Source organism: Paramormyrops kingsleyae, chromosome 16, assembly GCF_048594095.1.
Source record: "Paramormyrops kingsleyae isolate MSU_618 chromosome 16, PKINGS_0.4, whole genome shotgun sequence".
NCBI lineage: Eukaryota > Metazoa > Chordata > Actinopteri > Osteoglossiformes > Mormyridae > Paramormyrops > Paramormyrops kingsleyae.
In genome coordinates this window covers 8,152,644-8,217,674 of record NC_132812.1, presented here as the reverse complement: position 1 = coordinate 8,217,674, position 65,031 = coordinate 8,152,644, and the positions used below count along the sequence as shown (strand labels likewise).

At 40.3% G+C, this 65,031-nt stretch overlaps 1 long non-coding RNA gene across 1 annotated transcript; it reads left to right on the top strand.

Moving 5' to 3' along the window:
• Positions 1-6,324: 6,324 nt before the first annotated feature.
• On the top strand, positions 6,325-34,392 carry LOC111849065 (uncharacterized). Its single transcript, XR_002839450.2, has 4 exons — positions 6,325-6,682; positions 26,285-26,493; positions 33,601-33,741; positions 34,055-34,392. It is a non-coding gene; the product is annotated as an uncharacterized lncRNA (long non-coding RNA).
• Positions 34,393-65,031: the final 30,639 nt, after the last annotated feature.

Here is a 65,031-nt window from a genome sequence, read left to right as displayed (position 1 = left end):
AAACCTAGGGGAAACACATCAGGCTACTTCTATATATTATTAATTATTAGCTGTCAGGGTCAGTGCCCATCTTTCCTTGCCCTATGTGTTTGTCCCGATTTGGCCAGCAGGTGTTTGATGGAGTGGTATAAAGCACACTGTCACTGGACTTTGGAGCAGTGGAAACATGTTCTCTGGACTGATGAATCATGTTTCTCTGTCTGGCAGTTTAATGGACTTAGTGGATGCCAGGAGAACATTACATGCCTGACTGCATTGTGCCAAATGTAAAGTTTGGTGAATGAGGAGTAATGGTATGTGTCAGGTCCTGCCCTGCCTGGCACTCCTGTCTCCTCCGTGGCGTGGCTTAAAACCATGCCTTCTTCTCGTAAGCCTTACCTCACTGACACAGTTCCGTCATTGATGTTGTTTTTTCGTAAACCTTCTTTTGTTTGCCAAGATTCCCACATCTGTGTCCTCAGTTCCACCACACACCACGACATTATGAAATTATTTTTCAGGGGTTGGGCTTGGCCCTTCAGTTCCAGTGAAAGGAAGTCTTAATGATTCGGCATACCAAGACATTTTGGACAATTTTCTGCTTCCAACATTGTGGGAACATTTTGGCGAAGGCCTTTTTCTGTTCCAGCATGACTCTACTTTAGTGCACAAAGCAAGGTCCATAAATACAGGTTGGGTGAGTTTGGTGTGGAAGAACTTGACTGGCCTGCATGGAGCCCTGACCTTAACCCCAACAAACACCTTTGGGATGAACTGGAATGGAGATTGCGAGCCAGGCTTTCACCTCCAACATCAGTGCCTGACTTCACAAATCCTTTTTTGGATGAATGGGCAAAAATTCCCACAGACACACTCCAAAATCTTGTGGACAGCCAAACCAGAAGAGTGGCAGCTATTATAGCTGCAGAGGAGGGACCAGCTCCATATTGATGCCTATGGATTATGAATGGGATGTCATAAAAATTCCTGTACATATAATAATCAGATGTCCCAGAACTTTTGTCCATACATCAGGTTACTAGGTCATGTATTTGAGCAAAGAGCACAGTCAATTGTTGTGGTGCAGTCATCAGTTGGGCAATCAAAATTTCTTCCAAAACCTCTTCTATGTCAATAATCACACAACTATTATACACTATAAGTAGGAAAATCTCTGTTCGAGCTGTTTTAGACCTGGCCATTGGAACAGGGAATCCCAACTGCAGAGTTCAAGACAAACCCCACCATCAGATCATTTTCCAAACCAATATATCTTGTGGAGCCACATGGTCTGGCTTAAAATTGAGAAGCTCACCTTTGATGAGGGGGAGTGTGGGCACAGCTAAGTCAACCCTCACAGATGATTCTGAATTATATGAGGTTTATATGACTGTTTGAAGAAGTGCAGCTGGTCACTGTAAAACCATTATTCAGAATATACACAAGGTCGAGCTCTTTCGTGAAATGTTCTATGCTGTTGTTTGAGTCAATGGCTAATTTGAGTTACAAGGAATGCTTGAAACAGGGTCAATTGTGTCGACACTCAATGAGGGAGCAGAAGAGAGACTTTTTGCTAACGATATTGTCACAAGGAAGCGTCCACTAACTGAAAGGGTGATTCTGGTAGGTTGTAGAAATCAGCAGGTACAGTCTAAGGCCATATATGAAACTGAACTTACCTTATATGAGGTGAAGCACACTGTCCAGTTCTTGTAGTCCAAAGACAGAAAGATGACATCAGTATAGTTGCGCGTCTTAAGTTAGTCGAAATATTCTTTTTCGCAAAACATGAGCTATGTTATAAAACATGAGTAATCAATAATTATCTCTAATTATTTGCTGAATTTTTTTTGTGTTGATTTTCCAGTTGTACAGAAGACAGGCATTACCAGTTGTTTTTGGCATATGCACCAACAATGATCGATCACAACAGTGCCTGAATTCGATTGGTTGCAGTTCATTGAAAACTTTATTTCATCAGAGTCATAATCTACACTACATATGTCACTGTCTCAAACATATACTCGGGAGAGCAAGCACCAATTTTCGATTGCGTGTACCAGTATGGAAGTGTGTTGCTTTACCAAGTGTCATGAAACGCTGGGATCACAGCGAGAAAGTAAAACACAGGACTCCAGGTACAAAAAAAGGCAAAAAAAAACATACAGCGAAATGTTACAATGTCAATACCGGACTGGGGAAACGGACTTGAACGCAGATTAAAATACACAGGACTAATCAGAAATAACACGGGACAGCTGGTTACATCGGGATTTCACACAAAGTAATGAGGGGGGTGTGGCGCACGGAAGGATCGGACGAGCGGGTCATGACACCATGTGTGTTCACACCGGCAAGTTTTCACATTTACATATCAGATGTTTTTTTTTTTTTTAAATGAATTTCCTTTTTATGTTAATGAGTAGACTACATAGCTTTACATAACTGTTTCGCTCTATATTACATTGCAATACAAACACACATCAAAATCCAAAATATCATTATAGCAAGAAAGCACATCTATAGTTTCCTTTGCTGTCAGTGTGTCCCAGTAGTTTTTGTCCATTACAGTACAGGAGAATAAATTTAGAACAGGAGACATTTTATACATTACTATAAAGAGATGGGCTCAGTGATATATGAATATATCGGTTATTAAGATTTTAGATTAACATAACGCCTAATTTCCTCCATAGAATTAATCAAATCTTTACGATAGAAATGTCACAACTCCCTCTAATGTACTCATCATGGGGGTCTATGTAAGACAGTGGGGCAGATGTTCATGAGAAACTGTTGGAAAAGTTAATGGTTGACCGGAGGATGTCTTACAATTTAAGGAGGGATCACATTCCTCAACATCCCTTGAAATGTCTATGCCTGAGTACTGGAGAGGAGGCACTGTCCGTTGGTCAAACCACAGATCCAGGAGGATCCTGGTTGCAGAATGCTGGACCAACTCTTCACCCTCACAAGGATACTGGAGAGTTCATGGGAATTTTCCCAACTCATCTACATGTGCTTCGTGGACTTGGATCGTTTCCCTCAGGGGGTCCTGTGGGGGGTGCTTCTGTCTGTGCTCCGTGTGCTGTGAGACATGACATAATGACTGGACTCGACAAGAAAATGCCTCCCCTCACGGAAGGAGAATACCTCCAAGCAATCGATGAGGTAATTTACTGGCTCACCCAGCCCGAGGTGAAGAAGGACCCCGCAGTGCAAGCCCTCACTATTCGCTCACGGGAGATCCTGGAGCAGATCTCCCCATCCGATGACTCGCCCCTTACGGAAGAGGTGCAAGCCAATCTACGGCAGTTGAGGGAAGGAGTGGCGGAGGCAATGATCCGGCAAGTGCACCTGGATGGAGGACTGCCTCTTCCCCCGCCTTCCGGACAGTCCGAACTCCCCGTCACCCCCGCGATGTCTGCTCGGTGGAAGGGGCGGAAGAAACGCGGAGGGGCAGATCCCTTGAGGAAATCCCCGCTGCCTGATGTGAGTCCTGCTTGCATCCCCGTGTCTCTTAAAGGGGTATACCCCACCGTGCTCAACCCCGCCGTGTTCTTCGCGCCCAAGTCTCCAGCCTCCCAGTCCAGCAAGCCGGCTCCTGACGCGCATCATTCCATTGCGCCAGCTCCTGAGACGCCCCTCCTCCTCCAACCTGTTCCAGAGGTGGAGTTCAACCCTAGTTCTGGCCTCACGGTTGCCCGCTGAAGGTTCCTCCAGCTCCCTGGTTCCCTTTGCCCTTTGGTTCCTTGCCCCCTGTGCTCACTCCCCATCCTGCTTCACTGTCATTTCCCTCTAGTTCCTATGTGCCCCCCGATACAGAATTTGTATTTTATGCACAATATGTGGGATGATTAGATTCTTGTCAGAAATTATAAGGTCACTAGCAAATTAAAGTACCATTTATGCAGGCACTACCACAATTTTTCAATAAGAATATATGTCTGAAGATCCTGAGGATCATAAAGGTCTGAGTAACAGCAGGATGCACCATGAGACCACTAAGCACAATGTAGGAGGCTTAGGCCAAAAAGGGCTGTATGAGCCTAATGAGGAAACACAGCTGCTATAACGGGACCCGGGTAACAGTGCATAAAAGACACAGGTAGACTAATCGCCCTCTTATTCCTTGCAATCAGACTGTTTTTGTGCACCCTGACAGCCTCAGTTACACAATGTGTGCAATTAAACGTGGAATATAATGATTCTGCGTTTAAAAAAATATCCATAAATATTCAGGGTATACTTCAAGCAAGAACAGAATTAAACCATATCCAGACTCTCTCTCTCGCTCTCTATTTGTTTGTGTGTGTGTGTGTAATTATTATATCGTGGAGACCAGATTTCATGATATAAATAAAATAAATTAAAAACCTGTAATTTTTTTTACCTTGTGGGGACATCCCCACAAGGATGACCACAATTTTATAAAAATCTTGTGACTGCAATCGAAAACCTAAAAACGCCAGCAGTCCTGTATTGTGTTTGGTCACTTATGGTTAAGGTTAGGGCTGGGTAGGGGTTAGGGGGTCATTGTTGGGATTAGGGTTATGCCCACAGAAATGAATGGTCCCTACTGTGATATGAATATGTGCACTATGTGTACGTGCATAGGATCATATTCACACGCACACACACAGAGGAAATTAGCCTCGCATACTTTTTGAAAAAGCAAAAGTATATCCTTATAACTTTACTGATAAAAGTTTTCTTTGTTTACTTATAACATTCATCTTCTGTGTTTGTTATTTTCCGTCATTTGCATTGTGCTTTATGGGTGCATATTAGCACATGGTGACATATTCTTCACCTAAGGATCAATGAAAGGATTCAAAGGACGATGAAAGCTTTGACATCATTTGCAGGCAGGGCGACTCGTTAGACACATGCTAGACTGGGGATACTGATAAGGCGAACAGTTTGATGCAAGAAAATCTCATGCATTGTTTGTCATTATTTTTACCAATAAAATATTGGATTGAAAAGCTGTGAAAGATGTACTGCCATGATAAGCCTCTGAGATGTGTACAATAAAGTGGCAAAATCCGGGGAAAAAGATATTCTATAATTCTATAATTCACTGTAAGCTAAAAACACACAGATATCTGCAGTTGTTCTGCTTATTTCAGTTTATTACATTCTATAGTGTAACATAAAATAAGGATCACATTTTGAGAAACGGTATTATTATTCTTAAACATTGATATTTCTTTTTAGTTTCAATATTGTTATGGTATAATGCAATTTCATTATTCAAATTCTCTTCTAGCAGAATAAAGGAGCTGGGTCATGTGACACAGGAATGGCAGGATGACAAAGGAATAGCTCCTGTAGCTCAAAAAGCACACCAGTGTGTTAACACTTGGAAGGTCATAGGTTCAAATCCTAGGAGGCACCTGTAAACCTGTAACCCTTTCTTAGACACTTTAGATAAAAGTGTTTGGTGAGTTGTTTAAATGGAATATTATTTTAGGATGGAAGTCAAAATGCATGCAATGAAAATAGAAGATAGAAAACAGGATTGGAAACAAAAGGCATTTTAGAAAACCAAATGCCTCTCAATCCAACTTGGAGTTACTTTACTATACCTGGCCCTTGTTTAAACAAATTTGGTAGAAATTAGGCATAATGGGCATCTAAATATTAATACTGCGCTATAACCAGTACATGCATGTATTTCTGAGTCCATGTCTTTATAATCTCGCTTTTCTTTGCTTCCCGTTCCAAGTTGACTGTCCTATACTTTAATGGACAAAAACTATGCTTTGTGGTCATTTAGTTCCCATTCACGTATTTATGTGAATATGTGAATGGGGCATAATGGAATGGAAGGAAAAGGGAAACTGAGGGTTTCTTTTTATATTTTTTATGTTTTGATTTCACAACACATACACTGAACACTTAACCTGGTGAAAATGCAAGGGCGTAGATTAGCTCTGGACATTGGTGGGGACCTATGACTCCACCCCCCCCCCCCCCCCCATCCCCTGCCCCACCCACCAACCCCGCCACCCCAACTCCGTCCACGGAATGCATGTTTTTTTAATATGCTGCAAAATGCAAAATCACTTTACATTAATACTAGCAATGCTTCGATTGATAATAATCCACTCGAAATGCAATTCATTAAGTTAAATTAAGGAATAGTGTAATGTCAAAAACCCCACTAGCATTAGCGTTAACTGTTGTCGTTACTTTGATGGACTTTGATGGATTCACTAGCGAACTTGAAGTGATTTACACTTTTCTTTGAAAAAAAGCTCCTTATGTCCAGCTTCTTTTTTTTTCTGCCGCCATCCTCACATGTGTCACCAAACACACCTTCTTGCACGGGGAAAAAAATCCACTGCATTTGGCGCTGCTTGTATCTGAACGCAGCCACAGCCTCTCACGTGATAGCAGGGAAATGCACAGCCAATCAAAATGTTCATATGTGTTTTGGGGGCGGGAGGACTCAAGGAGAGAACGTGATTTATCCCTTTCTGCGTGTCTAGGTTAATGTTGACAGCACGATTGTTTTTTTTGTTTTTTTTTAAGTGGATTAAATTATTGATGGGGACATTTCAATGGTCGGAGGATATTGGTGGGGACACATCCCCTCCGTCCACCCTAAATCTACGCCCCTGTGAAGATGGCTTCAGGAGAGACCACGATCAGAACAACAAACAAAACCGCAAGTACCAAGTGCGACTCATACTAAGTGCGTACTCTCAGCTATGTGCAAAAAAAAAAAGAAACCAAAAGACAACTCTCCACCTAAATCCCTACCCAAATAAACAGGACCCAAACACACTAGCAATTTACGGGGGGGGGGCACCATTTTTGTTCTTAGCCACCCTCTAGCTTGCAGTCCCAAATTTGCTGCCCTCTGTTGTTGCAGTTACAACTTTTAGCAGATTTTGAATTTGATCAAGCATACAAGTCCAGGGAATACAATTCTTTTTCTCTGCAGCTACTTACAGTGAAAGGAATGCTAATGCAATGCAAATTCAATTCAATTACATCTATAGTATTTTGGTTGTGTGGGTCTGCGACCCAGCAGAACCTGATGGGATTCCACAAAGTCCTGTATTTTGTTTTGGGCCAGGTATGGAGCAGTTGTCTATGTTCAACATCTAGCTGGGCTTGGGTTTGTTTTTTTATATATATATATGCGCAAATTGCTTGTTGCACTTGCGGGGTCCTTTGCTCATTTGCGCTTCCCATACCACCCACCCCCTGCCACTCCCTTTCTCTCTCATATATCAACTACCAATGGAAAAAATACGGCTTGCAAATCACTCCGTATACACGTTTGACTAATATTTCCACAACTTAGGGTTTGGGTTTTAGATTTCTAGTACTATTCAGGCTGGCTCAGGTTGGTCTCTAGGTCTCATGTACGGGCCAGGGTTTAATTCAGGGCTTGTATAGGACTCTAGTGGAAGTACTTTCTTTGTGTACTTGTACTGAGCTTTCAGATGGCTATTGCCACCACTGTTACAGTATTTAATTTTTTTTACAGTACACTATAATTTTCAATGCATGACAATTGTAAAACATTTTCACAATTGCAGGATGTAGAATTTGTGAATTCAAAAATAAAAAAAACATAAAAGCGATAAAAGCAGACAGGCATTCTGTCGTTCTCTGAGATTCTCGGCAAACTGGTGGCCCTTGCAGACAGAACATGAGAGTAGACTGACCCCAGGAGCCATTAATCCCGAGAACATCACGGGTCTCTGGCCCATTCCGACAGCAACAGTGAAACCCAGTTCCACGGTGACCCAACAGTACAGCAGCATTAATGGGGAGGACCAGAGCACTGTGTGTGTGGGAGAAACCTCATATCAGCTGCCTGGCAGTTTGTCATACGCTTATTCAACCCTGAGAGCTGAATAAAGCTCATTGCTTTTCTAGACAGAGAGAGATGTCTAATATATTCACTGGTTAAGTATGTTTGTGTTTTGCACAGTGGGGGGCTGGGGGACTCGGGTTATTATTTGCCTGTTTTTCTTGTTTAACGCCAGGGCTACCACTGGAATGAAATCCAAACCTGTATTAATTATGTTGTGCAGATTTGTATTTGTTCTCTATACTATTTTCACTGTTATTTACCACTGAAGTCATACAGAGTACAAGAATGTATTCGGATTGCAAGAACATGTTCTTTTAAAGTCATATTTCAAAGACTGTAGTTAGATTATCACTTTGTCTATACACTACTTCTCATTTTAGACCGAAATTTCAGTAAATCTCTAAAACCAAGAATCTGAAAACCAGTCTGGTTAGATCATAAATAAAAGTCTGATGTATGTACATGTGTTGAATGACATGATGGCTGCATCCTTTCATGATGACACTGAAGAATAATGCTTGTTCTGTTCTGTACCTGGACTGTCACAAAACCAATGATAAAGTTGTACTGGTATAGACATCGCCGCATGATACCTGAACTCATATGTGACGGTAATGAAGAATGAAAACTGTACTCTTTTCAGTATTTAGTAAGTAATGGAAACATCAGAATTTCTGGTGTTAATGTGCATGTTAATCTCCCCTTTAAATCGCTTTCCAAAACTCCCAGAATCCACTTTGTGGTAAGAGCTTTTCATTAATTCAAAATATTGTTAAGCTATTTGGGGGAATTTCACTCATATTTAAGTGATGTATTACAGCTGTGTCTTTGTTTTGTAAATGTACCAGTGCTTCATCATTTCTGATGGCTTTTAAAGTTTAGTGTTTTTTTATTGGAAGGCTAGTGGGTGGGATTCATTGTTTGGAGATTCTGGGTGAAATGCTAAAGCAAAACAAAAAATGCTTGTGGAAGATTCAAAACCGGGGTTAGGGAAATATTATGTACGGGGCTGACGGATATGACCTGGAGCAGCTATGCAGTGTAAGACCTACCCATCATCTTCCTGGGAAGCCAGCTGCTCAGCTCTCTCTCCTGCTATGTTTGCTAGCTGCAGAGTCTCCTGTTTTCTTCAATTCACTAAGTAATTACTGTGGCCTTAACCAGCCACCGGTTCACTTAAACAATTATCCAATTTAGCATACAGCCCTTCATGAAAATGCGGCCCACTGGAAGAAACTGAAAAAAGCTTTTAACGTTGAAACACTCAGTGGATGCTTCTTTTTATATCCAACATAAGGAGAGCTGTCAGACAACATTAGATATGTCATTATTAATCATGCATTCAGGGGATTAATGGTGTGTGTCTGGTAATAAATGTTACAAAGACGACAAACACATTCTTAATTTTTTTTTCTACTCTGAAGTACTTCTGTACTTCATTGCTCCTTTGTAGCTGTACAATCATTCCCCTTTGTTTAGCCACAATTAAATGGCGATGCCTGGACCCTGTGCTTGTCAAAGCCCATATGGAAACCTAGGCAAGCTTCACCACCCAGTTTCACTTTGTCTCAAGTGGAATGCACTGCCAGTGAAGCTTGCTTGGGGGGGAGAAGGGACAGTGCTTGCTATGTCAGCACCCCCTCGGAAGACGGCTGCCCATGTTGCCTAATGGGGTGAGCATGTTTTTCCTCATGGACTCAGCATCTTTTAGGCACATTTTAGCAAACATCAACGGAGCCAGTTCCTTTTATTGATGAGAGAATTTTGTTTGCTCATTTCGCAAAAAAAAAAAAGAAAAAAAAGTGCCATAGAGATGGTTGTCCTTCTCGCAGGTTCTCCCATCTTCACAGAGAACCTCTGGGAATCTATGATCTTCAGCTACTGGTCACCTCCCTGACTCTTACTTTAGTCCCTTTTTGCTTATTTTGGTTGAGCAGCCAACTCAAGGTTGCTCAAGTTGGTGGCTTCGAACATCTTCCATGTAAGACCAGTGGAAGCCATTGTGTTCTTCTGAATCTTGAAAAGCCACAGAAATTTTTCTGTGTCCTTTCCCAGCTCAATCCTATTTTGTAGGTCTACAGACAATTTCTTTGATCCCATTGCTTGATTTTTCCTCTGAAAAGCATTGTTTGTGGTGGGGTTTTATATAGGCACATGTGTTCTTTGTCTTCAGTTGAATTTACCACAGGTGAACTTTAATCAAATTGTAGAAACATCTCAAGAATGACCAATGGAAATGGGATGCACCTTAAGTCAATTTTGAGTGCCATAGCAAAGGTTCTGAATACTTATGTAGATGTGATATTTCAGTTTACTAATACATTTACAAAAACTTACAAATCTATTTCTGCTTTTTGATTATGGTGTATTTGTGCATTTAATCTATGTCTGTTATTTAAAAAATGTAAAATGAAGCGACCTGAATAATTTCTGTACTGTACTGTGCTTGTTAGTAGAGGTGGACTTGGGGAGTGTAGACTTGGCTATAAATGGAGTGAAAAATGGAGAGAAAGCCAGAAGAAGAGCATCAATCATAGGTACAGAACACATAACTTCACAGCTTAAGCTGAATAAGTCCAGAAAACTATCACAAGCAGAATAATGTGCAGTGGATGAAAAATTTACATTTAAGTTAAATAAAATTCACAGATTTATGATGCATGATTGTTTTTTCCTTTCTCAATATACGGCTCTGTGGGTTAAGATTCTGTATCTGTGGTCGGAAGGTCAGCGGTTCAAATTGCATTGTCAGCCGTGTGAATTGACTGCTGGACCCCTGAGCAAGACCTTTAACCCCAGTTTTCTCCAAGGACTGGCTGATCCTGCATTCTCAGTTGTAGAATATTGGTAAATATGCAAATGTAAAATATGCACCCAACCTCCTATATGATGGAAAAGGATCTTCTGGGTTTCATGTTTGCATCATTCTGCATTTGTGTGTGTGTTTCATGGGTGCATCATATTTTCTGTAGTGCAGGTTTCTTCCTTTAGTACAAAACAACATTGTACATTACTTTGCGCAGAAGTATCCATCCATCCATCCATCCATCCATCCACAAGTCGGCTTTTCTAATTTTCCCAGACTGTATTTGCATGCCTGGTGATGGACTAGCATCCTGTTCAGGGTCTCCTGTGCATCCTGGGATAAGCTCCAAGCTCATTGTAACCCTGGATCGATGAACTATTTCCTTTTTATCAGCCGGTAAAATAAGAGACGCTCAGCTCAGTTGAATACACCTACCTTGAATCTGAGATGTGCAGAGCAGGGACCATGCTTATAAACTAGAAATACTCAACCACAGGCACTGCCTCACAAAAATGGCCTTGCATTAGCCACCCATCTGCATTGTTTATTTCTGAATATTCATGAGTATTTGTCTTATTAATATTCCACCCCCCTCCGCTCATGCAGCAGGTCTCGCGGGTTTTCTTTGTTCCCTCCGTGGTAATTAAAATCCAGCAGACTGAGCGACTGGGCTGCAAAGCAGGAATGCACCATAACTGATTCTCAGGGAGCCAGATGGATTTTTACTGAACCCCAGGGGACAGCCGCAGTGTGGCATACTCTCACATCAGCTCTGCACAAAGACTCGACCCAGTCCGTATTTCCCTGATTAAATACAAACACCAAAGCTTGTCTAAAGAGGCCTGAATGTGACAGCAGATTGAATAGTGCTAATGTAACGTCACACCATATGAGAAAAGAGATTACATGGGATTTTTTTTTACGTTATTGTCTCTGTGTTTTGCAACTACAAGGAACAAAGTTCACAAGTTCTCAATAACTTTAACAAATAGCTTTTTTGTTTAAAAAGACAAAAAAAGAACCTATTTGTTATGACGTTATGAAAAATAGAGATGCTATATTATGTATTTTTGTACCAAGGGTATTAATAGGAAGGTGGTTGGGCCACTGTCGCTGTAATAGCCTGTACTCTACTGGGAAGGTTTTCCATTAGATGTTGGAACATTACTGGTGGGATTTGCTGCCATTAAGGTTGGGTAATGATGTTGGGTGAGTAGGTCTCTTTCTGTGAGCTTGTCTGGCTGTCACATCCAAACTGAAACTGCTCAGAGATGTTTCCAGTTGACCAGGGCAGCTGTAGCAGGAAATGTGGTGATTGGACCATTATTCTGATAATATTTGCTGGAGGAGACTGACTGTTGCTTAATTGTATACCTATATATACCATGACACCTAAAGAACTGGGGTCATCTTTTATTGGATGGCTGGAATTTACATGTCATTATACACATACAACAGTAGATGTGTTCTGGAAACACACTTCAAACAAAATCAACAGAAATTATGCGTTTTAGCTATACGACATCGTGTTTGGGGTGATCACCGTTTCCCCAAGGCAAACTTTTTCCGTTGTACTGATCCCACCCACTGTCCACGATTAGCTGACATAATTTGATGCCGAGGGGGTGGTCTTCAGGACTAATTATGCAATTACTTGCAGAGGTGGCAATTTCAGATCCAGAAAGTAAAAATCCAGACCATGATTTTGTTTCAACCATCCAGTTGAGTACTCTGTGACTGTGACTCTTTATGCTCAACTGGTTCATCGAAAGTAAATCATGGTCTGGAGTTTTACTTTCTGGACTTGAAATTGCCACCTTTGGTTACTGGTGTGCTTTGCACTGCACAGCACATATTTATAAATTGTAATGGTAAATGGACTGCATTTATATAGCATTTTTCTACTCTTACTAGTACTCAAAGCGCTTTACAATTTATGCCTCACATTCACCCATCCATACACTCATCCACACGCCGGTGGTGGAGGCAGCCATGCAAGGCACCAACCTGCACACCGGGAGCAATTTGGGGTTCAATGTCTTGCTCAAGGACACTTTGATGGGGTCAGGAGGAACCAGGGCTCGAACCTGCAACCTTCCAGTTGCCAAACGATAGTACTACCTCCTGCGCCACCATCTTCCCCAAATTTTGCAAATTACTATGTGTATTTCTCTTAATGGTGATCATTGTTACGGTGTGATGTTTGCTTTGGAATGCGTGCGTTTCAGTAGTATGTAACCGTGAGTGTCGTGCAAATTGCTGGCTTCACTGTCTGTGCCTCTCCTAGTATTAAATTAATAGTGCCTGTTAATAAAGAGAAGAACTTTCACTTTAAAAGAGCTGTCCTCGCCTTTATTAAAATGACGCAACCTTGCGCCACAATGTTTTTTGTGCCCTTTATGTGCGTCTGCTGCACTGAAAACCCTGAAGGATTGTGGAATTTGTAATATTGACTATCTACCCCCCCCCCCCCCCCAAATTAATACATTTGTTTATTGGAATGTTTCCGATTTAATACACCTGTTGTAATGCAATTGGTTGCTTCATGGTTAACTTCTTACAGTATATGTTCTTGTCAAATAAAATTATTTTTCTTCATTAGATTATATTTGGTATCCAAAAACTTTGGTATTCCAAAAAACTAGTTGCTGAAAAAGTAGAATGTCATCTTATAATCAGGGCTGTCTAATATTTGGGCCAAAACATTGTGTGTGTCTGTTTGTGTGTGTGTGTGTGTTGATATACATATACATACTGTATATATACAGACGCTCCTCTACTTATGAATGAGTTACGTTCCGAACGGCCGTTCGTAACTTGAAATGTTCGTAAGCTGTTATTCTGCATTGTTTTAAGGCTATACGCAAGTACAAAGAACTAGGATGCTGGGAGTATGCACACTACACTGCTGCGCGGAGGGAGTAGTGGCCAGAAGTCATACTAGGTGGAACTGGCGTGCAGAAAAAAAAATTGACGTTTCAGACAAGAAACGGGAGCCTAAGGAACACATTTTGGACTTGCAGTCCTCTTCGTTCGTATGTCTGAAAGTTCGTAAGTTGAAAGTTCGTAAGTAGAGGAGCGTCTGTACAGTATATGACTTCTGTGCTAGTGTTCTCATTTTCCAGCTGACTGACATGTCAAGATATTCAGGTTTGTTTCTGGGTGTCCCATCACTCTAGGGACTTTATTGTTAGTGCGGCCAAACCCTCTTGGGATGCACTCCCAGCTTCTGGAGCAGAGAATCAAAGTATTCCACCAGATCCCTTAGTCACAAACTGCAACACATTTACTCATTCGCACCACTGAGAACCCACTGCCCTCCCTCCCCCTCAATGTACAGCAGAATCGTATGAAGCACGACAGCCCGTACCAAGGCTGTTCCAGGAAGCTCTCAAAACAGGAAACAACCAAATGCAACTGAGAAAGTGATGTACAGTGCGATGCAGAAGTTTTGCCCCCTTCCTGATTTCTTCTATCACTGAATATTTGTAGCACTTAATGGTTTCAGATCTTTAGACAAATTTTAATATTAGGCAAATGCATTTTTTACACTAGTATATTATTTATTCAAGGAGCAAAGAAATCCAGCACCCTAATAGCACATGTTTAAAGTGATTCCCATGAACCAGTTAACCATATTTAATTGATAATTGTTTTTGATTGATTGAAGACAGCCAGACATAACTGCTGTCAGTCGTATTAAATTTAAGCCTCCCTCATATTACCATTCAAGTGAACATGCACAAGTTTTAACATGCACAGTGTCATGATCAAAGGAAATTTCTGAAAAGATGAGGAAAAAGTCAGTCTGCTGTTCTTTCAGGTATCCAGCACCATATGTTAGTCTTGTGTGACTTGTGTTTAATTATTTCCCAGCCAAAGTGAAAATGCAGTATTCTTGGAACCACCCATCCTAGGTTTCCCTGCTCTGTATTTCACAGCCAAAGTCATTTTCTATTTCAGAAAATTAAGACATCGTTGTCTTGTCCTAGTCCATCTAAATCCATATCTTTTCAAGATGTGTGAAACATCACATTAATGTTAATGTGCTGTCATAGTTAAAAAAAGACGGACTCAAGATGTAATCCTGTGCCCCTGTACATTTCTTTATAACGCTGGATATACCTGCAGATAAACCAGCTAACTCAGTGTTGTAAGAACCAGTCACACAGACTAGGACTTTTAGATTAAGAATTTGTTTCAACTTTGTGCTACCAGTCAAAAGTCTGGAGACACCTATTTTCGACAAGATAATGACCCAAAGCACACCTTGAGGTTACATAGTAATAAGTATTATCTTGTAAACCAGAAACTCACGACTCATGACCAGGCCCCCACAATCGCCCAACCATAAACTCTATAGAGCTGGTTTGGGATTAGTTGGATCGAAGAGTAATAGTAAAATAGCCAACTTGTGCCCAGAACTTGAGGAAAACTCCTGCAATGCTATCATCGAAGCAAAAGGGAGCTATCCTGAAGAAGATTTTGAAATGTAAGATGATGGGACACAGTGGGAAACGTCAGCTTTTTACCATAAGGTGAATAACATAGTTGAAACAAAGACAAATGCATTAAAAGTCGGCTTGTCCAGACATTTGATTGGCACTGTACTTCTACACGTCTTTTGAATATGAATAAAATATACCTTGCGCATAATACAGCAATAGACATTCATGAAATTTAACGAGTTCATAAGATATCAGTATATTTACAGTGAAAGGTATAAAGATAAAAAAAAAAATTGCTCTCCAGCAGCATTACAAAAAAATTCCCTAGGAGACTCGGGATAGGCAGAGTGCCAAAATGGCGATCGACGGTGCAATTGTGGCCGGAAAATGGTTGCGTAGATAAAAGATGCGTAAGTTAATGTAGATGGAACAAAATAGTGACGGGTTATGGAGTGCTGAGTTAGGCTGAGCTGGCTGGGCTTAGGAACATGTAAATCCAAGACACTGAACCACCCAAGGAGACAGGCACAGAAATCTATGATTTCTGATCTGATGGTGGTCAGTCATGCATTTTGATGGGTGCTCTTGAGACTGAAGGTGCTCCTCAGCCCTACCAGCTCTCCATTGACAGTGTAGACCTCATTATTCAGACAGGAGTACAGTTCAGACACGTTTCCGTCTTCCTTCCATTACTGCTTCCATGCTCAGTGCATTACAGAGTTGGCTTTTATCAAAAAGTCTACCAGTGCCCTTCACCTAGATATCACCCCCCAGCTAACAGCAGCAAAGAATGACGCCGACTGTGACAGGCTGGTGAAATGTGTAGCAGTTTGCCTCACACACTAAAGCACTTCATTCTGTTAAAGAAAAACATTTTTGTGTAGACATCCTCTTTGTTTTCATGCCAGTCTGGCCTGCCATTGATGTAGATGCCAAGGTACTTATAACATTGTAGTATTTCTTTGTTCTGTCCTTGGATTTTGATACTGGACTCAGCAGTCTCCCGCTCTTCCCGAAGCTCCTTTGTCTGTCCGGTATTGAGCTACAGGTGGTTCCAGTAAAATTCTCCATCAGATTTCTGAATTCCTCTCCTCCCTCACTAATGCATTCCACTACCACAGAATCATCAGAGGACCTCTCCAGAAGACATGACCTTTCTCAGTTATACCTGCAAACTGACAATACTGTCCCCCAGGGCATTACTGTGTTTCTTAGTAGGGCATGAATTATACAATTATCAATGTAGACAAACTATGTAAGGCAACCATGGTGTCCTAAATCTGTATGTCCCACCAGGGAATGATGGATGATGTGAGACACACTGGAGAAGTCAAAGAAGTGAATCTTTTCTGATTTCCTGGTGAATGTAAGCTCTGTGAAACAGGTACTGGATAAGCAGGTACAGCATCTTCTACATCTATGCAAAAGGTAATGAGTCTAGGAAGTTGTTCAAAAATGGCCTGGGATGCTGGAGGACCTGCTTCTCACGTACTTGTTCCTTTAAGTTGCTCTTTATTGTGAAAACAGTTTTTTTTTTGGTGATTATATTATACTGTACAATTCTAACACTAAACCTAAACTTTGCTTAAAAGAGCGCAGATATGCTTAAAATATGAAAAATAATAAGAAAAAAAACCTGTAAGTTGAAGACCACAGTATTACTCATGGTACATTAGCATAAATGTGCCAAGACCCGTATCACTGAATCCCTGAAAAGGCCACCACAGACCTTAGTAAGCAGAGCCCACAGGTACTGTACTTTATTTTGTATATTACATGCAGTATACACTGCAGATACATCTTGGACTTTAAAAGAAATCATGCAAATTAGCCAAGAACCAGAATTTGGGAACTATGTATTCAAATTTTAGTTCTTGCCAAGAGTACTCCTCGAACCCTCAGCCAACTAAAAGCTATTTTCAGCTGCTGCTGAAAGGATCTTTCAAGCTGGTATGAAAAACAGGACGATATAATTAAGAATTTCATAACAGCCTTTGTGTTTCAGGTAATATGCCTAATATGTCTGAATCATAGCACTTTAAGTATAGCTCTGACCCAGTTGAGAAGCCAGTCAGGCGGTTGTGCTGCGGTTGCAATGAAATTCGTTAGGGGGAGCTGTGGGACTGCTGCACAGAGCGAGCATCCTGTGCAATTTTCTCTGCAGAGACTGTGGAAAGCAAACATGGAGATAGAGAGCAAAAGCAACAGAGCGAGGGGGTGGGTTTGAGGGGGGGAGGGCAGTACAGCGACATATCATGAAGAAAAAAGAAAAGCCGCTTTCCTTGATAAACACGTCTAATGCTGCTTCACCCTGGAAAGTCACAGCACAGTGTCCAACAAAGTTTTGTAATAAGATAAAACAGGCAGTTAGATGGTCCCCTGAATCCAGAAGACAGCACCTGGCAGACTGCAAGCACTAGGGACCAGCGGATGCTGAAGTGTAAGTAACTTTCCCTACCATTGTCCACAGCTGGCCTCTTGTGCATATTCACTTTATAGATACCCTTTTAGTGGGTAAAAATATAAAATATGTAGTGGAAATATTCCAAATGAAAAGATGTGAATAGAACAGATAACAGCAACTACTACTACTACTACTAATAATAATAATGATAATAATAATTATTATTATTATATCATCACACTTATAAAGCTCTTTTCATAATCCCAAAGACAAAATGGCAATATAAAGAATTGTGTCACTGATGCATTCTTTCAGTTCAATCAATAAATAAAAAAAAGTACGCACTGTGTATAAAACACATAAAACCTGCAAAAAAGATTAATAAGAAACAGGCTGCATAAAAAGAGAAACACACACAGGGGGAAATGGCCACATTTCAGGTTTATTTGTGATATGATGGGACTCAGCGGGAAATGTCAGTAGAGCAAGAAGTGAAGTGGATTAACGGAGTGCCCAAAGCGCCAGCCTTTTCGCCCGTGACCTTGTCTCTCATAGTGCAGCTCCACTTTGACTCACTGCCACTGCAATCAGCCTTCACAGGAGACCAAGACTCCAGCTTAAAAATAAAGCAAAATAAAGCAACCCAACTATGTCCTTGTATCAAAGCATTGAATAAAGTCACAAAACATCTGTAACATCTCTAACAATTTTTAAATTGGCTGCTAAATCAGGCTGAAACTAGTAATATCAAAGAGAATCTGAGCAAAGAAAAATGGACTTGCTGCCTTTACACAATGGTTTGCTTTAGGAATGCTGACAATGCTGTAGAATGGTTATATTTCAGTTCAATCAATAAATAAAAAAAGTACGCACTGAGCATGGAAGCAGTAATGGAAGGAAGACGGAACAGTACATGCAAATCTGACCAAATTTTTATCTTACATTTAAACAATTCAATAGGCACAGGCAGCTATTTTTTCCATTTTCTAAGGCCATTTGTTATTTATTATAGCAATATTATCTTTTACTTATTAAATATTCAAAAAATGAGCCCATGTCCTACTTCTGACGTGGTACAAGTCAACTGCTTTTCAGAGGTACCTTTTAGCCAGCCATCCTTGAAACCATGTCCACCATTAAGAAGGACTTTGAACTGCTATGAAACATGTCCATTCTTCTTTTGAACTGAACTTGGGGTTTAACATTAGCTAATTATCACTTGTTTGGTATGAATAGTGCATTGCTTTTGTATCTGTAACACTGGGAATCGCTTTCATCATTTTCCTGTTTTTAAAACGTGGAAGACCTTTATTATAAAATCAATTAAGGTGGAGAGTGATCCTTTCGTGTGGGATTCTGAAGCTAGTGGCTTAGATGATGATTTTGCCCTGTCACTTTTCCCACGAATTACCATTCAGTCATGTAAAACCACTTGTTCATGGAGTGATGCCTTAATTTACAATTGCTTGAAGTATCGATTAATCACACACATTGAATTTTTAATGCTGAATGGCTTGGTTGTCATATCTCAGTCCTTGACTCACACTAACTAGCAGTCATTTCACTCTGCAGTGGTGTGTCATGTACTGTATGCCCAGGGCCTCGTGTTACTCACCACTGCCTGGACGGTGTAATAACATGCATTTTTTTGTTTCCTTAATTTTCTTAATATTTCTGTTACCTGATTTAAAGACATCTGTCTCATAAACAATATTACATTTGGTTTAACGCAAAAAGCTTTGAAAGGGGCTGTGAGCTGATAGCAATGAAACAGTTTAACAAAGATTTAATACGGCTAAAAGTCATCGTAGCGTCAGTACTAATCAGACCCAAATCTGTAACATGAGAGCCCTGTTCTAAGAGCTGAAAAGTGCTGTCTGGTGCCTGATTTTCAGCAAACCGTAACACTTCTGAAGTGTAAGAGCTATATGGGAAGCATTCGCTGCAAAATTAACGAGGCCTTCAACATTATTGTGGATTAATGGGATGTCAATTACACCAAAATGATTATGTTTTATTTTATTTTATTTGCAATGCACTGGCCTAGTATGGTGACATGACAAATGTTGATGTGCCTCTGTAACCAGGTCAGTTACAAATACCCTCTTTGGCTGCGCTTGTTAAGATGTGATACTACAGAGAACAAACCCCACAGCTGTTTTTAAAGAACATAAAATCCATGTTGTCCTGGTATAAAATTCACCATAATGCTCAGAAATGATGCTTTTTTTAAAGTGTCCTATTTTGCAGGAGATGAGCAATTAAAAGCATGACCTTGGAAATACCTTGCTTATTTTCACACCCCCTGCTCCACCACCTTACATGTAGAAGCTATATATTACAAATAATTTGTAATTATGATGGAACTAAAATGAATTATACTCTATAGCCAGAGCAGAGTTCCCTATAAAAACACCATGATATAATGCAATGTATGCTATTGTTATTTAACCTCTAGCTAAAGTGTTATTCTACAATATGTATTATGCAGTATTCAACATATCAGAACTCTTCTATTTATAGATATAATGTAAGATAAAGCTTTTGTTATTGATGTAGACAGCTACCTCATGCTGTACTACTTCGTATTGTGGAAAATACTACAGCTATACATATAAGTGTAGTACAGTATGTATCAGTTATATCAGATAGAAATGTTTTATTAAGGTGGCACGTTAGTGCAGTTGGTACAGTAACACTGTCATTTCAGGGTTTGTGCTATGATTCTGTGTCTGGAGTTTGCAAGTTCTAACTGGGTTTCCTCCAGTTACTCCAGTTTCCTCCCACACTCCATTGCCATTTCTAAATAGGTCATAATGTATATGCCTTCTCTGTGATGGACTGGCACGCCTCCCATTCCCCTCGCTTGCGCCCTGTACTTTCTATGTTTCAAGCCTGTAGTAGATAAGCATTTGGAATATGGATGGTATAGAGAGTACTGTATATATAATATGATCTCCTTTACAACCGTTAATATACACAAAATGTCAAATTCAATACGAAGACAAGATTGAGCTGAAGCCTGCAGAAGGCAGGTCCCTCTGGCATATTCCGCAGTTTCCCGTGAGAGTGCTTGACCTCCCTGGAGCTACACATCCTTCAGGAACAGCCCTGCCCTGGAAGTGGCTGCACTGCCCAGCCTCCATCAGTCAGTAAGGGAACTTCAAGAAGGAGAAGAGTTTATTTTGTTATAATTATTTTTTTGGGAACACTTTCACTGTTATCTAGTGCAGCTGATTACGTTCACGGAGAACATTTTTTAATCTTCAGACACTGTTCACATTTTTCTTAAAGTTATTAGAAAAGGCAGCGTAATATAATAGCCGCAGCCATATCCTCTGAAACTCAGCGAAAAGAACAACAAAAAGAGAACAATCTATCACACACGTCACCATCGCAGGAGGTGTAGCAGCTAAGTTTGTACAACGGCATTAAATTCAAAAGTTTCTGGATGTACAAGTTGGTCATGTGTGGTACTCTCCTTATGCATAACATAGTATTGCACAAGGCAAGGGTGTAGTTTTGGTGTCAACATCGGTAGAGAAAAAAATCAGCTCCAAATCCCTCGCCCCCCTAAACATGCTACTTCCACAATAATGGTAGGAACCAAATCAGCCCCGAACCCCCCACCCCTAAACACACACTGTACTCCCACAATATCGGTAGGTCTATGTCCCTCTTGTCCTTACCCAGATCTATGCCCTTGGCACAGCAGAGGTATAAACACATTATATATTATTTCAATTTATTACAGAATTAATTAACAGTCTCTTATCTAATAATATAACAAGTAATGACACATCATAAAGACACTGTTAGTTCTCATTGCCATTATTATCTCTCATTCTCAGCTTCCGGAACAGCACTCTTTTCTGAATTTGTTTTACTTGGAAGCCATTAGCAAAACATCTTCAAGTTTTTTGACTCTCCTGCAGTACCTATTGTAAAATCACCTTCAAATATTTCTAAAATTAGTGTCAAAGAGTGCTCTGATTTAAAAAGAAATGTACATTAAAAGTTTATATTCAATCGCCTCAGTGATATTCATTCAGATTCTTTTTAGATCAAATTTAAAATATCAGTTTTTTTTCCTGAACCAGCAGGAGAAACCCAGTCATTTAAAAGGGGAAAAAATTACACCTATATCTAGTTTTCTGGCCTGCTAAGACTGCTTTTCATTTCCACCCCATAAAATCTGATGTTTATAAATGGCAAAGCTATAATTTCTCATCAGAGCGTGTAAGGCGAAACTGATATTAATTATGAAATTCTTCATAAAGTGAGAACACTGAAAGAGCATGATACATTAGTGCTGTCAAATCTGACATAAAATGGCTTTAATCTCACCTTTATGCATGAGTATTGGCAGGGAGGGGGCATTTAAAAGCATAGTAATCCTGTTCTGTGACAATATGCTGATTGCCACAATTGATTATCATAATTAGAAAATCTCCTCCAGGTGCTTTAACATCTCAGCTGCATGTCTTTAATAGTGAAATCTCACTTGTGTTTCACATTTTTTCACTTATACTGTCTTTGTGAATCCTACTCCAGTGTGTCACGATCCAGATGCAGGCTCTATTGCAACATGTGTATTAATGAACACAGGGCAGGTTCACAAATGCTGACAAGCAGCAATGGTCGGACAGGGAGCACAGGACTGAGAAATGCTAATATACATGACTAACAAAGGAGCAAACACAAGGCAAATGTGGCTGTTTAACAGGAGGGCAGGAACAGGAGGCAAGACTAATGAGCCCTAGGCGCAGCAAGTTTAGAGGCATGCCGGAGTGGCAGCGAGGGGATCACACAGGTGGGAGGGCTGGACATGATACATTGACTATTTTAACTATCTCAGTATGTACTGTAGTTTTCTTCAGTTCAGTTCAGATCATGACCTGAGCATGGTGTAGGGGTTTGTGTGCCAATCAACAGAGCTATATTACCTGGAGCTTGATCTTTGAGTAGGGCCTGAGATTTTAATGTTGACGCTCATTTGGGGTGGAATGATTGGGGCACCTGGAGGGGAATAGCCTCCTAGATGAAACAAGTAGAGAGTTATTACTGGACGTCTGTGCAAACTATGGATTGTCCATAACAAACACCATGCTAATAACAAGAATGTCTGGCTGAAGTTTCAGTATGACATGAATTCAAATCACAATCTTCTCCCATGTACTGATTGAGGTAAAGGACATTGATCTGCATGCACCACGTTCCTCCTTGCGGTGGCTGCAAAGGCCTGTTGCCAGAGAGCAGTTAGTGCTTGATTCGGGGATTACTTTAGGACTTGCTGGACACCTGTGGTGAAGGAGGCTGTCTAGCTGAAGAAGGAGGCCTTGGGGGCAATCCCAGCATGGGAGGAGTTTGGAGAGGCTATGGACAGTGACATTTGGCAGGCCCTAATAATGTTTTAGATAAACCGTTGTTGTCTCGTTAGGGGGAGATGAGACCTTCTTAGTCTATGCTTAGGCAGAGTACAGTGGTGCTGATATTCCCAGGAGATTATATAGAGCAGTGGAAGAATACTTTGAGGAACACCAGTGTTGGAAACTTCCAAATAAAGAGGAGACTCCACCCTATGGTCAGACCTAGGATTCAGGAGGTACAATGTCGATTGCAGGCCACACTGAATGCAGTAATCTGTCTGCATTGTTGGCACAAAATCAAATCTATTTTAAGTGGGTGTTAATCAGGGGTGTTACTTAACCTCTAGCTGCAGTGTTATTCTATAATATGTATCGTGCTATATTCAACATATCAGAACTTTTCTATTTATACATATAGTGTAAGATAAAGCTTTTGTTATTGATGCAGACAGCTACCACACGCTGTACTACTTTTCATTGTTGAAAAATATGACAGCTATTCATATAAGCATAGTAAGCAAGTATTCTATCCACTCCTGTTTCTAGTATTCATGGGCAGGTTATCAAATCTTAGCTGTGGCTGGATGGGCATCATGTACAGGGAAATAGAAATGATGTTTCTGCTCATTTCAGCTGATTTAATTCTTTTAGCTTCATCTGACCAGGACCTCCAGCACACATCTGAGTGTGAAGAAGTGGGGAACAAAATTAGCACCTTCAACTCTCAGGCTATGGAACTCTGTCAGAAAATAATAGATTTCTCTTACCTCACCTGAAAAGAGCATGGGGGGGACTTTATAGTGAAGGTGATTATGTACCTGGGGATCTTAGTCACAAGGCTATATGAGGCTATATGACAATGACAGCCAGCTTGGTTTGGTGACTGCAGTTCTGCAAGTACTGCAGAGGATTGTGTTGGTGTAAGTTAAGATGTTAGATGAGGCTCATGGTTCACTCCTCAGTCTGTGTCCCTGTCCTCACTTATAGTCATGAGCCTTGAAAGAGCCTTGAAAGAAAAACTTCACATGTACAAGCGGTTGAAATGAGGTTTCTCTGTAGGGTTTTAAAAAAAATAGAGCTGCTGCTGCTTCAGATCAAGATGAGTCACCTGAGTGGTTTGGGCATATTAGAATAATGTCACCTGGTTGGCTCACCAGGAAGGAGGTGGGAGTTCATTCCCCACATTGGCTTGGCAACGTCTACGACAAGGGTGGCCAATCTTATCTGCAAAGGGCCGGTGTGTATGCGGGTTTTCGCTGCAACTCCCTAATTAGATTACTAATTAGAGGACTGATTCGCTGAAGACTCCTCACACCTGGGTTTGAACAGCAGACCAAAAAACCTGCATACACACCAGCCCTTTGCGGATAAGATTAGTCACCCCTGGTCTAGGGATAACAGAGAACAAGCTAGAGCATGTAGCTGGATATAGGGTTTGACCTACACAGCATGCTGCTATCAAGAAAAGCAGTGGTACAATGATGATGAGTTATTATTTTTCTTTAAAGTTTTGAAATTCTGATGTTAGTTTTCAAGCTGCAACTTATTTGTTATGAAATGTTGTACAATCCTGGTCAGGATTATTGGTACCCCTCAATTCTAAGTACAAAATGTAGAATATCTTCAGAAATAAACGCAAACAACCTGTCACCTCAAGGGCAAGGACGGAGGCAAAGGCAGGCATGGGGGAAAACGTGAAGGGGCTTCATTAAGGAAACTACAATACAGGCAGGGCAAATGAGACGGATCAAAACAGGGTAGGGAGGTTCGGGCACATGGCACAGTGTAGAGCAAATGCAGATAGTAACATCAGTGACTGGACTGGGGAGTGCAGGACTGAATGATGCTTTATACAGGGCACGTGAGGGAGCAGACGAGAGGCACCTGGGGTGATCCACATGAGGGCTGTAATGAGAGGTAAGATTACACAAGCAACAGAGAGAACAAGGGGGACAGGATACAGGGCATGATATAAACCATTTTGTATAATCAGAATATTTAATAAAATGTAATGTATTGAACAGGCTCAAAAACAGCTTTCATATAGTAGGAAATGAATATTTTTCATATAGAAATGAAAAATATAGACATAAAATGTACACTGCAAATGATTATTGGGACCCTTCACTAATATTTGTTTGCAGAAACTTTGGCAACAGAGACAGCTTCTAGATGTTTCTTGTAGCCATCTAAGCTTCTTGCATCCATCTGCTGGTAGTTTCTGCCACTCATCCATTGCTATGCATTCAAGCTCTCTTAAGTTTGCAGGAGTCCTTTTTGCAGTGGCAGATTTCAGCCAACATTTTTAAATGTTATGTTCAGATGCAAAAACCTGACATATAGCAAACAAATGCAAAGATGCTAACACATGGTTGACATACTGTAGGTGATAACCTCGATCTAAGCCTGAAGAAAATGTAGTATGGCAAAAAACTGGGGGTTCAAGTTGTATTTTTAACGTGTTGTTTTAGTGGTTGTAGTCACCATGCTACTTATCCAAAAAGTGAAGTGTCTTGTGTCCAAAAAACACATTCTTTCAGAAGCATTAACTAAACAAGTAAATGTAAGACAAAATGTCACACGAGGAACTTCAAAAACAAACCAAGAACATGGAATTTTATTACAACACATTTGTTTTGCAGTGCACTCTATGCTAATAGGATACAGATATTTAGATAGTCTGTCAGAAAATGTGAGAAATGCTCTTCAAAGTAAGAATAGAAAGGATTCATGCTTTGAGTGCCATCCACTATGACCCCTTGAAAGTCTTTGGGGATTTTAAAATCTTCAGTCCTGTGTGGGATATGATTTAACCTCTGATGAATAATGGATCCTGTCTAAACCATGCTCTGGAACTCTAAATGTGAGGTCATCTTAGTTGAACATGAGGGTCTCTGGAACAGTACATTAATATTTTTCTGCAAACTAATCCAGTGAAAGATGGATGGATGGATCATGTAAATGGTGAATAAAAAACCTACGAGATACACACAGACACATACACACACACACATTGGCCATCTTCGGCTGGGTTTAAAATCTGAAATATGTATCTCCATGCGTCACCGGCTAAATAGCTGACCTTCCCGGTATATGTGTCACAGAAGGAGAGCAAGACGGGATATGCAAAAACTGAAGAATTCACAAGTACCCGTATTCATACTTGAAAAAATGGATTATAAACTTATATGACTTACATTGTATAGTAAACACACACACAGACACACACACACATGCATGGGCTTTATACTCCCCTCATTGTGCCTTCCTTCTGGGGGGGTTGGGGGGGTGAGCGAGGCGAAATAGAAACTCTCCTGTCTGTCCTCTGTTTGCTGCTGCTCCACAGAGCACATTCCTCTTATCTTAATTGTCAGCCTAGGCGAAATTAAGTAATATAAATACTATAGTAATAAATATTCTGCATCCATTCCTCTGCAGCACTATCAAGTCCCCACAGTCTACCTCTGCAGAAGGGGAGGACGCAGGAGATAAGTATTCAGCTCCAGAGCTGGAGCTGCTGTTACACACAGTCTTTGGGATGACCCACCCCACGGAACGCTCATCCTGAGGCCAGAACCAGTTTACTGGTATTTGGTATTCCTGGGTGGGCCTATCTACTTACTGCACAGTAATGTATCATTAGATGAGTAAGTTATTCACTGTAAAATTACCTAATGCTTTATTCTGGTGACAGCATGGAAATTATGCATTTTATTATTTTTTTCTTTATGTGTCAGTGTATTTAGAATTAGTAGTTAGATCATGATTAAAAACACCGGATTGTGTGAGGTACTTTATCATCAGTGCTCCTTCTTATAATGGCCAAATATCATATTTATTACTTAGTTGTCTAGTATGTTAAGTTCAGATTATTGCATAATTACTACAGTACTCAGGTTGGCGTTCCTCTGCCTTGCCTTCAGTTGAATCTGCATATTCTGCAAGTAGTTAATATTATTTATTTTTTAAATTGATGTTGTATTTTCCACTTCTGTCACCCCAATTTGCCCAACTAATGTCACTTTATGTTGTTCTGATGTTTGGAGAGATTTACTCTGAAATACCCAACAGATATTATTTTAAGTATTCTGAGATCTACAAGGACGGACGACTGAGCTCGCTGAGATCCGACAGCTGTGCATCACAACCCAAGGGTGTCACGCCGTCTGTCGGCCCGTTCCCCAGCCCGTCCTGACACCTTGCCGCTCTCTGTGTGACGCATAGCTGTCATCACATAAATCAGTAGTTGGGTTGCGCTCTTCCTCGTAGGCCATGGAGCACCACAGACACAATGGGCGGACTTCACATCTGCCGCTCTCCCTGTGAGGAAAACCCTGGACTCAGACTGATGTGGGAGAAAAGCTGCGCTGCAGCCCTCATGAAAGTTTAATGCCTAATTACCAAAGCTATCACTTGTCGCCGAGTGGTGCTGAGACAGGATGCACTATGTAAACAATTAGGAGGTGATTTAGACGGAAAGCAGCAGAATGACACCCTGCCCATACTGAGGATCTTCTCTGTTACTCACACACACACACACACACACACACGCACACACAGCATACTTGCTTTGTTATCAGAAGACCATTCATCCATGCGTCTTCCATTGATTATTCAGTACAGGTCACTGGGGAACTGGAGCTTATCCTAAGCAGGGCTCAGAACTCAGAATACTTTACTACCAGCACGTACAAATATACCAGAATTGGTTGCGGTTCGGTGCCAAACAGACAGGACAATACAGGCAGTCCCTAGGTCAAGAACGAGGTCCAATCCATAAGTCTGTCTTTACAAACTTGTAGGTCATTTGGAAAATAAATAAATAAATAATACTGTAATAATAAAAGTAAATATATATGGAACTGTACTGTACCTGGAGTCGATGAGCTGCTGGATGTTCTTACTGCCTGTATCACATCTTACATTGGAGAAACTCTTTATGCTACAAGATAGACAAAACTAAAGAACACAATAGAAATGAAACATTTACAGTGTGAAGATCATAAAAGGTCATAGAGCACAAGACTGAGGAACCCACAAACAGATCAGTTCTTTTGATTAAGCTTCTACAGATGCATATGTACCATGCATACACTAACACACCTGCTTCCATACTTTCTTTAGCCATTCTGGGCTAATTGTCCATGTTCAGGTTAGTTAATTGTTTTAAATGAAGAAATAAATTATTTTTACGGCACATGATTACTTGCCCTTATCAGATAGCAGGGAAGTGTTTAATATTCTTGTGGAAGGACTGTATAACATCAATATTTAACCAAGCGCTATGTTTTGATCTTAATCTTCTCTGTTCCACTATTACAGACAATGTCTGATATTTGAATTTTATTAGAAGCTCTTTTGTGCAGATAAATATCTGTCTGGTAGAAAAATATATTTGACAGGCCTTTGACAAAACTACTTTAATAGCATTAGAAATAGCATACACTATGTCATTGATTTTTCATGTTGTTTGTTAATATTAAAATGTGACACAAAAAAAAGTTTAAACTAGGGGCTAGGAGTTTTGTCACTGGAGCCTGGGGCCTGTTCTAGGCAGCATGGACCACACACTGGATGTGATGCCAGTCCATCTTTGGACACATACAGACACACACCACAGGCAATTCAGGGATGCCACACCTTTGGACTGGGGGAGGACATTAGTATACCTCACGGAAAATCATGTGACGCAGTGACAACATGCAGATTCTTCACAGACATACAGGTGGGGGATTCGAACCACCAACCACGGAGATTTAATGCAGCAGCACTACCACTACCATTTAAAAACAATGCATTTTTATTACTTTTGGTGTTGCTTAATTTGGTTTCCACAGTACTGGGGTTAAAGCCAATGTATTGTCAAGCCCAAAAGGCTACCTCCTTATACAGCAAAATATGGTGGTACTTATGAAAAAGACAAGACAGTTAAATCACAAAATTATGCCCTGTAAAATTATGGGTCATAAAATTATGCCTAATATAATGGTCTTAAAACCTCGTTCTTAAAGCAAGGTTGATCTCTTTGACTAGGTCAATATATATCTCAAATCAAACTGAAAGGCACAGAACTACCTCGAAATTTCACTTCAGTATAATTCTTGAATTGATTTACAGTCAACTAACATCGACATCTGACCAAACCACTTACACGGAGGTAGTAAATTACTTCATGAATTTCTTGAAAATCTTTAGATTAGACACAAATTCTAAAGTGTGCGGCCAGGCTTCAGCAGCAATCAGCATGTTGATGTTGCTGCCACGTTCATTGAATATCTTGAGTATTTGGTTTTGCTAAATCTGATGAACTGACAACACTAATTATAATACCTTAATTGTTGATCTCAGGCTCACGTCATTTATGATAAAAGTCCTGCTTAGAAAGTATATGCTAGATATTAGAAATTATCATTATCTTGTCCCTAAAAAGCTAAAGGTATGTGGAACTAAGCACAAACTGGAAAATCCTGTGGAAACTGATTTTGTGCCACTGTATTTATAACCGTGTAAGGATGTTTGGACAATAAAACAATAAAACACACTTGACTTGAATCCCAATCCTGCTCCTTATCACTCTTCTCAAAAAATATTTCTCAGATTTCTCAGAAAGGTCTTTAAAAAGGTTCAAGAAACACATGGCCTTGAAATCCATAACATCTACAAATGATATTACATCCCTGAAATGGCCCTTATCAGTTAAGTACATACACTATATTTCCAAAAGTATTGGGACACGCCTCCAAATCATTGAATTCAGGTGTTCCAATCACTTCCATAGCCACAGGTGTATAAAAGCAGGCACCTAGGCATGCAGACTGCTTCTACAAACATTTGCAAAAGAATGGGTCCCTCTCAGGAGCTCAGTGAATTCAAGCGTGGTGCCGTGATAGGATGCTACCTGTGCAATAAGTCTGTTCACGAAATTTCCTCTCTAAATATCCCATGGTGAACTGTTAGTGGTATTATAACAAAGTGTAAACAATTGGGAACGACCGCAACTCAGCCACGAAGTAGCAGGCCACGTAAAATCACAGAGCGGGGGCAACGCATGCTGAGGCGCACAGTGTGCAGAAGTTGCCAACTGTCTGCAGAGTCAATAGCTGCAGACCTCCAAACTTTATGTGGCCTTCAGATTAGCTTAAGAACAGTGTGTAGAGAACTTCATGGAATGGGTTTCCATGGCCGAGCAGCTGCATCCAAGTCTTACATCACCAAGTGCAGTGCAAAGCGTCAGATGCAGTGATGTAAAGCACTGGACTCTTGAGCAATGGAGATGAGTGCTCTGGAGTGGCGAATCATGCTTCTCTGTCTGGCAATCCGATGGACGAGTCTGGGTTTGGCAGTCGGCAGGAGAACGGAACCTGCCTGGCTGCATTGTGTTAAGTGTAAAGTTTGGTGGAGGGGGGATTATGGTTTGGGGTTGTTTTTCAGGGCTTGGGCTTAGCCCCTTAGTTCCAGTGAACGGAACTCTTAATGTTGCAGCATTTGAAGCCATTTTAGACAATTTCATGCTCCCAACTCGGTGGGAACAGTTTGGGGATGGCCCCTTCCTGTTCCAACATGACTGCGCACCAGTGGACAAAGCAAGGTCCATAAGGACATGGATGAGCAAGTCTAGTGGGGAGAAACTTGACTGGCCTGCACAGAGCCCTGACCTCAACCCGATAGAACACCTGTGGGATCAGTGCCTGACCTCACAAATGCTCTCCTGGAAGAATAGTCAAAAATTCCCATAATCACACTCTTAAACCTTGTGGACAGCCTTCCCAGAAGCTGTTATAGCTGCAAAGGGTGGGCCAACTCCATATTAAAGCCAATGCATTAGGAATGAAATGTCATTAAAGTTCATGTGTGTGTAAAGGCAGATCTCCCAATACTTTTGGCAATATAGTGTATGTCCAGAGGAGCTGATAGGACCTTAAAGCATCCGAGCCGTAGCCCCAGTTCTCAAATTGAGGGAAAGGTTGTTCAAATCTTTTAGCTAAACAAATCATTCACGGCTTGTTTGGATCCATTCAGGGCTTCAAGCCTGGAATGTCCCAGGCTTGTGACACATCTGTGTATGTCATATTCTGTATATCTGGGTTTGGTATGCTACAAATATTGTCTCACATTACAAAACTTAATCACCACTGACTTACTCTTTACCTGTATAGCAAAGGATGGACCTTCTGCTTCCTCTGTGGTGCACATCTCTTTGCGTATGCTGTTTCTTTGCAGTATATATATATATTTTTTACCAACCATGGCATTGACTGCTGCATCTCTGCTGATGAAAACTGAGCTCAGACTTAGAAGTATGACACGGTCCTTAACTGGAAGCTTGCCTGAAGGTCATTAGAGTTTAGATGACACAGAACTGCCTCTTGCTGATTAAGACAGATTTTGCTGGCAAGCCCTATGGTTCTCGGGTGTACTTTATGAGAATGGAACAGGTGATAATTTCTGTTCCAAATGATCGGGATCAGGATGTATGATACTCAAAACTGGAAATATCTCTGCAGGCCTTTTGTTTCAGATGCAGAATATAGCTGAAGTAAAAAAAAAGGTCTTCGTGTGATGGTGGAAATCTCATCCATGCATAAATAAAACGAATATAAAACTAAGTACTTCTCCTTCTGATGAAATGCTTCTCTGAAATGTCTCCAACTGTTGCAGAATGTGGTTTATAATGTAACTGGGATTCACAGAATGCCCTGTACCTGACTTACTTCAGTTGGTTTTGTAAAACCCAGTCATGAATATGAAACACCTTCAAATGTCACAGGTTGAATCCGAGATGTTTCAGTGTCCCTTGGTTGCTTTCTTCTCCCACATTATTTTTCTTGGATGGTTTGTTTACCAAATGCTGAATATTTTTCCATGCTATTAATTACATGGAAATAGAACATGTAAATACATGACAGTGTATAATCTATGTATGAACAAAAATGACATCATACAATAGATAATGTAAGTCACGTAGGGGCCCAGAGGTCAGTGTGATACTATTCAGCATCTCTTTGTGATGGAAACACAAGAAAACATTAGAGAGCTTTTATTGCGTTAAATCCATCATGAACATAATGTGCTTGTAGCTGTCCTTAGATTTCAGATGACTCAAGCCGTGACAGATAATGGGTCCTAATGTAATTGGTGCTTTGCAGCAATTACCCAGCTGTGATGCTGGTCTGTGTCCTCAAGTTTCTTCTACAATCACACCAGTTCGCGAGAAACCATTCCATTCTGTTCAGCACAATCAGACCATTATGGATTGTTTTTTTTTCTTTTTCCCCTGATTTGCTTCATTCTGTTCTTGACCGAAAGTAATTTCTGTAGGCCAATAGCCTTGCCCCCCTGCACAGGGCAGCTTGGGTTGGGGGGGGGCATGATCAGGGGAACTCGGCACTAATCTGCCAAACGTAAAGTGTTAATGCACGTCAGACTCTGCCTTTTCAACCTGCACCCCCTCCCCCCCAGTAATAGAACACAATAAGCACAATACAGGAGTCACTGGTACTCCATCACGCAGGGCTGTGGGGCTCACGCTAAATGATTGACCCACACATCATGTCACAGTGGCCAACTATAGGTGACAGCTGCCTCGGTCCCTGTGCAGTGCAATGGCAGGAGGAGAAAAAAAAGCCACTTTCCAATTTATGCTTCCTCAACTGTACGTAACATTGAAATCACCTTTGCCGAATAGTTCACAACTGATACATTTTAAAACTCAAAGACAGTATGACTCTCCCCCAGGTGCAGAAATTACTTTGGATCTCTCTGAGTCTTATTCCCACTCATCACTCTAGAACCCAGATGTCATTCATCACCGCTGAAGATAAGAGTCCAATTTTTATTCCAATAGTTCAAATTTATCTGTCTGTTATTAATATCTACCATATTTTTCACTTTGACTTGCTCATTAAGCTTTTTGCTTTACTCTCTACAGGTTAAAATCCAATTAATGTCAGACGTTCTGGGTTATGGCCAAGGCAGAATTCTAGACCAAAAGATCTAACCTTCTAGAGGCTGGGATTAACTTCTGTTCATATATCTACACATGTACTGTTCATATATCTATACATATACTCTATGTATCTATTTAAATATTTTTATTGAAGCTAAATGTGTAGATCATCTCCGTCTTTATGATCCTTACATAATAGTAGGTTCAGTGGGTTGCCCTGTTCTGTACCTCCCCTTGGGTTTCTACCCCTGCAATGCGTGGGCTAAGTTTGCATCTTTTCCCTGTGATGTGTGCATTTCCTCCTGCAGTCCAAAGAAGTGCAGTTTGGCTAACTGGCGCCTCCTGATTCCCCATAGATGTGAACCCAAGGTGTTTCCAGGGTTGATTCTTGGCTCACTATGTTAGGATTCTGTGCTCATTAGGTTGGTGGTTTAAATCCCACAGCTGGCAAAGTGATTTTGCCATTGGGCCCCTAAGCAAAGCCCTTAACCAGCTGTGTGGCTTGGGATACAGGTGCAAACACAATACATCAGGGCCCCTGTGACTCCATACTGGACAAGTGGGTGAAAGATCAATAGATAAGTACATGTACATTGTTTTGTATGTTATAAATCATTATCAATCATTTATATAATAAGAAATTTACACACACCCACAAACATATATTTATATGCTGTGAATTTTCCCAACCATCTGAAACAAACTTTGTTGTTCTGGTCTGTTTTCTCCCTGAGTCCGTCCAGGTAATCTTGTCTTGGATACCAGCCTCTCACTCTCTCTCTCTGTCACCACAATCTGCGGCTGCCAGGGGCTGGGGACATGCAGGAGACGCGTGGAGATGGGCTCATTCCCAGGGCTGTCTGCCGTTTCAGCAGCCTCATATCCCTCCTGTCAGGAGCTGCTACCACAGGACATTTCTTCTGAGCTGAGCTCTCTGTGGCAATAAAAGGTCATTTTTGCAACATGGTCTAGGTTGCTTTAAAGGTTAAGAGTCTCTCATGCATTTCTTACTGTTTCTTACTGATACTCAGTCCTATTACTAAACAGTTAAGAAAGCCACAGGTCCCAAAAATAATATAGCAGGAAATTATATAGAGCATGAATACAGCATGATTCTCTCGTAAATGAGAGAATCTAGCAATTCAAGAAAAAGTTATAACCCATTATAACTACTGAAATGTTTCATTTTACTGAATTGTTCTAGCCATCCATCCATCCATCCATCCATCCATCCATTTTTTGTACCTTCTTGTCCTACACAGGGTCATGGGGGTCCGGGGGCTAACCCAGAACCTCCAGGTGCGAGGCCAGGAATGACCCAAGATGGGCAGCCTTCCCATCCCATTGCAGATGTTCTAACCATTTATTAAAATACAGATTCATGTTCTTGAAAAAGAATTACAAGCTATTAGACAGAATGTAAAACTATAATTAATATTAAGTGTTTGATTTATAATGAATGCTAGAACATACTAGCATATTCAGCTAGTTTCACTCATAAATGAGCTTCAATGTGTTCTATTTAATGATTATAACAAATCATGACAAAAATGTATAACAAAAATGTATGCTTGTTCTGAATTGGCTAATTTATAAATGAAGACACAGTTTATGTGTAACATATTACATTTTATCAATAAATATAATTTGTAAGGAACACCTGCAGACATTACAGAAGTATAATGAACAATTAAGACTGCGTTGTGTACTTTGCACTTATGAAACAGACACACTACTTGGAAAATGCTCCTTCGCTTCATGTTATTTTATTGTTGTTATCAGTTCTGTTGGCTTGGCAGCAACGCTTTTCTACTTAAGACAATTTGGTCATCCATTATGTTCCTCAATCTGGCTTAATTTTGGACCAGATTCTACAGCTCCCTACAGGAGTATCCAATTTCCCCCTGTCCTCTGTCTCAATCCCTCTCATCTCTGCTGTCTGCACCTCTGATTCAGGCTGTTTAATCTTCATTAAAAGAGATAACGCTTTGAGACAACAGGCGCCCGCGAACAGGGGCCGCTCTCTGCTGGCTGAATTCCAAGCACTCGGGACGCCAGGAGGAGACGAGAGTCCCGGCTGCACGTTCTGCCTGGGTACGACCTCATGGACTTCTTGTACCTGCTCTGGCGGAGAGAGCCAGGGACTTTTAGAAGCTTGGTGCAGACAGTTCATCCCTTGTTCAAAGGGAAGATCTCCTTTAAAGAGGTGAGAGCAGACTGGGTTCCTGTAAAAGTGCAGGTAGCAGGGCAGGTGAGGCCATAATCACTTTAGGCCCTCAGACGGGTCTTACTACCACGCCGTTGAGTTGGATAATAAACCTGCTGAAGAAAAATATAACCATCTATCCACCAATACAGGTGGGCAGGGGGCGGGTCCAAACATATGCTCAACAGAGACAAACCAAATATAAGCAATTCATTTTATCCCCTTCCTTGCCTGCCCGCTGTACTGAGGTCAACGACCTTTACCATCAGTAACGCCCCCCCCCCCCAAGGCATGGGGGTGGGGGTTAGGCACATATCCAGTAAGGAACACTGGATTCGAAATACAGCTGCCTATGGCTTTTTTTAATGGACACCATAAAAACAAACACCCCTAAATGGACATGTCAGACCCATATTCCCACAACACCAAGACCAGTGTCAAAATAAAAACCACTGTAGTGTTTCTAAAGCACTTTAAATTGTAAATACAGCACTATATTTTACACAGTGCCCACCCAACACAGCCAAATGCACATCCCAGGTTGGCAATTGTAAAGCACAATCTTTCTTTGTAAAGGGCTTCATAGTTTTTGTATATCCATCCATCCATTTTCCAACCCACTTATCCTACTGGGCTGTGGGGGTTCTGGAGCCTATCCCAGAAGCAAAGGGCATGATGCAGGGAACAACCCTGGACAGGGGGCCAGCCCATCGCAGGGCACACTCACACATGCACACCTATGGGCAATTTAGTAACTCCAATTAGCCTCAGCAAGTCTTTGGACTGGGGGGGGGAAACCAGAGTACCCAGAGGAGAACATGCAAACTCCACACACATGTAACCCAGGCAGAGACTTGAATCCTGGTCCCAGAGGTGTGAGGCAACAGTGCTAAGCACTGCACCACCATGTTGCCCCTCAGATTTCATATATCTGAATTATATTATTTTCGTAACAAAAAATACAGGTTAGGGTGTAACGATCTGTCTCCAGAGGACAATATGACTTTTATAGACACTTACTGGTGTACTGTAGGTGGAACACTTCCCAATAGATTCTCTAGATTACAGCCTTAGCTGCTGCTGCTCATATAAAGTGGAATTCCGGCCTGTGTGATAGTAGGGCATTCTTCTAAAAATGTATAACATTATGCAACAAGTAGGACATATATTGGTTCAGTCTTCAGCATCATAGGAACCTGAAAGACTTATTGCAAATTGGCTCTAGCAGTTTTAAATTAGTCATATTTATGACTGACTAAGTATGCAAAAAGAAGGACTTTTAACTTGAAAGAGAGTAAAAGTCCAGACCAAGATTTTGTTTCAACCAACCAGTTGAGCATAAAGAGTCACAGTCAGAGAGTATTGAACTGGTTGGTTGAAACAAAAGCCCAGTCTGGAATTGTACTCTCAGGATCTGAATTACAAAACTCTGAAGACACACATGCATGTTTGAGTACTTAATGCAGGGGAAATACGTATATATAAACTTTCCTTTTACTCTGCATTTTGTAATCGGCACTGATTTTGTTCTGTTTTCGTTTTGTGTAGCTTCCTGAAAACCCGTTCGTCTGGTCATTACGCTGATGTGCATACTCTTACTTTTCTTTATCTCATTTGTGCCTCAGGACAACATTCAAATCCTTGACTGCACTTCTAATTAAATCACCCAGGAAACAGTTCAGGGAGCACGTGATATGATTTGTTATTGGGGTTGTGAGGAGGTTGTGAGAATCATACAGGTCAGAATGGCAAACAGAACCAGGTGATACAGGTTAATGGTTTTACTGGGGTTTACAGGGGCTGAGCAGGGATGGATTCAACCCAACAAAGGGGCACATGAAAAACAGCTGCTTCAATTAAGCAAGAGGTATGGAATTTAAATCTGGGGGGAACAAATAAACAATCAGAACACATACTATTACTATACTATTACAGAGTCAGACAACTGAGGCAAATAACCCCAGTCACCTGACTGTGCTTCAGGGTTGCCACTCCTGCTCCTCTCACTGTGACATACAAGCAGAAAAAAGAGCTCATGGTTATGCATTCCTTTATATCACACATTTCTGTGAGTACAGCTTGCTTTGATTTTGTCTAAGCGGATAAGAATACGTACCAGGGCTTCCCCGGCTGTCACCCTTGTGGTTTCTGTAGGCCATTGATCATCAGATTCGAGAACAAAATGGATAGGATATGGCCAGAGTGCAATGAGTGAAGCTAATAAAAAAAAGAGCCCAGAGGCAAATCAAAAACAACTGTGGTCATGGTGAAGGCAAACTTATTTTGGCAGGGTTTAATAATAAATAAAATGCTATTATCAAAGTTACCAATGTGTATTATGTATGCCAATTGATGTATATATCATGCAATTGTATAGCTGGATAATTTACTCATATGGTGTGACATCCTGATCATCTCGCAACATTAAAACCCAAGGAGGTGATCCATTCCCTCCTCAGTGCCATCTGCTCACAAATATAGTACAGCAGTAATGTAGTAATGTAATAAATCACTTCAGCACTGCAGATGACCAGTGGCCCCAAACTCCCCAAACGTCTACGCACCAAAGCAAACACAGGGGGAATGCTTCTGCCAGATCGAACAGCAAGGTGTATGTCTGTCAAGCAACACGGCCTGTGCCAGGTCGCTGATAGATGATTGTTCCAAAATTGGTCCCAACTCCAGGTAAACAAAGTTATAAGTAGCGGCAAATGCTCTGAAGGAAGCATAACATTATATTATTCCTGGCCTCAATCAGCACTTAAGGGCAGATGTCACTATGCATTAGGGGTCTATGATGATGTTAAGTCTGTTCCTTTGATTTTCCCAAACTTCCTTAATTAAAGAGACAGTGACGCAAATGAAGGACTCCAGACCACATTCTGTTGTGCACCTGTAATGGCTTTTACAATGACATTGCTGGCATGCGTTTGAAAATAATGGAAAACTTCACTGAAGCTGACAGAAGTACTAGAGCATTTTATAGGATGAGAAAAGTTCTCATTTGGAGTTTTATTGTAGAATGCAATTAAGTTTGGAGAGCATGGAGAGTGCAAATAAAAATCTGCAGAAAAACAATAATAAAAAGGGAAAAAAATACACTTTGGCTGTTGAGTTGTTTGTATTGCACCAGCATCCAGCCAGGACTCATTTCAGCCATGTCCAGAATGGCCACACTCCACCTCACCAAAATATTAACACACTTGAAACTCATGAGCTCATTTACTAAATAAGTAAATTAGTTAACTTGTTGCAAGATATTCCACCATACTGAGCAACACTTACTTCCGATATAGTTCCCTGTCATGTTTACAACTGTCGTCTGAGTCATAGGATTCTGCTTTTTCTCATGCTTTTTGGATTTGACTACATTCTCCAAATTGCTTTCTTCCATCACCTGCTGCCTTTGTCTTGACCAATGTTTTTTGAATTACGATTTGAACTTAGTTCTTTCCTGTGCTGCTCCTTGCCGTCTACTCACTGCCTGTGTTTGCACTATGGTTGTTTTATCTGGAAAATAAACAGTGCTGAGAATAAAAAGCGGCTAGATGTACTGGAGGCTTGGATGGCCAATGGATAGGAGATAATAGTGTAAGACTTCATTAAATACTTCAAAGAAGAATCCATCCCTGTTAGTGTAGAATGCTCCAACTCACCCAGGTCCCTTTGAAAGGTCACCACCCCCACAGATACTTGTCAGCTGAAGACAGTCCCTGGGCAAAGGAACATTTTATCAAAGACACTTTTGGAGTAGCCCTGTGCATTCAGATTATGAGGTGCTCCTGCAATAGATGAGTTGATGTGTCTGTGTCTAAAACCACAGTTATGTGGTGTCATGCGTGGCCACGATGAGATTCATTCGAGATAGACCCCCTGATCAGATGTTGTGATTAGGCAGTGATGCAAATCCATTTGTCGTATGGATGATGGTGTATATAAAGAAAATCATGGTTGTTATCGCTTTATCAGCTCTCAGACTGGCACTAGGGTTTCATATGGTTTGTCTTTCTTACTGTTCCACATTGTTTGTTAAGGTGTAGAATCATTTTATAAATGTACGTAGCTCATACAAATCAGAAAGTCATATCAAAATGGTTATTGTAAAGCATCAGTTTTCACATATGTGGGCCTCATAGCTCTTGATTAGATGAAATCAAAATGGGTAAGTTGTCAATCAAAACGTGAGTTTAGCTCTCACATTGATTTTGGGCAGAACTCTTACGCTTATGTTTAACACATTTGCTTTCTATCTACAGATTTGTAGCGCACTCCTAAAGTTATACTCACTGACATACCTGTTTGCAAAAATGCTGTAATAGTCAAATTAAGTACTAAGAACTGCATACCTTTTATACTCAGAGGATCTTGTACATTTTTTAATGTCATGAGACAGAAGCCTAAAGACATATTCTGATGATATATTTCAGTGTAATTGGTGTAAAAAGGTGAGACTTTTAATTCATTATCCATTCTTGGGGTCATCTGCAAAGACTAAAATGTCAGACGTAGTATCTGCTTACACCTTAGATTGTCATGAAAGCTTGCCAAATGGATGCAGTTATGGATATGTCGCTTCATTTATGACTCTTGCCAAGGACAGGGCAGTTTTCACTCTTCCATACTGCAACCTGATCAATATTCCGAACAGGTCCCATGCTATTTAAGGAAGACTGGTCAGGCTCTGTACATCTAGCTGTGCCATTTTTATCAACTGCTTTCTGAAAAATCCTGAAGGCACAAGTAAAATGTACCGAAAAACAGAATGAGCAAAGACTAAAAAAAAATTCAATTCCAAATTTAATTCCTGTTCGCAATAATATGAGGAATTATTTCATTTAAAATATTTATTTATTTTAATTATTAATAACATCTTCTGCCTACTATGTATATACTGTATATAAGTAAAACTTACATATTCAGTTTATTACTTAATTTAGATATTAGTTTCAAGCGCTGGTAATGTATTAAAGACGAAAAATAAAGATGCAAAGGGTGTTAGAGAATAGCCCCTAAGATGCAATTCTGCTGGCGCAAGCAAGGTGTGATGTTCCTTATTTAAGCTACAGCTAGTGCCCACTAGCACTGTACATGCATCTGTTCTGGTGCAAGGTGAGGCCAGCTCAAAATAAAAGGAAGAATAGAAAGATAAAAAGCTTCAGTACAGTCATTGTATATTTATCACTACAGAAACCTCTATATCATGAGCAACATTAACGGAAATCATTAATACAATCTGCCGGTATTTGAGCTGTTTTATTGTACATCATACATTTATAATTTAATCTAAGAAATCTAAATCTTCCTTTGTGCCTCTTATAATACTGGTGCCTTATTACACTTACAGTACACCTATTGTGTGTACTCTATACCTTACATGTTGCCGAAATACATGTAAGTATATGTCGGAGCTGTCAGAGTGATTGTGGAGGTGGATAATAAACCCAAACTGCTTAAGCAAAATATCCATGTACCCATCTATACAGGAGGGCAGGCGTTGGGCCTAAACATATGGCCTGCTTGCCCAACAGAGGCAAACCAAATATAACCAATGACGTTTATCATCATGCATCATATTTTTTGTGCCTAGAGTTTATGTCTATATGCAAGGTATACAGTAAAATGCGGCTGTATAAACACATTGTACTGTGTGATTATACGGTGCATTTCACTGCATTCCCTGTGAATATCTGACAAATAAAACTCTTGAGTTAACTAAATATTTACCAATGTACACAGAGTTTTGAAGGGATCTTGTGGTTTCTGGCACCAAGATGTTAGCGGCAGATCGTTTAAGTCCATCAAGTCGCGAGGTGGTGCCTCCATCGATCGGACTTGATGGTACAGCAACATGACTCATCAGACCAGGTCAACTTCTTCTGCTCCGTGGTGTAGTTCTGATGCCCATGTGCCCATTGTAGGCATTTTCTGTGGTGGACAGAGGTCAGCATGGGCACTCTGACTGGTGTGCGCCTACACAGCCCCATATGCAGCAAGCTGTGATGTATTGGGTGTTCTGCTACTTTTTTTAGCCAGCATTAACTTCTTCAGCAATTTCTACTACAGTAACTCTCTTGTGGGATTGGGCCAGACGGGCTAGCCTTCAGTGAGTCTTCGGTGCCCATGACCATGTTATGGATTCACTGGTTGGCCTTCGTTGAACCCCTTTTGGTATGTCTTGACCACTGAATACTGGGAACACCCCACAAGACCTGTCATTTTGGAGATGCCCTAACCTAGTCGTCTGACCATCACAATTTGGCCCTTGTCAAAGTCACTCAGACTCTTTCGCTTGCCCATTTCTCTTGCTTCCGACATGTCAACTTCAAGAACTATAACTATAATATATAATGGCATCCTTGACAGGTGCCATTGTAACGAGATAATCAGTATTATTCACTTCACCTGTCAGTGGTTTCAATGTTATGGCAGATCGGCGTACATTTTTCACGTTAAACTTCAATGTACCAAGAACAAGCACATGTGTATGTATTTTTCCAAGATAATACTGTCAACCATTTATTCTGGTCAGGGTTCTTGGGGGGGCTGGATCCTATCCCAGGCAGCATAGGGTGCCAGACCAAGCAGAGAGAATTGAGCATTTGCTGTTTAATAAGGATAGGTTTCGGCACAGTTGGGTTGATGATATTTTTCGAGTGCTTTTTTCAGTTTCGACTTTTTCAGCATTTTTACAATTGCAGTATTCCAGGTGGAATCCAGCAGAGGGGTCTGTGTCCACGCTGATTGATTGAGACTCAAATGCACAGAGATGGTCCTAGTAAATAAGGCTGCACAAGTGACTCAATCCTGCAGGGTTTCTTGCCTGCCTTGGTACAGATAAATCAGAGAACAGTATACAAAGTATATGATTTCTTCAGGATGAATGCATTCATTTTTCACAAAAACACGTTAAAAATTAAACAAATAAGGATGGCATGGTGGCACAGTGGTGAGCACTGTTTCCTGGGAACAGGGTTCAAGTCTCCACCATCGCTCCTTGTGTGTGGAGGTAGCATGTCCTCCTGGTGTTGTTAAGGGGTTTCCTCTGGGTTCTCTGGTTTCCCCCCACAGTACATAAACATGAATTGGAGTTGCCAAATTCCCTGTAGCAGTGAATACTGTGTGTGGCTTTTGATGGCTTGGTGCTCCATCCAGCATTGTTCCCTGCTTTGCACCCATAGCCTCTGGGAAAGGTTGAGCGGGTATAGAAAATGGATGGATTGAGCAAAGTATATAAATCCCTGCAAAATGTGTGTATGAGTGCTTTTATTTTTGAGAAATAAAAGACAGTACATCTGGCAGTAAACATACTTGCTAAAGCTAACGTTCTTCTTCCTGAGGCAGATTGGGTCATCACAATCTGAGGCTGTCGGAGTGAGTGAGCTCAGTGTTATTTCAAAGTTTCAAAGTGCTTCCCTGGCTTAATATACTAAGAGACTGTCACCAGTCGAGTCATGAGAGCGATAGGCTCTCCAGCGGTGACACTGACTTTGAAAACACAGCATGTCTAATTCACATCTGAAGAAAGAGACAAGATTCATACGTTTAAAAATCCCCAAGGGTTGTTCTCACACAAAGCTTTGGCGACACTTGGCAAGATGCAGAGGACTTTATTAGAATGCATTCAGATACAAGAACATGCAAACTTCACATACATGGAGCAAGGGCAGAGAGTCGAACCCTGGTATGAGGTACCTAGAGCACCGCTGTGCCACCCCAGGATCACTCATCATTATCAATATTAATTGACCTTTTATTTTTGAATTAAGTAAAGGTGTTCACTCAAATAGCGTGCTAAAATGGAATACCACATATGTTGCAGATTTTTCTCCTTTTAATTTCAGCACTAAAGAAGGTCATGTCTGGCAGCAATATCGATGTCTCAGGCCAACCTAAAAAACGTTTTATTACAGTAATTTGTAAACACCCATAAGCTTAACTTCACTTTTGTTTTGCAGCAGTCATTTCACAAGTTTCATTTCACAGTCTTCAAAGGAACAGGGCCTCCTGGAGTTCCCTTGATCTGTTTTCCTGTGAAGCTCATTTCAGCAAAACTTGTTTCATCTTGGCCACTGCACCTGTCTCGGATAAGACGTCGGTTTCTATGGCGATTTGTGTTGACTTGGAGTGTCTTTGACACATTGGCTCTTTAGTCTCTCCAGTCATGAAAAAAACAGCATACACAGAATTACCAATGTAATGTGATCCTCCTTTGTTTTAAATGCATTATTTGTGAATTAAACAAACCTGTTTCTTTGTGACAGAATCCCCAGTTATTTAGAAATATACTGAAAGGCGCAAATAATTGACGGAACAGAGAACAGTTATGCATTAGTATGAAGTTGCACAACTTTGGCTTCAGTAGGGAAAGCATCTTTAATTTTGATGCATCAGTTGGATAGTTAGCATAGCTGAGTAATTAAGTCACAGAGACCTAGAATACACTTATCAAAAAAAAGGACGTTGTCTTTTTGGGTAATGCAGCAATAAATAATGCTAAAAACTCATCAGTGAAGAAACTAGAATAAAGTTATGTGCTAATGAGCCAATGTAAACAGTGAAATAATGGTGAAGCGCTGAAAGAGAAAAGAAAGGACATGGAGAAAATGTAAAAACAGGATCTGTAATATCTAATCTAAGAAGAAAAAAGAAGCATTAATAAAGTTTCAGAAAAGAAACTTCTGCATTAACAGTCTTTTTGTGATTATACTCATAACATGTTGATGTTCAGGTTACAACACAACCAGACTTGTTTCAATCAGCATTATTTCAAATTTATATTTACATCAGAAAATTTATATTACCTAGCTACTTCTACCTCATGCAAGTCTAGAATTTTACTTCACTTGTTAATAAAAAATATTGTCACTCAAATGTGAATACTTATTTACAGTTTAAGTGCATATGCTAATGGTATATTTGATAAAGTCTATATTTTCAGCATTTTTATAAAGCCTCAACATGCCCAACGGAATATAATTAAGATTAAAGTAAAGCATAGAGGTCTAATATAGTTTAGCTTTTAATGAACAAACATAGCTAATTGCGCTGCAGCATGGAGAAAAAGTGGTACAGTCTAAGTCAATTATAGATGAAAGGTATTAAACTGGCCATGTCAAGGAATGGGATTTAAAAGGTGCAACCAAATAAAGGAAATTCATTATTTAATTATTTCAAGGAACAGGGTTGTTTAAATGAATGAGGTTAATGGAAGTCAAGTTTCAAATGCATGCTATAAATTTGTCACAAAACACTGCAAACACGGATAAATGAGAATTATGTTTTATACACTGAACGTTGATTTTAAGGGTGTACATCACATATTGCAAATCACTAAAAACAAAAGAAGGGGGGGAAACATGGTTAGTATGGCAAAATTCAACATGAAACATATATTCTGCCAAGTTTAAAGCTTAAATTAAGAAAAAAAAAGGCCAGCTCCTAGATGAACAACAGAAATGTACCACTGTAGAATGTGATTACGCATCAAGTCCCTCCCAGACTACAAATGCAGTAAAATCAACACCTTCGTAATTAACACACTCCTACTGGACCTTCTACACACTCCTACCAGAACAGTCAGTTCATGAAGATGATGTGTTGGAAGACCCACGGGACATTGATGCATGTGAGAAGTTAGCCCGTCTGGTTCATTCCACAGAACAGCTACTGCAGCACAAATTGCCGAAAAAGATGTCTATGATAGAAAGGTATCAGAACACGCAATGCATCACAGCTTGCTGCATATGGGTCTGTGTAGGCGCAGACCGGTCAGACTGGCCATGCTGACCCCTGTCCACCACTGAAAGCGCCTACAAAGACAGTGAGCATCAAGAATCGGACCATGGAGCAATGTACTGTAAGAAGGTGGCCTGATCTGATGAGTCATATTTTGTGTTACATCTTGTGGGTGGCCGGGTGTGTGTGCGTCACTTACCTGTGGAACAGATGGCACCAAGATGCACTATGGGAAGACGGCAAGCCGGCAGAGGCAGTGTGGTGCTCTGGGCAATGTTCTGCTGGGTAACCTTGGATCCAGGCATTCATGTGGATGTTACTTTGACACCTACCACCTACCTAAAAATACCTAAGTACACCCTTTCATGGCAATGGCATTCCTAGATGTCAGCAGCCTTTTAAAGATGGATAATGCATCTTGCCACAATGCAGAAATTGTTCAGGAATGGTTTGAGGAACATGAAAAAATGGTCAGTTATTTACTTGGCTTGTGTTGGACTAACAAGTCCGGTCCATGGAGGTCCTACCTTGCGGCTTACAGGATTTAAAGGATCTTCTGCTATCATCTTGGTGCCAGATACCAAAAGGACACCTTCAGAGGTCTTGTGGAGTCCATGCCTCGATGGGTCAGAGCTGTATTGGCAGCAGGAGGGGTACCTACAGTACAGCACATTAGGCTGGTGGTTTTAATGTTATGGCTGATCGGTGTAATTCCCAAGCAGCTGGTATCCACATTCCACAACCTCGGCAACTGCACTTTGCAACTGGGTTCTGAATTTTCTTATCTACAGACCCCAAACTGTTAAACTGGGCACCAAGTCCTCTCCCCTTAACGTTCAACAAAAAACTCCACAGGGCTGCGTGCTGATCCCGCTGCTCTATGCGCTATTCACTTATCCCCTCTTTGGTCTCAAACATCGTCATCAAATTTTCATATGGTGCAACTGTGATACGGCTGATCTTCAACAAGGATGAGACTGGGTATAGGGATGAGGTGCATGGCACTAAGGACCAAAAGGACCAAAGAAGTAGAACTAGGAACTGGAATTCACATTTTCATTGAACGATTTCTTTTAGGTGTGATGGATTGGCACCCCATCCTGTTCCCTGCCTTACACCTGTAACCTTTGGGATAGACTCCGGATCCCCCGTGACCCTGACTAGGACAAATGGGTACAAATGGATGGATGGATGGATAGTTGGATGGATGGTTGGACTTCTTTTAGGTGAGACACGGGGTGACATGTTGCCTCAGAACTCCATCTACCCTGTATGCAGAGTTTCCCAGTCCAAAGACGTGCCCTGCAATGGACTGGTTTCCTGTCCAAGGTGAAGCCCAGCCTCGTGAACTATACTTCCTATGATAGGCTCCAGAGAACCTTAACTAAGCAGTTCGATGCTGGATGGAAAAGGGATTTCTACCGAATAACAACAGGAATGGAAAGAAACACAACGAATCACATTCTTGATTGTGTGTGATATTTACAAATATTTTACCGATATCATCTTGCCTCACAGATTCAGAACCCCTTTCATCTAATCTATGAAGGTGAACAGGAAGAGAGCACAAGTTAAATTGTTGCTAAAGCTCTTGATCATTGGTGTTTCTATGGATAAGAGCTGCATATCAATAAAGAGCAGCAAGAAATTCAAACAGTTTAATTTCTGTTTTTTCCTGCTTACTTTTTAAAACTCTATAAGAAAAAAAGCTGTTTTTATTAATAAATTTGTTCTTTTTGTTTCAAATATGTCACTTGAGGCTTGAGTGAAACTGAATGTTGAAGCTCTCTGTGATAAGGAGCTCTTCAAAAGACATTCTGAATATCTTCACCACCATATGTCGAATTAAAAACCTCAGCTGCTGTAAATCAAAGTTGCTAGAAATAAAAACCGTCACTTAGTCACATTTGATTGTTTCATTTAATTATAAGGAGAGTTGCTCTGGAACATGATCATGCCATTGTGCAAAACTCTAAATTGAGGGTGAGAAATGAAGGTCCTTCATGGAGGACGTCCTGCTAGTTCTAGAAATGTCATGACAATTACAGGTATCCCCCGACTCACGAGCCTATTGCATTCAGAACATGGCTCATAAGGTGAAATGTCGTAAGTCAGAAATGTCGTAAGTCAGAAATGTCGTAAGTCAGAAATGTCGTAAGTCAACTGATTACTATAGAAATTAATGGGGAAAAAATTAAACACCATAAAAATTGAAAAGAAAACCTAAGATTGCACATGAGATTCATTGAGAACAACCAGAAAGGAAGGCGAGGAGATTGCAACTGTGGACAAAATTGAGTGGCAGCACAACAAACAAATTATCTGTAGCTGCCGGTGCGAAATTTTAAAATATGCTCAGCTCTCTTACTTCTGAGTGCCTCATGTTTGCTGAAATCATTAGTAAAGGTACGAATTTATTTCACTCACGTATGCAAAAGCTCATAAGTCAAAGACTTGTATCTCAAGGGATACCTGTACTAGCTTTTTTACCATGTAAAATTCAATTAATTCCTTCAGTAGTGTAATTAAGAGCTGCAGGTACAAAGAAAAACTCAGCACACTGTGGCCCAGAAGCACTTAACAGTGTCCCCTTATTATTCTGCAACAATAAAGAAGAACTGAATTTTCAGATCCATAAAGAGGCTGTGCTGCATTGTGCCTGCTGCACTTGGATGTTTTACCACACAGAAAAAAACCCTGAGACTGATAATCAGCATCTACATCATAACCACCTTTAATATCCCTGGGTGCAGACAGGTGATATCCTCAACAATATTTGTGAATCCTCCATAATATTAAAATATTTATGCCCGTGCATGTCCACGATAATGGGCAGAGGGGGGAAAGGCTGCATTTTCTATATTTGCATGGGTCCTTCAGGACAGCTGAGCCACAGTTGTGCTTGTGCTTCCATTCCCATCGTTACTGCTTAACCTTGCGCTTTCATCTCGAGGATGGAATAAATAGCCTTTTGGCACCCAGCCTGCCTGCATTGTCACAGATGTCTGGAGCACCAGGCTGAGGTCCTTCTCGCACATGCTGCTTTATGCACTGCTTATATGCCAAAACACATTGAAGTGGGACACCAGAGAGGCACAGCTCACAGACGCACTCCAGCCATTTTACTTTCTGTCCAACAAGTCCTAAAGTCCTAGAGAGCCATGGCGGTCATTACATCCGCGTATCTCTAACTTGGAGTGAGATTCTGTCTTTCGTCTAATTACAATGTTCAAGTTATGCAGTGATTATAAACTACAATTCACCATTTGCAAACATGCATATGCTTATTTGTGCTGGAATTTTTCTCGAAATCAGTGACAGCTGGGCAATTTTGGCATAAGCACAGCAAATGTGGGACAACAGCCCCTCTCCACACGGTTTTATCCCTGATTCATCCGTCGTGTGATGGGTTCAGCTCATACCCATAATTACCTATTTAGAAATAGTGGTAAAGGAATGTCAAGGAGCCAAGATGCAGCAAACTTTTCTCATTATAAAGACTATATAATCACTTTAGAAATATGTTTGAGAAATTATAGTAAAAATGCATTTTATGTATTTATCACATCACAATAATCACATATGAGGGGATTATGATTATTACGGATTAATTAATGATAAATGCTTAAATGTTTCAAGAAACAGAAAGTCCGTAAAAAAGAAAAAAATAAATAAATGAAAAGACAGTGATAAATACACCACTATTTCCTTTGTGATTTCCATTATTTTTGAGCAACCTGAGGTATGATTCCGATTAGGTCCAATGTGTCATTATTTGCCTACTAAACCTACTATTGTCAAAATAAAAGAAGAAAGCTTCAAAAAAGGAAGAAACACTGAAAGATATGTTACAGTACGCTGGTATGGCCAAGATGATCACAAAATGCGATATCCATCTATCTATCCACTGTACCTGCTTGTCCTATTCAGGGTGGGAAGGGGTCCAAAGCCTATTCCAGAGGCTTGGGGCAGAAGGCAGGGAACAGCCCAAGATGGGGTGCCAACCCCTCAGGACAAACACAACATTCACATACCCACCTACAGGCAATTTAACTTTAGCATGTTTTTGGATTGAGGGAGGAAACCAGAGTAGCAGAGGAAACCCCACAATGACATAGAGAGAAAATGCAAACTCCACACACACGGAGCCTTGGCAGAGACTAGTGATAACAGGGATAACGACTCCTATAAAACTATGCAAACTATAATAATATACCTTCACAGAGAACTGTCTTTTTAAAATACATTCCCTTCATCTCTGCATTTCAGTTCATCCACCTCCATCTCCAGCCTTGAGCACTATTTCCCAGGATAGACTTCAGGCTCAGAGAAGCTCTATAGATCTACCTGAAACGTCTTGGAAATCATTTGTCCACATAGCTGCTCCTGAGTCAGATGAAGTCAAGGAATTCCGCAAAGGGAGGCATGATCGGGGGGGGGGGGGGGGGGGGGGCTGTTCACTGCATACTGCACCCCTTTGTCTTTAACTTGCAGTAAGACCGCCACGAAAAAAGTAATGTTAGAAAGTTAGTTGGAAACCTGATTAGCACCTGTCAGATGGAAATGTAAATCTCCTGGATGGAAATGGAGATAGATCGTGTGCTGAAAATAAGAAAATGTGTAATTCATTTTATTATTTGTGCCAACACAAAAGTAGCTGTGCTCTTCGTGAAAAAAACAAATGATGGGAGCAGATGTATAGAACATGGCCTGCAACTACACAAGAAAGAAAAAAATGCAATTGTTTCCCCCTTAATATTTTTCCACGGATTTGCTCAGTGGTTTCAGGGACAGCAATGAGTTGTTTTCATTTCATATTGTACATGTTCTGTTTTTCACAATAGTGGCTTGAGGTCCACTTCAATCTCTGCACTCTACACCTTCCTGTGTAGAACACAGCAGCACTTTTCCACCGGTCTCCAGATGCTTCTTGTTCTGTCTGTAAGCAAACAATTCATTCAAAAACATAATATAGGCAACGGTATCCTTCTGTAATAAAATCCCAAGAAATAAAATAAATAAATCCGAACACAGATATTTAAAGTTAGTACTTCTCCACACTTCAGAAATTAATTTTAATGTTGAAAAAACAAATAGTGTTATGTAACACATTAACAATGAACAAAATGAATTAGAAAAGAAGCAGAAACCGTTGAAATATGATGGTACCTTCATGTACACTGCAAATTAAAAGTGTGTTATAAATAGCACTACTTTCAAGTGTGAATGATGCACACTGAATTGATGATGGTGTCCTTCAATCTATATTTCAAATGAATCACACGGTGCTGTCCCGCTTTTAACAGAATCATTTTAATTCACCTGGAGGAATATGCAGCAGTTCAGCACCTTCTGCAACCTGTCTCCAAAAACTTTATACATTTAAAATGCATTTGCATTTGTACTATAAAAAGAAAAAAAAGCTACACTTTTATAATATTTTAATGAATGCTAACCAATATTAATAATAAAAAAATACTTTATACCAATTTCCCAGCCACTGGTCAGGGTTGTGGGAGGCGCTGGAGAGAGTCCCAGGAAACAGAGGGCATGGGCCCGGGGTACAGGCCTGGATAGGATGCCTATCTATTATCGGCATCGACTTAACTGCGTGTCCATGAACTACATGAGGAAATCCACGCAGCAGGGGGAGGAACATGCTAATCTAACACACATGCAGATGGAAGATTCAAGCTCCCAAGCCGGGAGATTCAAGAGAGGAGTGAAGCACCTGTGCAAGTCTCTGAAGCCCTGTGCCACCAAATAATAAAACAATAATAAAAATAATACAAGGGACTAGACAGCAGAATGAATTGTCAATCGAATAGTGTCACATCCTGCCCGCCACGTCCACCTGACCCTCCTGTCTCCTCCCTAGCGTGACCCTAACAAGCCGCACCTGTTACTCCTTTATCGCTCCTCTTGTTCCTAACCCTCATGTTAATCACTCCCAGCTGCATCTCGTTAGTTCCCTCGTTAGTCCCGTATTCCCGCTTCCCATTTCTCTGTTCCCTAGTTCAGTCATTGACGTCAAACCCTCCTGTTGCCTGTGCCCTTCTTAATTTCCAGTCCTCCTATTTTGATCTCTTATGGTCCAGTTCATTTCTATACTCTGTTCAATTAAGTTCAAAATTAACCCTGTTTGTTCTGCCACAACACCTGCCCTTGAGTCCTCCATCCCTATAGTCATGATAAAAATTTTTGTATGATGCCCTGAAATAGTTTATATTCTAATAGCAAAAATAGGGCAGTATAATTATGTTAGGAAGGAGCTGTAATTAAAGGCTGGGAGTTGGACATAGATAAATTCTGAATGATCTTAAGGTCAGAGTCAAATATCCCCTTTCTGGCGATAATCTTTGAAAAATAAGAATTTTAAGGTAACGTAATAAAATCATGCCAGCGACCCTGAGCAGGATAAGCAGTTACAAGATGGATGAATTATGAAATCACATATTTCTTCTTGAAGTCTGCCTTCTGCATATGGGAGAGAGGTTGCAGAAGTATTCTCATTTTATAAAGTATAAAAAGAACAACCTTTTTCAGGTCATGTATTTTAATAATGCACACTTTATGGAAAGCTTACAAATCCTCATTCTCACTGCAATTGTGTTAGACAAATCCTGGCTGATTAGAATTGGTGAGAAGCTCTTGGTTTCCTGATGATTCAACATCTATTTATGGATGCTGGGATTTGTCACAGTAAAAACAATGTCATCCTATCAATGTGAGTTTTTGGAGGCTATAATATCCCTCAGGAGATGAAGATTACAATATTTTTCAGTCTTTGAGGTTGCTGCAAAAACATAGGGTAGAATCTAAAAACACAAGGAATTTTCAGGTTCAAAGGCGTTCAAGCCAATGAACCAAATTGAAATGATCAAGGTTACAACTTAAAACCCTGGACAATGGGAGCACGGACTCACAAATCCCTGCTTTAATTCTGGCATTTATGAATTTTTAGCTATTAGACACAAAAGGTTTTAAAACCCTGAATACCTGCAAAAAACACTGTATGGTCTAGAAACACAGAACCATTTTGGTGAATTACAGTATTAGTTGAGTGTAATAACAGCAGACAATTCAGATTAGTTACAGAAAAGGTAAACAATAAATTAGACACCACAAATTCTTGTATATTATTACTGTTTTTAACCCAAGTGGTTTGACTTTGTGTTGAAGTAGCGGTTTCTCAGGAAGTTCCAAATGGGGCACATGACCTGCAGTGTGAGGGAGCGTCAGTTATGGCACTACGGCCATGTGGCACGTTTCATTGTTGAGGACCCAAGCAGCTGGATCAGGCCAAGGGGAAGCATGTAACTCCTGGCTTTTCCGGAGGGTGGGACTGGACCGCATGTTGGCCTAGGGGGTCGCCAACACAAGCTGTTTCATCGTGTGGTGGGCACAGCAACACGCTGTAGCAGTGCATGCTTCCTGGCCTGACCTGACCTCACCTAACCCCATCAAAATTGCATGTGGCCTAAGTGAAACGTGACAAGGAAACCATAAAAAGCAATTTACAGCAATTTACAGACAGCCTCAGGCTTACAATCATGCACAAGATACATTATACGATTTTTACTTTTGGCTTATAATTGTAAAGACACCAAATGATGGTTTGTAGAGGCTGTGAGTCATGAGGGACTATCCATACTCCGAGCAGTTATGCAAATCACAAGCTAGACTAACTATAGTTCTTTTAAGGACAGATACACAAAATACAGCAGCTGAACCAATCAATAGTTCCATGCTAATGTGTGTAAAGCAGATAGTTAACGGTCACTGCCAATAACAATGAAATAAATAATCCTTGTTTCACTGACACATGGTTATTGAGACAATCAGTGAAGCATGATCGTAGAAGTTAATGCTACACTGAGAGCATTAGTTTTCTTTGAGTCAAAACCATTCTAAGAAAATAACTTATTGGATACTTTTTATCAAGGTTGTATACGATGTTGCTGAATAATTTGTGATTTTCTTTTGTGTTTATTTACATAAGGGGCACAATTTACATTTATCAGGCACTTTTGTACAAAAGGAACATATGAGTGAGGACCAGAGAGCAGGCAGCCTTGGCAGAATAGACACATCTCCATTGGGCCCTTGAGCAAGGTCCTTAACCCAACCTCCCCCTGAAATGCTCCCGGGGGTGTCAGCTAAATGGCCTGACCCTGTGCTCAGACTCCAAGCTTCAATCTCAAGTGTGTGTGTCTCAAAGAAGAGCAGGATGGGATATGCAAAAACAGAAGCGTTTCCATATACCTGTAGCCTACTCATACTTACAATGGAAATAAGCACCTATTTCATGGCAGCTAGCCATGGGGTTTTACCCTTTATAACAGTCCTAACTAACTGAGCTATGCGTAACATCCACATCCTTGTGAGCTTTTTGACAGTACTGACCTTGAATAACCTTGAGTACACCAAAATAGAATATACATATATGTCACCCCACCCTGAACTTGGACATCACTAGAATCCATTACTAAGTGACACCACCTTCTATATAAATATCTTCCGCACAAGATCTCCTGTAAATGAGGCACTAATAAATGCTAACAATTGCCTTCCTGTATTTAAGGGATGAGACCAAGGATTGTCAACCTGTCCTTAAACGAACAGGTATGTCAGTGGGCAAGACTTGTCTGTGTCTGTGGTAAAATACTATATCGGCCACATTTTTCAATACCATGTCTGGGGTAAAAATTGCATTTTAATCACAATGTCCATCAGAATTTGCCGCAGTGTTGACCCGTGAATGAGACCTGCGATAACATAAATAACATATGTGCATAGTGATGTTCCTCTACATTTGTTTCTATCAAAAATCATCCCTGTAGATAGAAAGCACATCCTTATTTGCACATCCTCACTCTTTCCATAATCTTTGGCCTGGTGTCCTATTTTGCTTCACAGAGCTGTGTCGGGTAATAAGGTTCTCCCGCTTGTGTGCTCCATCCTGCATAATTTCTCTCAGGTTCCCTAAAGAAAACTCATTACAGACATATGGGAATGTATTCTAAGGAACCTGTATTGCCACCTTTACCCTTTCTTCTTAAAACTTCTTAATGTTGCAGATATTACTTACAGTTTTAAAACCCATAGCATTTGAAAATGTTCAGAGCTGTCAATTACAGATTTAGCAATTGAAAAAAAGCATGGCAAATATTTTTCAGCATTGGATTTTTTTCCAAACATTAATTTATATTGATGAAGCTTCATTTTCATTATTTCCATGTGCAATAAAGAGTTTTGTTCCCCTATCATGCTTTGGAAAGTCCTTGGCTTTGTTTCCGTGGCTACAAGCCTGGTACACTGTTATATTCATGAGTAACCCTAGACAATGCCCCACTCCAACAATGTCCAAGGTCTGTAAAGGGGCACACGGTGATCATACTTAAACTGCACTCCTCTCTTTGTGGTACATTCTGTGTACTGTGAGTCAGGGAACTGTTATGTTTCATTGGTGGTCAAGAAAACAAGATTTATGTGCATTTAATCTTAATGCTAAATGAGGACAAGGGTGTGTGTGGGATGGTAGGGTGGAGCTCACATGAATAATACTATAGGAAACTCAACTGCTTTACTCTGCCTTAATACATGGCTGTGAACTGGGACCTACAAAACCCACCCATCCATCCATCCATCCATCCATTTTCTGTACCTGCTTGTGCTTTTTAGCTTTGCAGGTGATCTGGGGCCTTTTCCAGGGGCTACAGGCACAAGGCAGGGAATAACCCAAGATGGGGCACCAACCAATAGCAATTCACACACAAAAAATGTTGTAATTCCAATTCAGCTAAGCAAAGTTTTGGACTGCTGAGGGAGACAGGTGTATGCAGAGGAAATCATACAACAACTCAGGGAGAACATGCAAACTCTACACACTGGAGTCAAGGTGGATATGCAGACCTTGGTCCCAGACATGTGAGACAACAGTGCTACAGTAACCACTGCGCCATCTGGCTGCCTCTGTTATTATTTTTATCATCATCATTATCATCATCATCATCATCATCATCTATTTATAGACTTCTACCCTGGTCCTAGAGATGTGAGGCAAAAGTACTAACCACAGCACCATAATAATAACCATCACTTCAAATAATTATGTTTAACAATTATATTAACTGCATACACATACAAATCTTTTTCTCGCAAAACATTAACATGGTACCATATAGGTATATCCATGCATAATTACTTATTTTATATTTGTCAGTTATGTTTTAAACATGCGGCTGGATTCATCTGCAATGTCCTCCAGCAAAAGTGATTATTCTGAAAATTCAGCCAAACCATGGAGGTGTTACAGGTGAAAAAGGACAAGAAAGGAAAGCTAGCAGTGATAATGGATCTATCACCCGCTGTGCCTTCTGTCTCAGCTTCCCAATGCGCACGTACGTGAAATTTACAAATGATTCTGAGCCTTTTATGCTGCAAAAACAATTTCCAGAGATTTCACAACCAGCCAGCTTATATCCATGCCTTCTCAAGCTTTAATAAGCTTCACAGTTATGTTTATACGTTCAAATGATCATCCTGTATGCTCTTCCACAGACATAATTAAATATGCCTGTTTATTTTTTTTGTATTCTGTTTAGAAGTTGTGCCTTTGTTTTCTGTTTTGGCGCTGAACTTAAATTTCACAATAGTGAGATTACACCTAAAGAACTAAAAATTGCGAAATGTTACATCATTGGTTATTAGAAGCAATTCCCCTTTCACAGTACACTTTCTATCTCTTATTCTGACTTTACTTTTTTTTAAATAGGGACTGTCTTGCACCCATCAGTCATATAGATGGATTCCGTTTTGTTCCTTCTAAAGAACCGAAAGAAAAATGGAACGAAAGGGTCTGAACTCCCTGCAGCCCAGTGGAATTTTCACTACTTCTACACTGAAGATTGAGTGTCTTGTTCTGAAGAAGAACATTTGTCAGACAAATAAGACAGCTATAAGTACATTAAAATATTTATTATACAAAGATAATTGCAGATCAAAGCAGGCAGCATGGATCATCTGAGAAAGGAATCATTTTGTTTTTCAAAACAAGGAATTGCAACAGTCTGTGATACTTGTGGAATCATACTGGATTCCTGTTTTACTCTGATAGGCTATGATTACACTTGATCTATATTGTAGCTGGAAGGAATTCTGGAATTCAAACAGTGCAGACTAATTGGTTGTCAAGGGGTGTCCATGTTCAACTGCTGCTTTTTCACAGTAGCTCAAACACTTGGACATACTAAGGGCTTCTGTCTGCAAATCTCTCTGCAGTTAAATGTTATGGGATCTTGGAGAAGAGTGAAGAATTGAGACAATAAAACAGAACTTGTACATTGCAAAGCATTGAGAATTGCTAATTGGATGTTGAGAATTACACATTTATTTCATTTGAAGTTGAATGTTGCAGCTTTGGCATTGTTCCAGAAGCCTAGCCCTGTATAATCTAGAACTGAAACACCGTTTTAGTGGCACACTATGAATTTTATGAGTTTGACTTAAACCCATATATGACAAAAGTATTTTCTACTCTCCTCTGAAGCTCTGCAAATCATAATGTCAAAGAAAATGCTGGAATGTGCTACATCAGGGCTGCCCAGCCCCGCTGCTGGAGCTCTCCTGCAGAGCTTAGGTGCCGCCCTAATTTAACACACCAGATACAGATAATCAGGCCCTTCAGTAACATCTCAGTATTACAGCCAGTGATATTGAAGCTGAGCTTATGGCTTAGGAAATTTATCATATTCTGGCATAGTGTTCATTTTAAAATCAAAACAAGTCATTTCTTTGATTGCGTTAATGCAGACAGCGTTTTGATACGCAAATAGAAGAATGGTATGAACATATTTTTAATAGTGACCTAAAATATTCCTTTCTGCTTGCAAACAACATGAGAATCCCAGAATTCAGAGCTAAAACCAAAGCATTCAGTTAGCGTCTCACGGGGTATCTGATGTTACTTGTTTTATTTTGTTTCAAACAAATGATCAGACGGAGGCATACACAGGATTTAATATATTTTAAGTTTCAGTATTTCTTCTACTACATTGAACGTTTGTGCCTTAATAATGTAAGATCTTTTATGTTATTAAGTGCACTTTCAATGGATGTCAGGCTTCAGTTTTTAGAGCCATTTGCCATATCATTTTAGATTTAAAATTGATCATGCAGTTGGAATTAATTAGTGTATCAATCAGCCTGTTGAGCACCTGCGATCATATGTACATGTGGTTAGGCCTGCCACGATAATTACATTATCGACTTGTTGCACAATATATGAAAATAACCTCCTGACCTCATTACTGGAAAATTGTGTTTACAGAAGAATGAATGCCTGGAATATTTTAGTCAGTTGCACGGCTTCTGCCCTTTCGTCTGCTCCGTGTCACAGGCGTGGCTGAAGACTGGTTTTTACTTCAAGGGAAAGCATACATGCCATAGTGCTGCTCTGTCTGTAATCCTGAATGCTCATTCTTCTAGTGTCAATGCACCAGACAACCCTGTAGGATGAAATGAATGAAAAAAAAGTTAAAGGGGCTCCCAACACAGAAAAAATATGTGATTTAGAGGGGTTTTAGTGATATCTATCCATGTAGGTTGTTCTGCTGGGAGTTGCCTAGTTTTGGATATATCAGCCGTAGAAATTCTGGGCTTCTATATGTCATGTGACAAACAATGCAGGAGTAGGTGTCAGGGCAAATAGAACAGGTTTATTAACACGGGGCAACAGGCTAGAAAGCAAAGGGATCACAGGGAATTACAGACTGGGAGTAACATACAGGGCAACAGTTGCAGCAATGTCAATGTCAGGACTGGGGAGCACAGGAATGGGAAGTACCTTTATACAAAGACTAATGCAGAACGAGAGGCAGCTGGAGTGCATTGCACAAGGGTAGGAATGAGAGGTAAGAGAAATACATAACTGGCATGGCTTGTTAGAGCCAAACTAAGGAGAAACAGGAGGGACAGATAGGCAGAGTGTGAGACTATTGAATATAATGGGAGTGAATGGCATTTTTTCTGTGATGATTAAACCGGCAGAAAAATACATTTGAAAAATCAAACAATAAGTTCTCTTGCCAGAAATCATGCCCCGGTTATTGAAGATAATTCACAGACTTTGTAGTGACCAAATGTACAAACTACTTTCTTCGACCAAACTCCACACAATCACATCACTGCACAGAAGATATTGCCGGGGTGCTCATGCTTGTATCTTCTGCGCAGTGATATGGCCAAGAAGAGGCCGCCGCTCCTCACCAGCCTCTAAAACCCGACCGAGCAGGGGCCATCTTTGCCTCTGCTGTGCCTCCAGGGCCTGTTTTTGCCTTAGCCACACCCCTGGAGGCCATGTGCCAGACTCCCGTCCCAGAGAGGGCCACTCCACCCCTGTCTCAAGCTTCAACCTGGAGAAGGATGCTCGGTCCAAGTCCCAGGCTTGTAGCCCAAGAAGACTGGGTCTTGTCCCATGTCCTGAGTTGTTATCTGTCTGGTATTCCCTGCTGTGGTGTGTTCCATCCTGTCCTGTCCTGTCTGGGGACCCTGTCCCTCTGTTCTTTTGGGGTATCAATCCCATACGCCCTGTTATACCCTTTCCTGTCTGTCTCTAGCCCCGTGTGTCTGCCCAGTCCCCTTAGTCCCCTCTCCTGTTCGTTCATCGTGTCCGGAGGGCATATTTTGGGGAGGGGGGCACTGTCATGTCCAGCCTGCCATGTCCACCTGACCCTCCTGTCTCCTTCCTGGTATTATCCTAACAAGCCACACATGTCACTCGTTTGTCTTACCGCTCATCCCTAACCTTTGTGTTAATCACTCCCAGCTGCCTCTTGTTAGCTCCCTCGGTTGTTCTGTATATACAGTACATGCTTCCCAGGCTTGTGTTCCCCAGCCCAGCTATTCACATCATACAGTACCTTATTGTTGCCTGTGCCCTACCTTGTTCCAGTCCTCCCATTTTGATCCCTCACTTTCCTGTTTATTTCCAGCATTTGTTCATCGAGTTCAATAAACCTCCTTTTTGTTTCTCCACCACCCCTACTCCCGAGTCCTCCATCTCGTCAGTCATGACACGATAAAATGTCTTTATATCTTTCAAATTTACTGCTTAATTTCTGGTCACATCTGTCATCTTTTCATCTCTGTAATTCTTGCACTGAATTTGATTAAATACTTCTGTTTATAACAGAAATAAATGCTAACATAACAACACTGATTAACTACCCCAGAGGCAAAATTAACAGTTTAGACAATGAAGCTGTGTAATTTGAATCTGTCTAAAAATTAGTGAAAATGAATATGTTACACTAATTAGGTTGTGATAGTGAACCATATACTTGCCTTTGTATTAATTCTACATTAATTTGAGGATTCAATGCACAAATATTTGATCTATATCAGCTGTGGTACTCGATTTTGGATTCTGTCTTGTCACACACTCAGGTGAATGTGCACTTGGCCTTGACTCAGACTTGAAAACCAGTGACTTGAAAAATCTTCATGAGTCCATAAAGCATGACTACAGTCTGTATGCACCCCTCCATCTCTTAAATTATCTTCAGGGTCTTATTTTAACGATCTAAAGCGCCAGTCTGAAGCACAGCAACAAGTTCTTTCAGGGCGTGGTCAATCCACTTTTACTAGTTTAACAGTGGAAAATTAGTCACAGCGCTAGGCACAGGGTCGAAAAGGGTTGTACTATGTTTCATAATTAGTCATAGGTGTGTTTGCAGTGTAACATGTCATCTCCCATTCTTTTTAAAAGCCAGCTGCGAAGTGAAAGCGTGCAAGCAAACCAAATACTGTGACAGCTGCTTCCCACCAAATCTGGCCTTTATAATTAATAGTAATAATTAAACTAGTGCCCCATATCTGTGCCCAGTAAGTGCGCTGAGTATGCTGGGAGCAAATAGCCCGTTGTATATATTTGTCATGGTAAATGCTTGTGCTGTATTTCCCTATCATCCGGCATGTGTTTCCCCTTGCATTGTGTGAAATCTGTATGATCCTCGTGTGTCTTTAGCAATGTATAAATTACCCACCATGTGTGAGCATTACCATCCGGTGTCTGACCTCCCTTTGTTTCCCTGTTATATTTGTGTACTATAAAACATTACAGTAATACAGTAATAAGTACATTGTTACATTGTACATTGTTATACAGTACTGTACTCTCTCAAATGAAAGGGATTCTGATGTTTTAGCCTAATTATATGATATAGCAACAAAAAATGTCATTTACCAAGGGAAGACAGAGCAATGAAAATCATGCTTTTTATACTCCACAAACAACAAAGAAACAATGAAAAAACAGGCTACTGTTACATACACTCTAAAAAAATGGTCGCACTTAAAATAAAGATGTTTCTCAACGTAAAACTGTACGTTTGTTACATCTTCCCATCTTAGTTAGTTAACAACTTGTTTTATAAGTTGGCCAAATTAAAAAATGAAGAATACTCTGTCAACTTACAGTAGATATGTATGTATTTTGAACAAATATTTTTGCCCTCCCTGAAATATGCTAAGTTCCTGCAACTTCTGGAAGTGAGATTCATCTGTGTGGAAGCTTTGGACGCTTTTTTAATCGCACCAAGTACCATACGGTACTTTCGGCACATTCCCTTTACCATTGACTTATAATTTCCATACAGAATTTAATGTAAGAAAAAGCCTGATATTGATCTAACTGACTAGATATGTAAGAATTGTTTTAGTATGACACATCGTCCATCACAATAATATTGTAGCGCTGGTGAGATGTGCTGAGCATTCTGGGACATTGTATATAGCCCCCTCTTTGATAATGTTAATATTTATTGTATTTCCCAATTGTCGTGTGTGTGTTTGCCCATGTCTTATGTGAACCCTCTCCAATCCTCACATGTGTGTATTTCACTGTCCAGCGTTAGACCTCCCCGTGTTTCAGTTTTACATGTGGTTAGGGGTTTATTGAGTTTGTGTGTTAGGTCTGTTGAGAACTCAATAGAAAGACTTCTTTCTTCCCTGCGAGCTGGGATATTAGTTATTTAGCTCCCATATCTCTGTTTTTATGATAATGAAAAACCAACACTTTACAGTATTAGAAATACAATATCCATTCAAACGATGTAGTGATATAAGTTTCATTGGAAGAAGTAAAGGCAAATCGTTTTGGCTGAAGTTAAATGTTTAAATTAGTCTAACTTTATACTACGGGACCGTTGAATGCTTGAATCTGATTGGCTGACGAACGTTCTGAGGTGTGCAATTATTTTCAGGGAAACGCACGGCGAACGTAGTTCCAGGCAGCTCTCTTGACCGTATTACAGTTCCATATCACTTCGCATAGTTAACTTTAATAACGGAAATTAGCATACAGTACCTATACAGCACACAGGACTAACAAAAACAACAACATGACAGACGATTTTCCGAAAGTAAATTTTAATATTTACGGTGAATATGAAACTTTCAACAACTGGGCTGCAGCAGTATTAGACAGTCCAGATGAAAAACAACATAAACGGAAGCGGACATCAAAGGCAGCCGGCAACAACAAAAGACATAAAACGATCAGCGAAGAACAGCTAGACATACTCGAGGGAGAAAAACACGAAGGAAACACCAAAAAAACAACAGCTAATGACGTTTTGGAACTAGCAAAAGAGTCGTTGGATGAGATGCGGAAGAAATAATCCTACTCACAATAGCGATTTAAGTAGAAAAACCGGACGAATCCCTTGAAATATATCATCTGATCGATGTCTTGAGGTGTGGCAACCGTAGTATAAGCGGAATAATTGACTCCGGACCGTTGAATTATTAGAAAAATAATGCACACCCGAGGTGTAACGGCCGCTCTGCTTCGCGTCGTGGCCGCATCACCACCTCAGGTGTGCATTATTTTTCTAATAATTCAACGGCCCGTCGTCAATTATTCCTTACTTAAAATACTCATAGTACACTCAATAATTGAAACTGGAACATACAAAGACTTCACAACGTCAATGACTGTACTCACACAAAACACATAGACATGGACTTACTGTAAATACACCAGATTAATTAACATAACTAAAACAGCTGACACAGGGATTCCACACGAGGTAGTGAGGGGGATGTGGCACACAGGAGGATCAGCACGAGCAGGGCATAACACGTATAAAAAGAAAAAATCTGCACTTTTAAAAAGTCTGCACTTTTTCAGCTCCACAACCGCGCACTGCACTCACTCAGTTCCAAAGGCCAATTCATACTTCACTTTACTGCAAGCACTTTTGGGCTGTGGACAGTTGTCAGCACTTCCGTTTTGAAAAACGCAACACCTTAAGAAAACAACACATTTAAAAATGAAATTTACTGAATTTTCTGTCTTGATGTTTCTTTTTAAATGTTTTTCTGTTGTGTTAACGGTGACGTGCTCTGGGCATTCAGGGCCACTGTACTTTACTGTTCTAGAATTACTGTGCCATAGTGCTCAAAGCGAGGTCCATAAAGACATGTTTGGGTGAGTTTGGTGTGGAAGAACTTGACTGGCCCACAAAGAGCCCTGACCTCAACCCCATCAAACACCTTTGGGATGAGCTAGAACAGAGATTGCGAGCCAGGCCTTCACGTCCAACATCAGTGGCCTAGCCTCACAAATGCCCCTCTGGGTGAACAGGAAAAAATCCCAATGGACACACTCCAAAATCTTATGGAAGCCTTCCCAGAAGAGTGCCAGCTGTTATAGCTGCAAAGGGGGGACCAATTCCATTTTGATGCTTATGGATTTAGAATGGGATGTCATAAAAGTTCCTGTAGGCGTAATGGTCAGATGTCCTAATACTTTTATCCATGTAGTGTACATTAACCCTTAATTACTTGTGTTCTATTAAAGCAGAAGGCAAAAGGGCTATTGCCTGAATCGCTCATGTAACTACATGTAGCCAGCAAAGTTCACAATAACTGGCAAGATTATCTGATTAAATCACAGATTAGTGCCAAAGATAAAAGTCACATATCTATTACAATTCAGTGCTGGGAGACCAGGGCTTAAAAGGACTATCTGGCTAGATTGCAAGTTAGCTCAGTGTGCCACGGATAAGAGTTACACATCTACTAGAATTTATTTCTGGATGACTACAGCTTAAAGGGGCATTCAGAATTATGAACTCTTGTGTTTGTTTTTCGTGACTAGAGGTTACATCACATATTAGGCCTACCTAATCAATAAATGAAATACTATTTTGCTGCAGTAGTATTCTGTTTTCCTGTTTTGAAAATTATGCACATTAAGCCACTGAAACAGACGCAAAATTAAGTAATAAACAATTGCAGGGAAAGGGTGGTTGTGCAGAAGAGGTGACTTTCTACTTGACACCATTATAGGACACCATCTTCACAGCAAGTCAGTTCGGCACATTTCTACATGGCTAGAAATGCCCTAGTCAACTGCAAGTGAATGACTGTGAAGTAGAAACATCTGGGAACAAGTTTAGTTTGGAAATGGTTGGTCACACAAGGGACCTGATCACCCAGCATCAGTACCTAACCTGGATGGCAGCAAATCCCACCAGCAATGTTTCAACATCTAATAGAAATTCTTCCCAGACGAGTAGAGGCTATTATAGCAACAACAGGCTGAACAACTTCAAATTAATAGCCTTGGTTTCAGAACGAGCTGCTGGACAAGCTGGTGTCCACATACCTTTTGCTGTATAGTGTGTTTTATAGCCTGTTTATGTTGTACCTTTGAACTTACGATTTATTAAAACCATATATTAGGTGTTCTACTCTATTCTTTGTTTGGTCTTATGAATTTTGAACTTGTGCTTGTGGAGATCTCCTTTATTAAATCTATTGGCTGTAAAAGCTTCAACCAACAGTACTCATTTTTACTCATTTACAAATTATGTCATATTCATACCAATAACATATATGCTTCTTTCACATTAATCTTTACCTAGCAGCAAACTTAGAAGCTTTAAAATGCTCTCAGGGAAAACAAAGCTCCCTTGAGACATATTTACAGTTGTACCTTGTGACTTTCTTTTTTAAACCACATGATATAATCCAGTGAATATTTAAACACTTACCGCTCTAATAGACATAAATAGCTGGAGGCGGCTTCACTCATTTATGTAGTTAATGCGAGCCATTTATGACGTTCCAATCGTTTATTTTTAACATTTTCAGAATGCTCTATTTACCTCAGGACTCAAATAGGCATCAAATTCATTTTATGTTTTCCTTGCTTTGCCAGTTATGATTTTGAAACAACAGCCATATTCTCTCTCATATAGTAGGATTGTGGTGCAAGATAACATTCCAGTTTCAATTGCGAATCAGTAGATTGTGATGTACCATACATACATGTTGAAGTAGACCATCCGACATTCTTCTTTTCATCTTCTTCTTCTTAATAATAATAATAATTAAAATAATTATTATAATAATAGATTACTTCTATATTATTACATGTTTGCTACAGTCACTATTTGTGCACTGACGGATAAAATTCCAAAACTGTTTGTGTCATCCAGTAACTTCAACAAAAAGCAAAAAGTCATCCAAATACAACACAATTCAGTGATATGAAGCCTTGGCTTACATAACCTCTGAACATTTTTCTGTGAAGTAATGCTAGCTGACTTTGAGAAATTTTAAAAATACGTTGTTTATGTAAAGTATTAATTGTTTGAAATTCAGTGTCAAGATCGATCCAATGAATTAACAACTCACAGCTGGTCTTGTGCAGATGTAGGCAGGCAGTCTAACAGGTGATCTCATATGCATTATGTTACACCACACACATACAAAAAACAGTGTTAGGTCTTTGGAAGGGCTACAGTGGTGTTAAGGTCAGTGCATCATGTTTCTAAGCCTCCAAATTAAAAAAGATCCCAGTTTTTATGTGATTGGTAATAAGATTAAGTAAATGAAAGTGCTCACTATGAGAATAGAGAATGTCATATTCCATCCTCGTTGCAAACAATGTGAGAGTTTACGTTGTGACAATGCTCAGAATCACAGAATTAAGTTTTAATTCAAAATTAATACATTAAATTAGCGTCTCAGGTAGTAGCTGATGTTACCTGATTTATTTTAAATGCCAGATGGAGGTAAACATAGAATAAAACTATTGTAATTTTTAATATTTCTTTCATTTTAATTAAGGCGTATACCTTATAAAAATGTTATAAAGTGTACTTTCAGTGGTTGTCAGGCTTCTGTTTTAGAGCCATTTGCCAAATTAGTTTAAGATTTTAGATCGATTACGCAGTAGGGATTATTAAATAGTGTTTCAGTCCACCTGTTAAGTACATGTGG